Here is a 71,645-nt window from a genome sequence, read left to right as displayed (position 1 = left end):
ACCTCCCCTATTTCCATGGCCTCAGCTAGAGGATGACTTTCAATGCGCAATAAATGTGTATCTCATTCATTGGCTCTTGAATCAAGCCTCTTCTCTTCAATTGGCAACATTCAACTCGATTGGATATCATGGCGGTGAGCCAGGATGGCTTGAAACATCTGCACTGTCGACTACCATAGTATTGCCCCATCTTTCCCATTTGACATTGCGAGGCATGGGTGTGACCCTCAATGATTATCCACTGCTCCACTACCTCACTCTTCCTGTGCTCAAATCACTGGATTTGTGTGGGATCGGGTCTCCCATTGGGCTGAATGTAATTGGGGATCTCCAACAGCGATCGGGCTTCAGCCTTATCTCACTTACACTTCGTGATGGCATTGACCATGAATTGGTTCACGCTCTTCTCGGCAGCAACCCAGCCATCAGAATGCTCTCTGTGCACGAAACATATGACTCTGGCTTGTTTGAGACCATTAACTACAAGCATCTGCCAGTGCGCAACTTGATCTTTGAAGAAAGGCCAACATATCTTCTTCCAGGTCTCCGCCAACTTACAGTGACGATGACACACTGGCATGACCCGCAGGACGAGTGGTCAAGTTCTCTTCAGGAGAATGGTAACCAACTGGCCCACATGCTTCAGTCCCGCTGCCTAGACAAGTTGCCAGACCCAACACTATTGCGGTTGGAAGTGATTGACTTGTATATTGATGGGGCCATCATGTCTGTTGAGGCTGAAGAGATTATTGCCAATTTGAGCCAGATGGGCCTGTTGAGAGATCATCTGCAAAGAGATGAACCCCATCACAGTTTGGAACCTAGTGCTGAGTCAGACTGGGAGGAAGAAGAGGAAGAGGAGACAAGTGGTGATGATACAAAGGGGACAAGTGATGAGTTGGAGGATTCTGGAGATGATTCAGAGAGTGACTGGTATACTTGAATAAATATTGAATTGAATATACCATCAATATATTATCTCTTGGGCTGATCACTTAATCATGATGATGTATATGTGTGAATGTTCCATGAAATTAGGACAATATTATGCGCACAGAATACTCAAATATGTATATAAACTAAGGCTGGTTTATAGGAAACATATGTTGAAAGAGAACTAAAAGTTCATAAATTCATTTTTTTCTTCAAGAAAGAATCAAAAAAATATTTTGCTACATTTTGTGTGTCACATATACCTTAGGCTTTTCACCAGCCAAGATCAATACTTGAATGATAGTTTTTTCTCTGATTTAAAACTTCCAAAGAATTTACATATTATTTGTAGAAGAGATTGATCTACTGATGAGAAGAATCTGAGAACAGGTTCAAATATATATATATATATATATATATATACTTCAGAGGAGGAGCTAAAGAGAAGAAACTCCAAGGGTCTGCCTGCTAAGTAGCTGAACTATATATTGCAGTCTTGATGTCACAAACAACACCAATTCAGAGGATGCCAGTTGGCCAGTGAAGGCAAGCAAGAAGCACCGTGAAAGGATATCGTAAAGATGATGGAATTCGAAGACTGGGGTACAAGACGAAATTTACTTTACTTATATACACTACTACCATATGTTTACCATGCCTAATACAAGAGGCAATGACATCATACTTTAGCCATGCTGTGACGGTTCGGGTCGGGCCTATACGGCCCGACGGGCCCTCACCACCCTTAGGCCATCGCGGGCCCGTAGCACGCACCACGTGACGACAGGGAACATGCGCCCCAGTAGGAGGAACGCACACGTGGGAAGCACGTGACCGAGAACGACGCGTCGAGCCGTCGCCGAGCCCAACTCGATACAAGGCGATAGGGGAGGAGTGCTAGGAGGTTAGGAGTAGCACCTGGCCCGCAAGGGATGTCCGATCATCCCCTCTGCGGCTAGGAACGGGAGAAATGGGGGAGACTCAGAAGCGTCCGGATGTCCGATCATCCCTTGCAAAGGCGCGCCTGGGGCAACAGGCGATGGGGAGGAGTGCTGGGAGGTTAGGCGCAGCGCCTGGTCTGCATGAGGTGTCCGACCACCTCCTCTGCAGCCAGGAACCGGGAAGGGGGAGAACCAGAAGAGTGTTGGGGGTGTCCGATCATCTCTAGGCAGAACGTGACTGGGTAGAGGGCGGAAGATGAGAAGTGGATATCGACCAAGCCCTTCAAACAAGAAGGCACCTACATGCAAATGACGGAATTTTTTTTCAAACCGGAATTGGATACGGAAATCGACATTAATATTTCTCAACAATCGGAATTGGATACGGAAATTGGACCATAAAACTCGGGACGAGTTTCACCTAGTGGGGGGGTGATGTGACGGTTCGGGTCGGGCCTATACGGCCCGACGGGCCCTCACCACCCTTAGAGCCCTAGGGCTTGACAAGCCATCATATATTCACAAGCTCAAAGCACTGAGCAACAACACTAATATTCCAGAGAAGGGACATAATAACGGATCGCGCTTTAGTCAGCCATCAAGCCATCATGACCCGCCATCAGGGATCATGATGCGCCGCCGGACGCCCTTGACAGCGGGCCCAATCGGCCCCAGACAACCACAGGGATCAGGAGGGAGCTCCTCACTGTTGCATTGCCAAACACTCCTTAGTGTCGACTTTGGCATGGCTCCTTTCCAGAGGAATGGTCCCTGGGCTCCTAGCGGAGCGACCAGGGACGACCAGAGACATCCCCTGCTCCATTTTGATCGACCCTCAGCGGGCCCGATCGGCCCCTAGCGCCCACAGTATATAAAGACTACAGTATTACTCCTGTACCTTAGGTTTAGCATTGAAGTCTCTTCCTTTGAACCCTACTCCGGCCTGGTCCCCTAGAGCGGGGTTGCTGCGACCATACCCCAGGAAAGGGGCGTCTAGACGACTTCCAACACTCCAGGCTAGCTTGCCTCATTGACCTGAGCCCTTGGTTGGGCTGGACAGCTCAGGCTCTTGTCTCTTATGTTCACCCTTGTCCTAGCCACTTCTTCTTGCTCTCTGGCCTCAAGCTCTGGGTTCCCCTGGTACGGGCGATGGGAGGGTGCGGGCCCGATCGGGCCCGCATGTCACGCGTCACACCGCGCAGTCACGCGGTGTCTAGGAGCCACAGCGACTCGTTTCTCCAGGAAAGGAGATATGTCGCCCCTTGGACTGGCAACCCTTCTCAAGCGCTCCAGGGGTCTCGGGCCCGCAGCCCCTGTTGCGGGGCGACTCCCCTCGACCCCCTGAACCGTCGGGCGTGACCGCGTTACGTCACGCCCCGCCCGAACAGCTTGTTCAACTGGCTGAGCCTATGCTTCCCTATGCCTTGGGCACCAACTCTACTAGGGCCCTGTTCCTGACACATGCCTTTTCGTGCTGTTTGTCTCATGTCCAACTCCACGCTGTCAATCAACATCAGCATCGACATCTGATGATCCAATCACCATCTTATCATCCATCCTATCTCCTCCTTGTATTATCTTATCAACCAGGGCCAAAATAAAAGGTTTAAACAGCGAAGAAAAAGGTTTCTTGAACCCAAGGTTTGACACTTGACACACCAACTGTCATCATTGCTCCCTAGGGGGTGATGTGATCACCGGAATCAGAATGCAAATTGGTGAACCAAAGGGGAGGTTCCCTGACAAGCCAGATCAGAATTTTTGAAGACTATTTTTTGTGTCTGCTGATAACTCTATTTCTCTTGATTTATTTCCTTTGTAAATTTATTTCAGCAAAAAAAAAAAAATCAAGTATTTACTGTAAAAACTATAAAAAAGAAAACTCATATTTTATTCAATGATTTTGACTAGCACAAAAAAGATTTGATAAGAAAAAAGGTCAAGCAATATTTTTCCCAAACTTAAAATCTGTCTTTTAGTTTTCCTCCTATGAATAGCATTAGCAAGAGCATAATATTGTCACAAAATGAAAGTTATCAATATAAACAACATGACAAGCCAACTTAGTGAGTAACAAGGTCATTCCCTGTACTGACTAAGTCTATTTGAATTTTGGGGCCGATACCCAGTGGCCCCACCCTAAGTGCATCCTGTTTTGTGGGTAAACATATCCTCAAATGGAGCTTTTGACCTATTGGGTACAAATTGAGACCTAAGCTTGAGAAACATAACTTTGAAGTGTGCAATTGTGTCATCAGGAACTTGCCTGGCAGACAGATATTCCTGTTAGATGAATTTCATTTATATAAGTCCTAGTGTATCAATGGAGAAGATCCAAACGACTGGCCATGCTGCCTTGCAGCACTGGCTACATACATATACACTGATGAAACCCAACTGCTCTAGTCTTCAGAATCCCAAGTCATACAGTATCGGCAATCCCATCATATTATTACAACTTTATGAAACAGGCGTGATCACACTGACATCGTGGGTTGAGAGGCAGACGACTTTGCCGCGTTGCTCGTTTCCGTACCGGGTATACTGGTGCTTGCGTCCGTCCGCAGCGGCAGCGCAAGCCGGCGGGCGATGCCCTGCCGTTGCTGCAACTCAGTCGCATCTGATATGGCGGGCTGGAACGCATCAGCATCGCACAAACACGAAGAGAGCCGCGCTAGCTCACATTGACGAATTCCTGCTCAATGGATCAACCGAGACCACGATGATATAGGAGAATGAGAGGACTCACGAGTGCGGAGGCATGCACATGTGCTTCGCGGTCGGATGGCGTCGGCTCAAAGAGGACATTCGTCATGAATGGCGATGCACGGTGTTCTTTCCAAGGGCGGGAGTTGAGTCTGGGAAGCCAACTGTGAGAGGTTTCGCCGATGAATAGTTCGTGGGGCACTGACGAACTAAGGAGCGCATTGGAGTACAGCTTGCTGAGCGCAAAGTCCCAGATGAACTGACTAAGACGCCGGTAAGTTGCGGAGATATGCAGACGAAGATGACTGACAGGGTTGCGCTCTAGAAAATACGCAATTGAGTAATGCTTTCCCCAGGTTCGGAGAGAAAGGACAGGAACGAGAAGCAAAACTGACCGGAGCGAATAGAAACACAAACAGGTCCAACAGCGCTGCGATCGCCGTGATCGCGCCCGTCTGGATCGTCACTGGCCCGAAGCACATCAGAACAACAAATTGACGGAATGGCAACCCACGGCGGATGACGCGGTCGACATAGCGGTCTGTGGGGCCCACGCCTGTCTTGCGGACATACTAGCATAAATCAGATCGGTTTGCATCCCGATTCCCGAGCGCGGGACGACAGACCAGGGAGTAAATCAGCACCCCACTGAGAACGACATCGCAGGCGGCGCTCGCGGCGAGCCACGTGGTGACGAACGGGCGGAAGCTGTTGAATTGCGCATAGGCGGGCTGGAGCGACACCTTGATTGTTACGGACATCCCACCAGCTGGGCCGGCCGTGAGTCTACAGTTGATGATTGAGAAGGATGTGTACCGAAAGAGACCAAGGCAAGGACGGTGATGATAAGCGGGAACGGCCAGCGATGTGTTAGGGATTTGATGCGCCAAGCCATGAAGAGTTGGATGGGGGTGGAGATGGCGACCTGGGAAAGGTCCAAAGGAGAACAGAAGAGAGTGAAAAACACACACCGTAACCGCTGCATCTGTAGGATATAACGGGAGTTAATCATTGATTATCTCATTCAAGGTCGTATATACCTGGCCGAAGAACTGCACGATATAAGTAGATAAAAGTGAGAATTGAAACATCACTCACAAAACGGGGACTTTTGAAGCACTTCGGGCTTAGCTACGAACCAATCGTCAGCGTCAATGAACGCTAGGAACTGGAAAAAAACGTACCCCATCCCGCGACGAGTGGCTCGTATATTAGATTGATGTCAAATACAGTATTGGCGGTCTCCGCGACGAAGAGGAAGACCGTCTACAACATTTACTGAGGCTGCAATAGATGGAAGACGACACGCACAAAGTAACGGACCCAAACACGGTCACTGCTCGAATTTATCAGCGTGTGGACGGGACGGCGGAAAGAGTACAAGTAGGCGCCTTTTGTATCGGTCGTAGTAGATAAAGAGCTGAAAATCGTCGTCAGAAATCCTGGCTGCCCGATTGCCAAGGCGCGTACCTGCACCACAAACACCTTTCCCTCTCGTTAGCCGCTTGACATGGGCACAGAAACGAAGCGCACCCCGTACAGAATCGCGTTGAAGATGACCCCAATGAGCATGGGCCCAAATCTAGCGTGTTATCAGCCACGAGGCAGCAGGCTATAAAAGATAACGCACAAGAGCCGCACGTCCGGCGCATCCCCGCTGGCCACTGACATTCCCTGGCACAGCCGAACCTCGACTCGCAAGGCGGAGCGACGATTAGCGGGGGGAAGAGAAGGGGATCGACAGCCCCCATTGATCTGCAGCCCGCTATATGAGCAAATGAGTGGGGCATTACGGCCACGAAATTGCCACTGACACTGGCACATGCGCCGTTCCCAGGACCTAGGCCCAGCGGGACGCTTCTTTATCGAAGGTGCGGCTTCGACTTCGCTGATGGCCTCCCGAGGCGTGGGCAGAGCGAGTCCGGGGAAGCAGGTTGTGTGTCACAGTGGAGCCATGGTCGTTGGTCGTTGGCTGTTCCCGCCGAAGGGTGCGGACGGAGAGCGACCCTATGCTAAGTATGGAAGGGTGTTATCCAGTGAGAACGCTGTAAGATGCTTGTCGTCCGCGGCATGATTGGCCGCCACCGTAGTAGTCAGCCTCATTTGCCCCGTCATGCCGACAGAGTACTTGCCACTGCCAGTGTACATACCCGCAACCAGTTTCAGCGCCGTTTGGGCAGAATGCAGCAGGAACGCACCTAAGCAGCAGGACATCGACCCTGGTGGCGCCAGCCACAACGCTGTTCCCGCTGCCGCTCTGGCGGCATCTGTCCATCGAGGAAAATCAGGAGGCTGTCAGGATTTCAGCGTCGATGACGTGGCAGCCAAAGAGATAAATGTCCTGTATCCACGAGACCGACCGGATATTGCATCGAGGCCAGATAGATGCACGCGGGAGAGTCCGCGGCGGCGATACCCTGGCGTCCGCTGAGAAGCGCACGCATCATGGCCGTCCGTGAAGAAGCATGTCACGCGCGCACACGTGTGCCTGTCACGGGTTTACGGCACTCTTTTCTTCGTTTCCTCGACCCACGATCTTGAGTGGATGGTGTCCCCCGGAGCCGCTGGGTGAGGTCGGGCATGCGCCATTTGGCGCCACATCGGACCGCCCCCGGCCGTAACGTGCGCCTCAAGTCCTTCCGCGCGCGGTCGACAACCACGACTTGCCTCGGAGCCGGCTGGGACGACAACGAGTGCTGGGCGTTGACGAAGAAAAGAGACTGCCAGTGCGGGAGCGGGTGCCCATATGTGCGCCGTTGAACAGCGGTGCGCCATCGGCTGGCAGCGCTACTGACGTCCTCCAAGTTGCGTTGCAGATACTCACTCCGCTCTCATTTCTATTGTGGATAGTAGATACCGAGATGCGGGCCTCGAAACACCAACCCATCGCCCGCGGACACCGCCGGCGCCCACATCAGCCAGCTACATTCCCTGCACGTCCCCAGACTATCAGGGTCCCACAACGACTCGACCGCAAGATTATGGCCCCTGGGGGATGCTTTCGACTGCCTCTGTGGAAACCCTAAAATCCTCGTCGTCGCCGCTTATCCGAACATCTCATTGTTCTGCGAATATCCTTGCTGCTAAGTCGTACGCGTACGGGTATTGTCTACAACAATGTTGCTCTACCACCCGCTTCCTTGCACCCAACGGCCCTCACAATGACGCCGCAACGCACACAAAGCCGACACTGCTTCAGGATGCTTCAGGATGTGGAGCCCCCGAACTGGGACTTGGCGTCGAGGAAAACAAAAAAAATTGGCATCGTCACCGCCCCCATGATTGACGTGGCCGTGACGTCATCGTCGGTTTTTCGGCCGCCCCTGTCTGCCGCGCGTTGACTCACAGAAGCCTTGGCCCGCCCTTGGCTGCGCCGATCGCGCGTCATGGGACCCTGGGGCACCGCCCCTCCCGTCTTGACTCCGCGCACTTGAATGGGCGCGCTCAGGTATATATACGGCCGGCCCCTCTTGCGTGCCACGACTCTTTGCTTCTTGCGCACCCCCTCCCCCTCGCCGCTTCCACCAAATCTCACAGACCCATCCCACCTCTGAAACACCCCCATGTCCGACCGCCCGCGCCCGCTCACCACGCGCCAGTCGTGGATCTTCTTCGGCGTCCTCCTCGGTGCGTGCCTTCCTCTCCATTCGGCGTGTCTTTGCGGCTGACGACCAGCAGCCATCGTCCTCCTGCTCGTCGGCACGTGCGCGATCTGGCGCCGCCGCGCGATGGCCCGCCGGCTGCGCGCGTTCTTCAATAACCAACGGGACCGTGACAGCGACAGCGACCCGCTGAGCCCGCGCCGGCTCGAGAGCGGGGAGTCCGGCGACAGCGCGAAGTACGTCTACGCGCCGCCCTATAGCCCCGCGCCGCTCGAGGGCAAGTCGGGCACGCAGCCCCCGCCGCCCGCCGCCGCCCACCTTTCCGTGCGTCCCAACTAGTGCTCTGCCCTCGCAGACGACTGACCGGTCTGCAGCCGAGCGCGAGCGACTTCAAGACCTCTGTTTAGCTTTCTTCGCCTTCCCGAATACGAATATGAATGTAGCCTTGAGGGGCGGCATACGAATATGAAAGCTGTTGCTGTGAAGCCTGCAGCGACGACTCTGACGGACTGTCTTGTACCTTGTATCGTGACACATAATTGTATTACCAAGACATTCGATTTGACTTGCGCACTAAATGTGCACTGCATCCTCCTATCGTTCGTCGTGGCAAGTGCCGAGCCGATTGCAGCGCAGCAGGCGCGGCAAGGAGGAAGAGCTCAAGCTTGAGGTCTGATGAAATCAGGATAGCAACTCCACAAGAGACATCTAAAAAATCCTTGTAAAATATTCCAAGGTCAAGAACTACATAATCGCTGGCTAACAATGATAAATTCAATACTTCAACAGGATAGAATTTTAACTGATAAAAATAAATTTGATAAATTGGCTATTTACCACCAAGTAGTAGTACTAAATACTTGGAGTGGACTTCTGCTGGATGAAGACTCCTTGCCAGACCTAAGGAGTTGCTGATCGGACCCATTTATACAAGAGTGCCTGAGGTTGGACACTTTTGCAACAATGAACTTGTTGCATTTGGAGCAGATCATATAGTGACTAGAGAACTCCCAGTTCCGAATAGGATAGACCTCTGGCCCATGATTTGAGGCATGAATTATATCCTGGGTCTGTCAGCGAAGCTGCTCCTCGGGAATCTCTGTGCCTGGTCGGTATTGGTCCAATGCTGCTCGAGTTCATTGGGCGTTGGCAGATGCCTCTGCCGTTCTACCCTCAGCACCCGCAGAAAGACGAATGCTGACCCCGTCTTTCAGAGCCATGAACCACATTGCGAACTCGGGGCTCCCAATCCGTCGACCATACGACTCGTAGTCGTGGTCCAAGCCAAGGCTGGCAAGATATTGGCTCCAATCAACAATATTGGCAAGCTGGAGAATGCGCTCTGGGCCTTGAGGAGCAGTGACCTCTCCGCGTGGTCGATGGTGGCGAACATAGTTATCGGCAAATGAGTGGGTTGTATCGGTTGCAGGAGTAGTATCGGTGTTGGTCTTGATAGTGCTTGCTAGCGTTTCAAGATAGCCAGCAGTTAATTGACTGAGAAACAATGACGGCTTTAGCTCGTTCAGTATGGCGCTCGAAACGGGGAAAAAATATCCCCAGGAGAGAAACCTGTATCCGAGGACTTACCTGTTGCGATCCGAGAACTTTCGTCATTTTATATGACAATGTCTCGGAAGACTAAGCCGCGAGAACTTGAACCCTCCGACAACTCAGTATTCCGAGACATGGGAGTGACTCCCGACAGCTTGTCGCTTCCGACAACTCAGCAATGTCGAAGATTTGATGCCCAATATTAATTGCAATATGTCATTCTTTGCCAATTTAAAATGAAGAATCAGGGAGGATTCTACCTCAGGCTAGTCTTTACTATACTAGTAGCACTCAGATTGGGCAACAGATAAATAGCATAATGCATAATTATCCACATTACCTTTAGTATAAAATTTATCTGTGCAATATCATTGATAGACTGATATTTACATCATAATTTCTCAATGAATTTGGCTGGAACTAAACAGAACAATACATAATTATCCATGCTACCAGGATAGAATGTTTGCAACTTGAAAAAATTATACTTGTGGATTTTTCTGAAATTTCTTGGTAATTGCCTTTCTTGAAAGTGTGAGTTGTAGACAAGACAAAATAGTTGCTCCTAGGTTCAATATTCAGGGTGAAAGCGGGCAAGATGGAGTGCTGGACCAGAGTCAAGACCGGAATTGGAATCATCTCTGAGCAAGGGGGGAGGGAAAAAAAAATTAAGGAACATACGCACTAAAAAAAATTTAAGGGCTCACAGTCGGACTGACCGACCGTGACATGCGTGACAATTGCCTATCTAGGCAGGTAGTTCACAGGATCATGTGATTGACTCACCTGGAAATAATTTTCACAAACTGTTGAGCTATGTCTAGCCACTCATTATGGCTGCTATAAGGAAAGAATAGCCATAGGATTGGACTTGTGTTCACAGTTCAGGACCTAGATATGTGAATGTGAGATGTACCAGGTCACAAATGTGACAATACTTGCCAAATATGGAAGTTCATTAATGAGATACAGAGAATTGTATATACAGCCTTATATTACACTGAGAACCTATAGAAACATCTCCTTACACTTATTGATTATTGCCTAATACTTGAAAAAAAATCACTACAAAAAAAAAAAAAATTAAGGCCCGCTGGGGGGACCGACCGACCAGCGTTGTGCATTGATGCCATCATGCTTTCCCCTTGCCGACGAAAAGCCTAGCAGGGGAGGATCCAAAGAGAAGAAACCATAAGGGTCCGCCTGCTAGGGTGTCAACTATATACTGGTTGTCCGTAACTGCCGACGTAGTTTGAGCACCAAACCAGTACCCATAGGCAACAGCCATTGCGTCATTGTCGTGGTATCCGAGGTTGGCGAATCCATCCAGTGTGTTATATCCATGCCGACTCCGGCATCCGTCTCCGATATCCGTCTCCAGTATTTGGTTTTTACGCAATGAAGATTTACTGAGTGTTTCCAATTACTCCGACTTATGATCTATGCAATCATCCATGCCTTGTTCGCAACTCCTCTTCTACTTTACTTGACTTTGTTCTAATCTTATTACTTACTTTATTATACCTTATTCTATTTCCATTACTTCTCATACTATAAATACTTTGATGTATTATCACGTACTTCAGTTTGTAAATTAACGTTGCTGGTCTCTATCTCCCAGCGTCGTCTCGACTCCACTCTTCTCTTCTTGTCTTGTCTTGGTCAACTGGAAGCCCGGTCACCCAATCATCCTTCTGTGGTGTTCCGCCCCAAGTGCTCTCTCCGACTTTGATTCCGTTTCCGACTTCGACTCCGTCTCCGGTCCTCTGGTCGACACGGCACTTAACACAGTGTAACGGTAAGGATATTGCACCTATCATGCCCACTAAACCCCTCTAATTAGAGGCTAAGGGTTAGCCTCTAACTAGAGGGGTTTAGGCCAGTGACTGGTGTGCTCTTAGGATTCCCTGTAAGTTAGTGGATATGGCTGCTCGCTGCAGGGCCAAGTCCACTCTGAAAGTTAGTGGTCGTTTCTAGCCATATGTTCACTAACTTTTAGGGGACCAAAGTTAGTAGACATCTTACCTATATCCACCGATGTAACTAGGGGTGTATACCCACCCACAGGGTTCATATACTATGTATGTAGAAGTAAGTACCAGTTCTAGACTCTATTGGACCAATGTCAGGATCTCGTGTAGATGTCCACTAACTTTTAGGGAACCAAAGTTAGTGGACATCTTACCTATATCAACTGGTGCAACTGGAGGTATATACCAACTCAGAGGGTCCATATAATATATACATAGAAGTATGTACTAGTCATGGACCCCACTGGACCATGATCAGGATCTGGTGTAGATGTCCACTAACTTTCAGGGAACCAAAGTTAGTGGACATCTTATCTATATCACCTAGTGTAACTGGAGGTATATACCCATCCAGAGAGTTCATCCACTATGTACATAGAAGTATATACTAGTCATAGACTTCACTGGACCATGATCAGGATCTGGTATAAATGTCCACTAACTTTGGTTCCCTGGTCCACTAACTTTCATGGAACCAAAGTTAGTGGACATCTTATCTATATCAACCGGTGTAAGTTGAGATATATACCTATCCAGAAGGTCTATATACTATGTATGCAGAACTATATACCAGTCCCTGACCCTACTGGACTAGTGCTGAGATCCAGTGTATATGTCCACTAACTTTGCTAGGTCCAAAGTTAGTGGACATCTTACCTATATCAACCAGTAGAACTGAGGGTATGTACCTACCCAGAGGGTCTGTATACTATGTATATAGAAGTATGTACTAGTCCTAGGCTCTATTGGACTATGATCAGGATCTAGTGTAAATGTCCACTCACTTTGCTGGGTCCAAAGTTAGTGGACATCTTCTCTATATTAGCTGGTGTAACCAGAGGTATCTACCTACCCAGAGGGTCTATATACCCTCTATGTATACTAGTCCTGAACTCTAATGGACTATGATCCGGATCTGGTGTAGATGTCCACTAACTTTGGTTCCCCAGATGTCTACTAACTTTCAGGGAACCAAAGTTAGTGGACATCTATCTTACCTATATAAACTAGTGTAACTGGGGGTATATACCCACTCAGAGGGTCCATATACTATGTACGTAGAAGTATATACCAGTCCTGGACTCTACTGGACCATGGTTAGGATCTGATGTAGATGTCCACTAACTTTCAGAGAATCAAAGTTAGTGGACATCTTACCTATATCAACTAGTGTAACTAGGGTATGTACCCACCCCCCCCATGGTCTATCTACTATATATATAGAGTGATATACCAGTCTTGATTTCCACTTTATTCATAAGATAAGTTTAGCATATTACCTGAGACTAGAATGTCAAGTCCCAGAGTATATTCTGGATGATATTTACAAACCTATTGAAGTCTCATGAAAGTAGAAGGGTGGGTAGCATAGACAGATATTCTAGTATATATAATGCAAGCCTCATCTTATTTGAGTTTATATTGGACTTGCAGTTGAGCAATCAATGTACACCAATTTCGGAAAGTAAGTGGACATCACCCTAGTATCAGTGCATGATTAATCACCATAAATATAATCCGAGCTCTGAAAGTTGATTCTCTAAGCATCCTATATACCCGTGTATCAATTTTAACTTTGTTAAGAAAATAGGTGTAGTTTTTACCTGGAACTAGAACATAGATTACAATAGTGTACTGTAGCAATTTATTCAATTCGGCATGCCAAAAGGGTGGGACATCGGCGCTGAAATTAAATTTTCAGCGCCTCCTGTCAATGTGTGTGACTGCCGAAAATTTTCGGCGTAGTTAACGGCCCGGAGGGCTGCCAAAATTTTTTTGATGGTCTGATCGTTGTTTGACATTCGGCATCCGGCTGTGGGCCCGTGACACGCGGAAATATTTCAGTGTCGGAGGGCCAGTATGACGCGTGACTGCTGAATTGAATAAATTACTACAGTATTTCATTCACCCGAATTTTCATGAATCTCTCAGAATTGTCTAAAAATTGATACACAGCTTTGGGAATGTGTGCTATTAAGGATACCACAAACCCCATCCTATTTGCTATAGTATTGCTTATGTTATTAAGCAATTGATGTGCACCGATGTTGGAGTTAGTGGACATCACTAAGTTTGATAAAGTGCATTAAGTTAGTAGACATTAATGACATTCAGAGCATCTGATTATATGTAAATCGTTCAGAACCATAGACCCAGTCCTATCATGTTTATAAGCATCATTTGGAAGTGAATGCAGGTCCTCTGGTTGCCAGAGGTCCAATTAAAATCTGAGTACAATTGAAAAACTTCTGCTAACAGAAAATAATAGAAGATATGAAACAAGCCAGCAAGATCAGGCTCCAAATTGTAAGAAGGACAATGTAGGGAATAGGAACAACTACTGATAATAACATAATGTATAACACTAAGCATTCACATACAACAGACTATTGCTTAGAACCAGAGATTAGTCTTTTACAGCTCTGAACAAACTGTATGGGTTTGGCAAACCTGTATATTCCCTTAGTGTTTGCAAATTAGGAGTAAAGACCTGACAGAAGAGGATCATATTGAGAATGAGATTATATAAACCTAATATATAGAGACATATGAGATGCTGGTATCAATATATATTCTAAGAACATAGTAGGTCCTACAGACCCCTCTATGATAGTATCATCTTGCTTGCATTGGTTAGTGAGAATGTTTGCCCCTTTGGTATGTGATAAAGCTGATAAATATACAGGAAATTATAGCAGATGTAAGTTGCTTATATTAGCTGGCAACAGGGATAAGAAGGGGGGGTATACAGATATTATATATATATAATATGTCAACTAACTATGCCAAGTCTGAAGTTAGCAGACAAAGAGATAAGTAGATCTATAATCTAGAGATATCAATGACTGTGACTGCTTCAAATAGATACTGGGGGATAGGAAATTCATTAGGTGAGCACATACCTCAACTTAGACTGGTTAGTACAAGTAAGATGTCTACTAACTTTGGTTCCCTGAAAGTTAGTGGATATCTACACTAGATCCTGACACTGATCCTGACACTGATCCAGTAGAGTCTAGAACTGTTATATACTTTTACATACATCGTATATGGACCCTCTGGGTAGGTAAATACTATCAGTTGTACTAGTTGATATAGGTAAGATGTCCACTAACTTGGGTTCCCTGAAAGTTAATGGACATCTACACCAGATCCTGAGCATAGTCCAGTGGAGTTCAGGACTAGTACAGACTTCTACATAAAGGGTACATGGACCCTCTGGGTAGGTAGACACCTCCAGTTACACCAGTTGATATAGGTAAGATGTCCACTAACTTTAGTTCCCTGAAAGTTAGTGAACATCTAAGGAACCGAAGTTAGTAGACATCCACACCAGATCCTGATCATTGTTCAGTGGAGTCCAGGACTAGTATATACTTTTATATATGTGGTATATGGACCCTCTGTGTGGATACATACCCTCAGTTCCACTGGTTAATATAAGTAAGATGTCTACTAACTTTGAACCGAGCAAAGTCAGTAGACATAGTGCTATATAGTCAGATGATATAGAGATATCAATAATCATAACTACTCTCGAGAGATATATAGGGCTATACAGACTCTACATTAGTGTATATATAAAGGTCATTCACTGTCATGATGTTCACTAACTTTGGACCTAGAAGAGTTAGTGAACACAATATAAACCACACAGCTATGCTAGTGGCTAGTACACTATAGAGGTTATACAATCCTTCCAGTTTCTTAGACATGCCTATGTATAATTGCCTGTATTAATAAGAACATTCACTAAGTCTTAGGATAGATAAGCTGATAGACAGCAACATTAGATATCATTAGCCTATATCTTATCAAGGAGTATAGCCATGCATCTCATTACTTTATAATATGGACTAGAATGGTTCTCTCTACAAGTTAAAATTTTTGATCCCAGATCATTAGATCAAAAATATCATATCTTCCTTAATATTAAATATTTTCAATTTTCGCTTGTACACTTGAGATTATCTAGATAAGATGCCAAACTTTGATATTTTGATGCGCTATCAGATCGGGACAGTGGGCGGGAGGTTGGGCAATGTCGAGATCAACGCTAAAAAAGGTTTAATAAGTAGAGGAAACGACCACTAACTTTCAGAGTGGACTTGGCCCTGTAGCGAGCAGCTATGTCCACTAACTTACAGGGAATCCTAAGAGCACACTGGACGTTTAACGTGGTCTCTATCAAGGAGATTGCCAAAGGAAAGGATACTATGCCTAATTTCAAATGTTAGTCTCAAGTAGAATCACAAGAAAGAAAAAGAACACACTTATCAGGGTATTCTTGCAGCTTTAGAGGACCCCTGGAAAGAGGCATGACAGCCCATGGCGATAAAAGGCTGCGATAATGGGAAGTCGCTTGATCAACTCTCGTGCCCACTCTTGTGACACCTTGTCCTTGAGGTGGTGGGCATAGCACGCAAGCATTTTGCCAAGCTCTTGAGCATTATACCATTTAATAGTGTATATTCTCCCCAACGGTTTATACTTGGGGTTGCCCACGGTTTCCCGCGCATGAGATGAGCTATTAGCAGCCGCATTGTTGACAATACTATAGACATGGTCTCCCCAGTCCATGATGTCTTGCAAGATAGCTTCAATAGTCTTGCAAGCCGGTGTGGAGTAGGTTTTCTATGATCTATAAATCATTAGTCTAGAGATTACTAGAAGAAAAAAAGTATGTTTATTTTTACGGCAAAGACCAGCACTGGTACCTTGTAGTTGTTGTCGTATCCAAAGTGGATACCTGGCTTATGGATGAACTTGAGTTTATCGATGTCCTTGCATGTGAGGAGAGCGCACTTGGCCTTTTCTTGTTCAAGAAGCTTGGCGCGCAATACCACGTCCTTCTGTACTGATTCAGCATGAATGTTATTTTCGTTCATGCAATAAAGCCTGGCAAGTGACTGAAATAGTTGAGTTGGAATGTATTTACACCTAGGTTAGACTTACCTGCTTAAACGTCTTGACAACTATTGCTTCTTTTTTCCTTTTTCTTCTCCTTGTCCTGTTATCTTAATCTTTTGCGAGATCTTCTGCTGCATTCTTGCTGACTGAGGGTTAGTATCTGGTGATGAAGAAGATATGTGAAGCTGACCTTTTTCAGTTGAGCCTTGTCCGACTCTGCCGCCACTATTTCGGGCCTAGATTTGGGCTGCGTAGAGGGCCCTGCCATCTTTAAGGCTTTTTGTGGCCCAGATTTGGGCTGCTCCAACTCTGTCGCCATCTTTGGGGCTTTTTATAGCCCAGGTTTAGGCTGCTGCGAGGGCCCTGCTATTTTTGGGGCTGTTTCCGGCTCAGAATCTTCATTATCCGTTGTCAAGGGCGAGTCGCCAAAGATGGAGTTGAGTGCCAGAAGCCACAAAGCGGGAGCGACCTTCTCGAGTGAGTAGTCGCCCGTTGTGGCAGATGACGGAACCTTACGAGTTGAAGGCTCGTCGTCTGCAAGGGGGGTTCAACTCTCAAATCACAGATATAGGGTCGGAAAGTTTTTTTCCGACCCTTGGGGGACCCTCCCCCCCTCCTACCATACAGGGTAATATGTTCCCACGATTAGCATCATGTGACCACTGATGCGATCAAAAAGTGGCATAAAAAATTTAATCTTTGTGAATTTTTTTTTTGCAAAGAAATTTATGTATGTGTATATGTATATGTGTAGATATGTATGTACCTGGAACCTTCAAACACACATGGCAGGCCCATATCAACTTTTCAATGTGTTCACCTCTGATCAATTGGGCCTATGACAGGTGGGCTTTCCAAGCTCATAGGCCTGAAGGTGTACAGATATAAGTATAAGGGTGGTGAACTATGGAAATTAGAGTGTATACACTATGTTTTCAGTGTCTTTACACCCATATAAGGCTCAAATCTTTTACATATAAAAAGTTTTTTTTACCCCCTAGGGACCCCCCCCCTCCCCCCTACCCCATGTGCCTGATAAGAATCTTGAACCCCCCTTGGTCGTCTGGCTCGGCCAATGAGTCACGTGATCGCCGGTCTTTGGTGGTCAAGTCTGGCATGTCGTTGTCGCTGCTGCTGCTCCATGTATCTTGACGTGTAGCGTTGAGGTAATAGTTCTTGGCTGTGGCGTGAAGATGGTGGCAAACACATGACGACACTAGGTGTGACATTGATGTAACAAGACATGATACAGAAATAGGAAAGCTACAGTAAGACGCCTCGGCAACAAAGTCCATTATAAACTATATTGTCCAAATCTACATTGTTAAATCCCAGGCTATAACAATTGCAACAGAATATTGTAGTAGACACCATGGGTATGGGTAGCTGTCTGAGAGACGTGATACGCTTGCAAGCTCAACCTCCTCATGAAAAATACGAGCATCCTCTAAATATTAAGCGAGAAAGTAAGTGGTAAGGAAGTTCAGAATAGAAAGCTCGTCCCCTGTCAGGTCTGACCGAGAAGATGGCTGTGCGATAGGAATGAGGGGGGTATGGCTAGGATCATGTCGTGATCCTGAGACTGGCGGGTGGAAGGTAAAGCTAAAGGGAAAAAATAAAACCTTGAATGGCAAAGAAATTTTAAGCTACATGCCCTTAAAGTTTAGCCCACTAGGACAGATGATAGCTGTATTCCTAACATAATGTGGAATGCTATTTAGATGGATATTAGAGAATAACAGTATATTACATGTATATAAGATGGTGTTAGAGATAATATTTCATCAGAGAACCCCTCTGTATACTTCCTATCTTTACTCCATGAGGGGTACTTCAACTGTGAGTAAGTTATTGGGAGATTAACACTATAAAATACATGGCATAAATACAGACATATGGGATGGCTAAAAATAAATGGGTTTCTCAGAGCCATAATGGATATTTATTAGTCTATAACACAACTTATATCATGATTATCCATGTATTCCTCATCTAGATATTAAGTTATCATTGTGCTTAATCGAATAATTGTAGAAATGTGCTATAACAGTATATTGTAAGAGGTATAGCACTATCTTCAGATTATATCAAGACAATATGATCACCTACCTACCAGTAAAATAATCATCTGAATCTAGAAAGAATGGGGAGGGATATTACTTAATTAATATGTCTGATGCACAATCATTACATGGTATATATATATACTGATAATGTTGTATCATCAAGGATATCAATCTTACCATTCAGGTATACTTTATAGTACTTCAATCAGCTGTGTAACCTGTCTAGTTATTAAGGTATTATGTTATTAGTTGTCGATCAGCTAGTAATTAGCTAGTGTGGGCATAACCATTCAGCTGGGACTATAGGTTACTTAATCAAAGTTATTTATATAGATAAAATATACAACTTTGGTTTTATGACAATCTGTGATATTCTCTGATGATTATACTATCAAATGGCAAATTTTCCTTTTTTGGAGATTTGTCACACTATATAACCCTGTGTATCTCTTTAGCTACCTTTAGACATCTAAGTATCCTCATACATGCACCTCAAGATCTAACACTCAGTTGATAGAAAATTATCTGACTTAAGACAGGATTGGTAGAGATATTACAGCATCAATGTAGGTGATGAAGAACCAGAAGATGATATAGCTATAGTAATAACATTTATTGTTCAGCATATTGATAGCCAATACTAACACAATTATTCACCTGTAACCATAGGTCACTTAATCAAAGTTGTTTGTATTGTAAAAATACACTACTTTGATTTTGTAACAATGTGTAATATTTTCTAATCATTGTACAGTCAAATGGCGAAAATTTCCTTTTTGGGAAATTTGTCACACATAGTGACACACATGTAGCAGTGTGACCCTGGCTGCACTCACATACCAGTATCACATCTTAATGCCTGAGTCACTGGGCTGATTTAGAAATTTCCCCCTTGGGAAAGTTATAGGATAAAGGCAAGAGTAAATCTCATATTTATCTATCCATTTTTGTGTGTGATAAAACAACTATATAAATAGAAGCTTTTGACACAAAGGAAATCTGTGGACAAAGCTATCCTTTTTTCCAGCAGAAAAACTGAAAGTAAAACTGTCTGATAAATGCCACATTTATTCACTAATTTGAGCTATGATTTCTACAAAGGAAAAAACTAGACATAAATCTTAGATATATCTGAGCATTGATTTGCAGAAAAAACCAGGGATTTTACTGACAGATAAAGCAACAGATAAACTTGTCTTTGTCTTTTAAATAGCAAATTTTTCTGTGGCTTTATCCAGCAGGACCAGCAGGAAAAACCTAACATTTTCCTTTTAGATAAATGTCTAAATTTATCCAAGATTTATCTCAAGTTTTATCCTTTGTAGAGATGCTAGGTTAAATTAATGCATAAATATGGCATTTATCTATAGGTTTTATCCTGGGTTGTTATGCTGGAAAAATGCCAGCTTTATTCCCAAATTTTTCTTGGGTTAAAATCTACTATTTATATCATATAAAAAATCTATAGATAAATTGGAAATTTATCCTTCCATTTATCCTCTAACTTTCCCAGGGGGTAAATTCCTTAATCAGCCCAGTGAGTCTTCCCACATCCAAATTATTTATAATTATTTATACCTGATCTTAAATATTAACTTGTATCCTTCAGGAAAAGTTACCTTATATAAAAACAGCATTAGTCACATCAGATTATATTAATTTACTATCACACTAGTCATATACGCAAAAAATACTCTAAGTCTTAGAATTATTGAAGAATTATCAGAGCAAATATCACAGAATAGGCCTAGACACTCTTTTCTTCATGTTAGAAGGCTCGACCAGATGTATCTGGGATTAACAGGTGGTAATATCTAGAATGATATAGAAGAGCGTACTAATAGTATTCCCAGGAGCAGGTTATGCTGTCGTAGGTGCGTTCACCGAGCACATCTGAGAGTAGCTGTAGAGAGGCGGGAGCTTGCTTCTCTGCTTTGCTAACATATTTAGCAATATAGCTAGTTGTAGGTGAGTACCAATCTGTTCTCTATGCGAAAAAAAAAAAACTTACTTTGGAGCAGTAACTGTACTTAATACTGGCTTAATATCAAAATTTGCCCCAATGTACGGACATGCTGGTACCTTTGTGGCTCAGAAGGTCGATATGTACCTCTTCTAAATAGCAGAATATGTCCTCTCACATCTCCTAGTAGCTTCCAACTACTTGACGAAACGACCGACTCCACCTACTAGCAACCAGCGGGGGGTATACGTCCGTTGTCCTGACTTCGACCAGCTCCAACTCACGTGTTTGTTCGCGCTACCAAGGTAAAGATGGAGAAGGGTGTGTATTACTGCCTAATACCTACAGATAGGCCGGGCCGACCACATCCGAGCTAATCGTAAACCGCATAAACAAACACACTTAAATTAACCCTATAGCTAATCTGGATCTCTCACAGCACTATTATCAGTGTTATCTATTCCAAAGATGATAACTTCACCATGGCTTTACCTTTGCTATTTTAAGTGACCTGAGTTTCACCTCCAGGAAACTGGTGCCCCTGCTCCTATAGCATATCTCTATTCTAGGCTATATAGCACTCAACGTCTTTAAGAATTTAATAGCCCTAGCACTTATTGTGTAGTTATAATAATCGACATGGATCATGAGATTTTGGGCATAGAGTCTTAAGATATCAGCAAAATACTTCTCAATTCAGTATTTAGACATATTTATCTGCACATAGATTGAGGTAATAATGACACATAGTATTACTGAACAGGCTAGGAGATGGTAACATGGCCTTTTTCCAGCTCTAGCATCTAAGGCTAGCAGAAGATCAACACTTATCTTTCAGAATTTAATAGCCCTAGCACTTATTGTGTAGTTATAATAATCGACATGGATCATGAGATTTTGGGCATAGAGTCTTAAGATATCAGCAAAATACTTCTCAATTCAGTATTTAGGCATGTTTATCTGCAAATAGATTCAGGTAATGGTGACACATAGTATCACTGAACGGGCTAGGAGATGGTAACATGGTATACCTTTTAAAAAAGCCTTTTCCCAGCTTTATCATCCAAGGCTAGCAGAAGATCAACACTTATCTTTCAGGGTGGATGGAGATCAAATACCTCTGATGAGCGATTGTGTTGTATCCTCAGTGCCAATTGCATATTCACGTAGGTAAGTTTCAACTCTTTGGCTCTCTTGCTATCTAATCAAGATAGAACATATATTGCATGACTACTGCGACCACGAGCAAAACACGTGGCTACCTCGGGTCAAGTGCACGGGGTGCCCCTGCACCCACACGGAACTATTCGGCGCTGGGATCTGTGGGAGTACAAACAAGTTGGCAAAGCGCATCAAGCAAGCCGCACGCAAGGCGGGAGTTGTGTTATGGAAATTATGAAATACTATATGCTTACGTATCATGCTATATGCTTACTTATATGCCATATGCTTACTCAGGGGATCAGACGACCTCATCTGCTTCAAAGTAACCCAGTTACTTCATATCCTACCCTACATTACGCCCTTATATCATCTGGCACTTCAGTTTTGCGCTTCTCTTGTTCAATACATGCGAGCTCTTGTTCATGCGCAACCCACTCCGGCTCCTCCTGTGCCACTCGCACCTCGGTTTCCTATTTTTCTTGTTTGATGCGCGCGAGCTCCGCTTGCTTGTCGGCTTCTTCCTTGGCAAGTCGTTCTTCTTCTTCAACTCGGAGCTGCTCTTCTTGCTGTATTTGGGAAGCTGCGCTCATCTGTAACCTCCACTGGCAGGGCCGCAGCTTAGCCTCAAATCTATGATTTGGCAGACAATTGACAGCTTAGAGCACAAAGCCCAGGAAAATAGTGCTAGCCAGAATTATATCGTTGATTGGATAGTGTAAGGACAACTCAGGAGACTCCGACGAAAGCCTAGCAGGGGAGGATCCAAAGCGTGAATAAAAGCTACGGAGATACACGGAGGGACCGACCTAGCAGGGGAGGATCCAAAGAGAAGAAACTCTCAGGGTCTGCCTGCTAGGGCGCCAACTATATACTGGTCGTCCGTAACTGCCGACATAGAGTGCAGAAGGCCTGAGCGGCGTCGCAGGCTCTGTCCCAAGGTGACCGTTGGGAGGATCTTAACGGATCGGTGATTGTGCGGGCGAAGGAGGCTGAGGACGAGGGTCGGGGTAGGTCAGAGCGTCCGAGGGGGCGCCGGTCGGATGCGCTCGGACGGTCCGAAGGAGGCCGAAGCGGGGGTTCCCCTGACAATGGTTGATTAGATATTGGATATGTTTGCTAATATAATATGTGCTTGGTTGATGACTTAAATATGCTCATACATGAATACATTATGTTATATTACTGACCCATTTCATTCAATTCAGCGGGCCTGTGACCCGTGACCGTTTGGCCGAAATGTCTAATTCGGCCTCCGGCCGAATTTTGTGTGACCTCTTACCTAAATAGGAAATTCAGCACGCCGAAGGCACAAAAATTTTGAGATTCTTCCAAATTGGGATGCTTTGGGACCAAAAGAATGGGCTGTGACCTGTGACTGGCCGAAATATTTCAGCCAAAAATCCCAATGTAACCGTGACCCGCTGAATTGAATGAAATGGGTCAGTATAGGCATAGAATATTCAAGGATGATGACAACTATTTTCCCAGTCAGTGTGCTTATTAATAGGACAAATGACAGTCTGATTCAGACCTATTTCCAGGAAATATCATATATCATCCATGGATCACCATAATGGAGAACCTCTGATCAAGATTCAAGTGTCTACTCGCCAATCTGATGCCCTGGTTGTATCCTCGGGGTCCCAGGCTGGAGCTAGAAGGCCCTGGAAGGAAGTTGTCCTGATAGTTTATTAATTAGTCTAGCAGCTGCCAAATATGTCAAATATATATCACAGGATATGCATACTGGATAATAGTTGAATATATTCATCATGATAGCATATTCATATCTTGCAGCTGGATATGGTATGATTGTGATATACTTATTATGTCCTCAGAGTAATATACATAATCATATTTGGCCGGCACTACAGTCTACAAGAAGAGCACCTGTTTCTGAGATACAGTGGAAGACATAGGACTCGACAGGCGCAATTTGTGCGCGGACTGCAATGGGGACCTGTGTAAGTACGGGAAATGATAGCCATCATGATCATGATGGATATCCGCGGTGTGACATCGTGTGACGTGCTTCTCTGGCTGCCACGTCGACGATGGCCGCCGGGTGAGTGGGCTGCAACGAGCGGCTGACCAGATGCGTGCGCGGGCGGCGTGCGAGGCCGGGCGTGTTCTGCGCGGGGCTGTATGCGTCGCCAACGCGACGCGGAACTGCCACCGCGACGCGATGCGGAACTGGCCAGAAGGCTTCTTTGCGGGCGCGCTCTCCAGGGGCCCGGGGCCGGGCGCTGCTGCGCGGCGGGGCAATATTAATAGGGAGCCGCGGGGTCTGGGACGCCATCACAAAACAAACGGAGATGCACCACTTTGGGCAGACGACGAGCAGCAGCAGCACGACGACGGTGTCGAGCACGACGACGACGTCGACGTCGACCCGCGCCGTCGAGCACGAGCACGAGCACGAGCACGAGCACCACCACCCGCACGTGCTCGACGCCCCTGCGCCGGCCCCAGTCCCGGTCCCGGTGGCGGCGGTGCAGTACGTGGCGGTGCGGGCGGTCGAGCACGCAGAGGAGGACGAGGTGGAGTACATCTACTACCGCATCTCCACCGCGGACAACGTCGCGCTCCCGTCCGCGCACGCCTTCCGCGAGGACGAGCGCGCGCTCGGCCGCGTGCCCCGGCAGCGCGCGCGTCTCCTCGGCGAGACGAAGAAGGACACGCAGATGACCGCGTACGAGCTCGCGCGCGCGCTTTCAAAGCTCGAGGACAACAGGGAGCTCCTCAACGCGACCGTGCACACCGCGCGCGGCCCGCTCGCCGACGGCGACGCGCTGGGCTACCGCGCGGGCGCGTCCGCCGCCGCCGCGCTCGACGTCGTGCTCGCGCTCGACAAGGCGCGCCTCGACTTCGCGCAGGGCAAGGGCCCGCAGCCCACGCCCGAGCAGCTCGCGCAGGGCCAGCGCGACTTCGCCGCGTTCAACGACCAGATGGGCGGGCTCATGGGCCAGATGATGGGCGCGCACAACGCGTTCGCCGGCCGCGAGCCGCAGCCGCCGGCCGCGCTCGCGGGGATGCCCGGGATGGGCGGCGGGATGTTCGGCGCGGGCGGACCGGGCGCGGGCGGGATGGGAATGGGCGGAATGGGCGGTATGTTCGGCGGCGCGGGGGGCATGGACATGTTCGGCGGTGGCATGGGTGGCATGGGCAGTATGGGGAGTATGGGCGGGATGTTCGGCGGCGGCGCACCCGGGGGGATGCCCGGCCCCGGCGCAGCACCCGGTTCCGGTGCCGGCGCAGGCACGGGGAGCACGACCTCCATGTTCGGCGCCGCGGCCATGTTCGGCCAGCAGCACTAAGTAGCTTCGCACATCTTGTATAAGTATACTGGGCCCACAAATCCAAAAAGCGTACACGCGCGCCCCGCTTCCGCTCGTCGTCGGCCTTAGTGAGTCGACCCAAACACCCCGCAGTCGGGAGGAGAGTACATCCCCGTGGTGCAGCTAGTACTCACCAGAATATCATCAAATATTGAATACATTTGGAATATTTGCATATATCATGCCCTTGGTTGATCCCCTGAATATGATTTACTTTGATATGTTAAGTATATCATTTTATGACTATACCATCGCCACAGAATATCCACATATAGTAAGCTGGATGGTCACAGCTCTTTTCTTTCCCCAGTATATGCACTCCCTACTAGTACTTATCTAGTGTTACATCAGGGAATACCTCCCTGGGTAACCTATGCACAATTTGATATAATCATGGATAATTAGTGCAAATTATCTTGCATTATCGCATTATACAAAATTATCGCACATGCGTGAAAATTTATGTTCTTGGAGGATAATTTAGAGCAAATAGGATATAACTTGTTGATAATTTTCAAGCTATTATAGTCTCTTATATTACTTTCCTAGCTCATAAATTGGTTGACACAACACAGAAAAAATCACATTAAAGCATAACACAAAGTCTATATTGAAGAAAGAAATGATCTAGTTATTACTCTCTGGCTCAGGTGCTAGAGTAAGAATGTTGAGGGCAGAGCCTTGCCCTAAGACAGCAGCTGCTTCCCGGGAGCATCTGATATCACCAACTAGACAGGCTGGGGCTACGCCCCAGCTTCAAACATTGCTTCACAGATTTTGAAGATTGAATGTGCTAATTTTATTTATGAGTTTATGAAATCTCAAGGTCTACATGCCCTACATACTAATGTTACAGCCAAGCACAATATCACAAATAGCCTTAGATTAGACTTGTTTATGGTACTTGGTGCTCTTAGTTTTACGTAGTTTTACAGCTTTGTGTCCCAATTAGACTCTTTACAGCTTTTCTTACCAAATTAGGGTTTCAACAGCAGTAAACCCAAAAGTGGAAATGTGGAGTAAATGAATTGCTAAAGCTGATGCCAAACATGTGCATACATTCACACGACATCTGCTTAATATAAGAGTAATGAGACAAGCAATCAAGCACAGGAAGGGCCACATACACAATAAGATTATAGAGACCATGCATTGCTCGATGGAGACCATCAGGGTTGGCCTCGCGAGCAGAGGCAAGCATGTCAACCAGACTTCGGTATGTCGTCTCAAGTGACTCCTGTGTGAAGTCAGCAGCAGGCGCAAGGCGGCCCGTCTGCCACATATAGATGGCACCAAGAAACTAATTCACATCATATAAGCACCAAGCCTGAAGAGCAAATCAATGGACGTACATGAGCACCAACCAGGCCAAGCATTGCTGGCGGAAGCTCGTACTGGTTCTTGTACTTGTCGTTATAGGACTGGAACTGGTCGATGTGCGTGCGGCCTAGGCCCTTCGGGCTAAAGAACACCTCTTGAATGGTTTCGACGATTGGTTCTGCATAGAACGGTAAGTTGGTCATGAATTTGAGGAGCTGCCAGACATTAGCTCAATGCTACCCATTTCACGAAACGCACCGGAGGGTCGGGAGGCTGTTGGGGATCTGTCTGAGGAGCAGAAACAAACTCGACCGGAAAGATAAATGACTGGTCTTTGATGATTGCCTTGACACGGTCGCGGATATGAACAGGCTTGACCCCCACCCCCTTGAACTGGAAGTAGGCGGAAACCTTGGCGATGATAGCCTTCTTGACGGCTCGACGTAGAATGGCCACGCGAGCGAGCACCTAAAGCGAAAATCAGTATAACATCAATGAAGAATTGAAACCTACAAGGTCGGCGAGAAGGGAACAGAACCCATCATCGGCACGGATGCGCTCCTTCAGCTTTCGGACAATGGCCTTGTCTACCCCGGAAGATGAGAGCTGCCGAGCGGCGTCAAGAAGGAAATTGATTATAAAGGTAGCACGATTGGCCATGGGAGGGTATGCGTCGTTGAAGACGCCATCCAGCAAAACGATGACCATGGCCTTGCGCGCAAGCTTGCGAATAAATTTTGATCGAGTAGCGCCAGCTTGCCGACACCACCAGCAGGGCCAACGAGGCAGACACCAGCCGGCCATTGCAGCTGGTTTGTAAGCGCAGCCTTGCGAGCGTGAGACCGAGCTGCAGTGACCGGTGCAGCCTCGTCTTGGACGTCGATAACCTGCACCAGTTATCAGCACAACAAGCAGCCAGAAAAGAAGGGAGGGACTTCCCTCAGCATCGTATCGAGCCTGCTGGACGGACTTTTTCTTGTGGACCTAGAGCGGAGTAAGCATTCGAAGAATAAGAAGATGCGACATTTACTTTTTGTCGTGGTAGAGGTTCTTTCTCATCTTCCTCGTCATCCTGCTCATCTTCACGTTCCCCAAATCCATCGTATTCATCGCCAAAAGAGGGTCCTGGAGTCTCGTCCTCATTCTCCAGCTGATCGAGGACTTGTTCCGCCTCAGACGGGACCTCACGATCGATGTCCATGTGGCTCGAGGCGCGACTCGAAGCCCGCGATGGAGAACGACTGACAGGTGGTATTTCGATATCGTCCCTGGTGGAGCTGCGGCCGCGGGAAATCTCGCGAAAGAGTGGGCGCTGACGGGCATTAGCGCACAAATATTCCGCCTAGACAGATGATATACCTCTGACCGCAATTGCTCGTCAATGGCGGCAGCGTCACCCTCGAAGTTCTTCTCCATCGTCCACGTCCTCAGACCCAGCGCCGCCCATCATATCGACATCGTTGTCCGAGGGAATGTCATCATCGGAGGTGACGACTTTCTGCGGCATCGTGCTGGGCTGTCGTTGAGAGACTAACGCGAGTAAACACGCAGCAAGCTCGAAAAAAGACAATAAAACACTTACCATAGGGCTCCCCTTCCGACTCTGAGTCGATAAGTCGTTTTGGTGGAGCCTTTCGGGGTTTTGCAGAGGCTAGTGGGCGATGGGGCAATTAGGGCGGATTTGAAGAGAATGCAGAGGCGTACGAGCAGGGGCCGGGTCTTCCTCATCTTCTGTTTCATACGGTGCTGGTGCGAATGGACGAACTGGGCCAGGTAGTTAAAAGGGGAGAGTGGAATTGACAGACATGGCGCACCGTTCTTCTTCACTGTCGTCTGCTGCTTGCGGCGAGAGGCCTGTTGCTGAGTTGATCCTAACACATTTCAGCCCTGCGCGGACACTACCTGAATGACAAGACTTACTTGGTGGTGCGACCGCCTTTGGAGCTCTTGCCGCTGTTCGCCGGCTTTGCTGGTTTTGCTGGCTTCTTCTTTGGTGGTTGTGCCGACTCGCCTGCACTGGCCGCGCGGTCTCTCTTGCGACCTGACTCGGGCTCTGGCGCAGTATCCGCGAGGTTTTTGCGCGTCCACACTAGAAAACAGATTTATCTCTGGCAAGACAACGCTCGAATTCGCACCTTTATTGACAAGTGCTTTTGCCTTTGCGTCCCGCGGAGCACCTTGACGGACTTCAAACAGGGAGGGGGGCGCGTTCGAAGCTACTCACGAGCGGTCTCCGCCTCGTTCTGACGTTCTTGAGCCCGCTGGTTGGCGGTATTTGTCTGTCGGGTGAGTTTGCGCTGCTCCGTGGTCGAAAGACGATGCTGAGGGACCTCGTCGTCAGAGTTGTACGTGTCGACGTCGCCAGCCATGTCGGGTGGGGGAGGCGGCTGAAGGTGTGGTGGTGGACGAGAGCACTTAGGAAATTTTCGTGTGACGACGATCATCCGTGATGCATCGGGCTCCACGGAGGCCCAGAATTGGCCAAAATCACAGAACACGGGCAGATCTTACCGTGTCTTCCCACAGGCAGCTCTCACCCTCGCCACTTGTCGCCACTCTCCTTGCGTATCACTTCTTCATCATGCCTTACTGCGAAGGCTGCCAGCGGTCGTTTGGGCAAAATCGCGGCTACTCGCTCCATTTTCTGACAACACAGAACGAAGCATGTCGTGAGATTCACTGCCGCATGGCTCCGATTGCTGGCAACGACACAGACTCGGATGATGAAGCATCCCAGCATGGCTCCGACTCCGAGTCGGATGATGCTTTACTGTTTGATGAAGACTTGGCGCAGGACTTACCACTTGGCTCGACTCATTTTGCTGGCGATCTCTTTGGGGCCGACTACACCGGCAGCGATTTCGAAGGATTCGAATCAGACGAGGGCGGGTCGGACTCAGAGGGTGAGGACACTGCTGCTGATCGTCTTGCGGCGGCGACACAAGCTGTGGACGAGGACGGCTGGGAGCCGGAGCGTCCTGCTGCCGCTGAGATGAACCTTATGGATGTCGATGAGCCAGAAAGTACACCACCGCCACTTCCAAAAACACGCATCATTGCCGAGGACCGATTCCACAAACCACCCGTCATCGTTCCCTTTCCCAGCGAGCGCGCTGGGGAGGCGATTTCCATGTCAGCGGGTGCACTACCTGCTCATGAAGCATATCGCGCAAAGCTCGGGCCTTCACCATCGCTCTACTCTCCATTCACCTCACAGATGGATTGGGCCATCGGTAACTGGGCAAAGATGCGCGGGCCCTCGTCAACAGCATTTACCGATCTCCTCAAGATTCCAGGCGTAAGTTCAAATTCCCAGTCGCACTTTAGGTTGCCTCATTTATTGTTCCAGGTCCGAGAGGCGCTGGGTCTATCATATGGCTCTATGAACGAGCTCAATAAAATCATCGACAAGAAGCTCCCCGGTCGGCCGAAATTCAAACGGGCCAAGATAATCGTTCAAGGGGAATCATTTGACCTGTACTTTCGTGACATTATCGAGTGTGTACGCCGCACTTTTTTCGGATGCCAACTTTGCACCGTATCTCGTTTTCCGGCCTGAGCGCCATTATGCAGATGAAGATCAGACAATTCGTCTGTATCACGATATGCATACTGGTCGCTGGTGGTGGAGCACTCAAGTCGGTTCTTCGACGCTTCTCAATTGCTAACGACTGAAACTTTAATAGAAAGAAGTCGAAAAAAACTCGCCGGGGGCCACGATTGTCCCGATCATCATCTCCTCCGACAAGACTCAACTTACGCTGTTTGGTAACCAAGCTGCCTATCCGGTGTACCTAACCATTGGGAATATTCCCAAAGCTATCCGACGGAAACCCTCATATCGGGCCTACGTTCTTCTTGCGTACTTACCCACCGCAAACCTTAGTCATATTACCAATCTAGCTTCTCGCCGTCGCACGCTTGGTAATTTATTCCATGCCTGCCTCACTCATATCACCCAGCCACTCCGCAAAGCGGGTATCGATGGCATCGAGCTCTTCACTGCCACCGGCGAGGCTTACCGTGGACACACAATATGTGCTAGTTATGTCGGTGATTACCCAGAGCAGATTCTGTCAACGGCTGCTATCTATGGCGACTGTCCTTCATGCGAATGTCCTCATGGACATCTTGGTGATGCCAATTGCACCTGCCCACTCCGCAATCTCGAAAAGATTTTGCGGGCGCTTGATACCCTTGATCAGGGGGGGACTGTCTATGCACGAGCATGTGCTGATGCTCGTCTCAAGCCAATTGTCCATCTATTCTGGGAAGCACTGCCCTATACCAATTTCTTTTCTTGCATCACACCCGACATTCTTCACCAGTGCTACCAGGGTGTTATCAAACATCTTATTGCCTGGGTCAAGGAAGCCTATGGGGAAGCTGAAATTGATGCGCGGTGTCGTCGACTACCACCAAATCATAATATTCGGGTTTTCTTAAAGGGAATTTCGAAGCTTAATCGAGTATCTGGTCGGGAGCATGACCAGATTTCTCGGTTTCTTCTGGGAATAGTCATTGACCTTCCTCTACCTGGCGGCTCTTCACCAGTTCGGCTTGTGCGTGCTGTACGTGCAATCTTGGACTTTGTCTATCTTGCTCAATATCCAATGCACTCGACCGAAACCCTTGCACATCTCGAGAATGCCCGACAACGATTTCATGACAACAAGGATGTCTTTGTAGATCTGGGAGTATGTTCATTATTTCTGGGAGAATATTTCCACTTATTCTTGTCTAGATTCGCTCAGACTTCAACCTACCAAAGGTACACTCTTGGCGACATTACATCCGTGCTATCGAGTGGCTTGGAACAACAGACAACTACAACACCGAGTATACAGAGCGATTGCATATTGATCTGGCAAAAGACGCTTTCCGCTCAACAAATGCCAAGGACGAATTTCCGCAAATGACACTTTGGTTGGAGAGACGGGAGAAAGTGGTGCGTCATTTGCAGTACATTCAATGGCGGCTTGATGGCTTCCCTGCCCCGATCATCATCCAAAATCTCCACCCTGGCATTGTCTATGAGCACAAGCTTGTTATGGCAAAGAATCCAACCAAGAAATCTGTGCGATTCAGCATACTTCAAACAGAGTATGGTGCAGCAGACTTCACAAATGCATTAAAACAATACATTGCATTTGTCAATGAACCAGGCCTTAACCGCCAACAGCTAGCTCGGGCAGCAGAGAATATTCATTTATTCTTCAATTCCGTTCCTGTCTTTCAGCGCATCAAGTTTACAGCACTTGATCCATATGTGCTGAAGGGTCCAGAGGATGTTATTGTTGACTCTATCCATGTTCAGCCAGAAAACTCTTTCCCCAATGGTGATGAAATCCCAGCCAGATTTGACACAGCCTTGATTCAAGTTGGGGATACTGGATCTGGAATTGGGACTGATGGTATCAGTTTTCTTTGATTGATCTCTTATGGCAATGATTCTGATCATCATTTAGGTCTCCAGATTGGTCAAATACGGGTTATCTTCTCTCTCCATCCACGGGCCAGTGCATCACTCTTTCCAGAGGCACAGCCAGCAAAATATTTGGCCTATGTGGAATGGTTCTCGCACTTTACCAAGCAGCCTGAACCAAATCATCTGATGTACAAGGTCAAGCGGATGGAAGATACCACTGGCCGACGTGTGGCTAGCATCATTCCTGTCAACAACATTCAGCGCAGTGTTCATCTCTTGCCCAAATTTGGGCCAGTTGCTCCTTCAGACTGGAAGTCCAGCAATGTTCTAGAGCGCTGTAAAACGTTCTTTGCCAACCCTATGTCAGACCGTCATATTTACATGACATTGTACTAATATATGCCTAAAATTATGCTTTATTTTCAAACCCTGTCTTCATATTTGGTCAAATTATCCCAAATTTATACCAATTTTTAGTGAATTATAGTAAATTATACAGGCCATATATAATTATTGATAATTTGGTCTAAGCTACCTTGGGAGGTTTTTCCTGATGTACTTCTGACAACTATCCTATATCAGCTTCTTTGGGACAACTTCGGGGTCACACCTTGCCCTCAACATATGCCTGATGAAAACTATATTTGTCACAATACCGATCAATTAGTCCTGTCACAGTGTCACGGATTATAGCAGCTGAGATCAGAACACAGGTCTGGGCCACACATGTGTCGGCGACGGCTCCGAGAGCCCAATGTACGCGCCGGACATGTGCCCGGGCACCCCAGATCTGTCACGTTCCTGTTTCAAAACCGTGGTCTGTCTGCGGACATTTCAAAACTCACACCTGTTTCGAAACCGTTTCAAACCAGGTTTCAAAACAGGTTCAACTCACAGTGTCCAACTGCGGGTCGGGCCGTGCAAGGTCCTCTCCTAAGAACGCACACCTGGAACAGAACAGATGGATAGTTGGGCCCGCGAGTATGGCGAGCGGGGTAGATCGAAACCGAAAGGGCCCATGAACTCGGTCCCTTGTCGTCGGCGGTGGTCGAAGGTTCGGATTGGGTGGTGTCGGGCCCGATAAGTCGACGGCACCTCCTTGCACAGAGTAAGGTAGTTCTTTAGATGATCTAAGCAATAGAGTACATGGTACACTATCGCGCCTTATATACGCGGTCCTGCAAAGGGGTAATCGGACACCCTGGCCTCTCCTCCTCCTCCTCTCCCCGTTCCTGGCCGCAGAGGGGACGATCGGACATCCCTTGTGGGCCAGGCGCTACTCCTAACCTCCTAGCACTCCTCCCCAACCCCTGGTGTCGAAGTTGGGCTCGGCGACGGCTCGACGCGTCGTTCTCGGTCACGTGCTTCTCATGTGTGTGTTCCTCCTACTGGGGCGCATGTTCCCCGTTGTCACATGCTGCGTGTTACGGGCCCGCGGTGGCCCGACACCAGCGCCCGGAGAGGACGGGCCGGGTCTTATCCGTGACACACAGCATCCTAATCTGAACAAATATGTGAACTCCTTTGGCAGATTGTCGCAAGATCAAAGTGGTGTATTTTGTCTAGATAAACAACTTTCATTAAGTAACCTATATTAGCAGCTAAATAGTTGTGCCAGTATTAGCCACTCACTAGCTGATCCACAGCTAATAAGATGATATCTTTATAACTAGACAGGGTACAGAGCTGATTAAAGTACTACCAAAGATACTGGGTCAATATTCCTACAATATTCGTAGTATATCCATACCACTTCATAATAATCTATCAGACTTTTTAATCTAGCCATAGCTTCACCAGTTCTCCTAGATTTAAAGAATTATTGTACTAGTAGTAGGTAGGTGGTTATATTGTTCTTATGTGATCTAATATAAGTATAGTAAGATACCTTTTAGACTATACTGTTATACCACTTTTGTATAGTTTCGCTACTTGAAATTTAATTAAATATAATGATAATTTGATATCTATCTAAGAAATATATAGATCATATACTGTTATACCACTTTTGTATAGTTTCGCTACTTGAAATTTAATTAACTATAATGATAATTTGATATCTATCTAAGAAATATATAGATCATTGTGATCTAAGTTGTCTTATAGTCTAATAAATACTCACTGTAACTTGTAAATACACATCTATCTTTAGATATCTTAGATGTCTGTGTATATTTTATATATACTATTATCCTAATGGTCTAACAAGTTACTTAAAAGCAAAGGATCCCTATGGGGTAAAAGGTTTTATTATGAGATTATGTAAGGCCCCGGTATCGCGCGCTCCGCGACCCGGTGACTAGTATCTTATGATATTAATTTCCATGCATTGATCATCGTAGATGCGCATGAATTCTCCACTATAACATCATCGTTGTACAGTACTTATATACCGTATCCATTTTCTGTAGTGGTTAGTCTTTTCGAGGTCAACAAGTACACTCACGCCAGTTCTTTCCGTGTTCCCGACCTCGCTGGCCTTCTGCCCTCAGTCTCCCGTGTGCCGGGACCCGCTTTGGTAAGCGCCCCGTCACAGATTATACATCTCACATTGTTATATATAAGTGATGATTGACTTTAACAAGCTTGTTGAATAAGCAGTTAATGTCAGGTGCCACAGAGCTCTGCTCTAAACAGTTTTTATAGACAACTCAGAACTTGACATAGTATAGCATAAATGCATATACACCTAAAACATTAATATCAGTGGTTGTTGAATGATAGATAGCCACACACAGAAATCAAGTCTATAAATGGCTATCTGCACCCTCACCCTCTCCTAAGGCAGCAGCTACAACCCGAGAGAAGCTATTAGCAATAAGTAAACTGACTTTATTACCACTAGTGTCAAGATAGCATTTACGCACTGCCATCTCTTTGCAATAGTGTTTAAAGGGACTTGGGCTAATTAGAAAGAGATAGTGTCTCTTCTCCTCCTTAGATTATGCTGATAACATACTAGCATTAACTAACTCCCCCACACTACTAGTGTGCATAGCTATCACACTTTGGTGTCTGTATATGGGTTGTAAAGGCGCAAGTAAGTGGTATCGATCTTAATATTAGTTTTGTGGTTGTGTTTAATAACCTTGAAGGCCTGCTTAATAGGAGCAAGGTTGCTAGGCATATTGAAATCAGTTACATAATCCTAAACATTCTATTTAAAGTTGGCTATTATAGCAACATTAGTATAAGTTGATGCAACATCAGCATAGACTTACAATGCTGAAAGACAAACTATGGAAGGGTTATAGGCTGGGTTTTGTTTAACAGAATTAAAAAGTGGTAGTGGTGACTTAGAGTATATTTAAATGGAGGTCCCTAAATAAATAAAGCTTTTTAACAACCTACTCAGCTTGGTAAAAGATACGATAAGAGTGCGTTTCGACTACCCTAGGTTTACAGATCACGGCCTAGTGATACTGTATTAGCAACAACCTTGGGTAAACTTGGCCCTTATTTAGCATATTCTTATCTATATTTTCGAGTCAACAATTTCCTTCTTCAGACTGATAATATAAATAACTCTTATAGTTAGTGTTACAATAGTCTGAGGCTCGGTGGAAGCTTAGTAAAACATCACATCTACTTATCTAAGGCAGTAGCACAAGTTAGGTTCAGTCTTAAACATAATGTAAGGGCAACCCTAGAGGCCTGAGATTAAGGTCCTAGCAGGGGAGGATCTAAAGTGTAAACATTGGTAAGCAAATACAAATAAAGCTGACCTAGCAGGGGAGGATCTAAAGAGAAGAAACTGTAAGGGTCTGCCTGCTAGGGAGCTGACTATATACTGCTTGTCTGTAGCTGCCGCTGTCAGGCACAGAAGAACTGGGCGACATTACAGGCAAGGTCCCAGGACGACCGTTGGGAGGGCGTTGACGGATTAGCGATTGTGCGGGCGAGATGGAGGGCCAGACCGGAGTCGGAACCAGAATTAGACTAGAATCGGAATCATCTCCGAGGGGCCGAAAGGGGGCTCCCCTGACACATAATAATACTAATAAGGACTATTAAAAAAACTTATATAGTACTGTTTCCCCTCTATAAGATGCAAACATTCGGACAGTCTTATTACTAAGCCTTGCCACTTAAGAAGTCAGCTACAATGCAGCCTGATACTTAAGCAGGCTTGCCAATACAACTAGAACTCACCTGCTAGCAGGTATAAGTAGGGTTAATAGTCAGTTGACAACATAAGGAATACTAGGAGACAACAGGAGGACATTATAGGTATATATATACTTGTTAAACAATTATCAGCAGATAGTAAAAGAAAGAAATTTTTGATATAAAGCAGATAAAAGTGCTAATACAACATTCAGCTGCAAAGTTAATGCAGGGATGCTTTGTTAAAAATGTGGTGATGTGTTAATGAAACAGTAAAGTGCTAATGTATGGTGGCTATCTTTAATTAGACATAATCTCTAGTAATATTCAGATAGATTGTAAATCAACTAGGACAATATCTAGGCTACTAAAAGTATGTAGCCATAGAACTACAGTATTTATAAATGCTAATACTTACATTAAGCTCTAGCTTAGTCCATCTAATCTTATCTGTCTGCTCTTAAGTAACTATGTTTGCTTGTACACACCCGTTCTCCTCCATATCAGCCCAATTTGCATAAGTTCTGCCAGTTTATTGTTAAGCTTCTAGTGCTGTGCCTTCAATACATTTATCTTATAGTTAATGGCCTTAAGTTTAATGTCTTGCAAATCTGAGCAATCCCTCTCCTTTAATATATGCTCTTCTAAATGAGTAGGGCATAACTATTGCTGCTTCCAGCTCAGGTTACTTCTCTATAATCGCTTTCTCTGTATTAATACACTGTTAAAGTAAGCTTTCTGTTTGAGCCTTATACTAGATAATATTAATATTCAGATTTATGACTTTAGTGTTCCGCTAGGTCTTCAGTGTGGCAAGGTGTTTGGTTTGAGTAGGCTGATAACACACAGTAGCTGGTAGGGCACCTCCTTAGAGAAGGAATGCTATACCAACCAGTCTGCCAACTTATTATAGTGCTCCTGTGTCTGGTTTTTTATTAAAAGGCCATTATAGGTAAAGCCTTCGAAACTTAGCAGGTATTACGTGTTATCTCCGATGCCAGTTATTGTTGCACTAATTTCTGCAAGATTGGATCAGAAGTAGGTAATAAACCAGGGATTGTTACCCGTATTTATGAAGTATAATACTTGCGGAACCCTGTTTTATTGAAACTCTTAAGTATCTGGCGCAGCAATCTATTAACTATCACTTCTAGCAGTTTTGCAATATTGGTAAATGCTATAACTGGCTTATTAAACTGAGGACTAGCACGCAGAAGTGACAGCGCTTTAACAGGTCCCTATACTGCACAGGTGTGCAATGTTGGTCAACAAGAAAAATAAGTAAAATATAGTTTTGCACAGCTGTTAAGTGCTGTACTAATTAGAGGGACTAAAGATGAAGTTGGAGTCAGAACAGAATTAAAGTCAAAATGCACTTGGGGAAGAATACTATAAAAGGATGTTTGAGTAACCGGGACTTCTAGTTGACTAAGACAAGATAAGAGAGAAGAGCAAAGTTAAGATGACGCTGGAAGATAGAGACCAGCAACGTTAATTTACAAATTAAAGTATGTGATAATATATTAAAAACAAAGTCAAGTAAGGAAGGTCTTGTGGCTTCTTACTACTACCATCTGGTGAGCAGTAAAAAGTAGATGAGCTTCAGGGCTTATAACCTCTAACCTCAACACGAATTCAGGGCTCACAGCCTCTAACCTTAACAAACTAATAGATGGCCCTGACGGGATGATGTTTGGCCTAGATAACAGGCCCATTAGAGGCAACAGCGGAAGAGACCAGTAGCCGCCACCACCAAACAAAACTGTGGACCAACAGGCATTAAAGCCGCCCTTCATCTTTCCTACCCGAAACGCCTTCCTAGCGAGCTCTTGACCTGTTGCTACTAGTAATTAACACATAGCACCAAGTGCTAGCAAACAAAGATACACTCCCAGCAGACTGAATAAGTCCTGCTGCGGAGCTCCAGGTTTTGGTGGGTCGGAAGGTGGTGATCATAGAATAGCATGCTATCCTAGAGCGCCTACCCAGCCCCACACGACTAGTAAGCCTCATTAGTGGACCAGTGTAAGTGCAGTTGTGTGTTTCCTGGTGGTGGATGTGTCAAACGAGGTTTCCTGCTTTGCCTTAGAATGTAAGGTGAATACCATTAGTAAGCTTTTGCATAAGAGCCTGGAAATTAGAATACTTTGCTAAAAGATTTTTGCTGTCATCCTGTTTAAGCAGTTACTAAACAAAGAGATGATCAAGTATAATCTTGCTGTTGCTAGTCACACTCACTGCGTAGTAGACAATGTTGTAAGTTGTGCCATTACCATCCATAAGCTTGAGCTTAGATATGTTGAAACTAGTGAGAAGCAAGTTTAAGAGTAGCTCAAATCACTAAGTTAACTTAGTGATATTGGCAAGAAACACACTGATTTCAGTATTATTATTGCCTTTAAAGATCTGAGCCTTGTAGAGTGTTAAGATCTCTTTAGCTCTATGTGGGTTGCCTAGCAACTGGACAAGGCCATCCTTGTACTGTTTAAGGTCAGGATGCTTAATGCGGAACAGGGTGTAATCTGCAAGCATAATTTTAAGCTGGTTGAGAGGACGTCTGTCACACTGGAGCTACTGGATGATCTCCAAGCAATGTTAAATATAATTTACAATAGGAACAAATTTCCAGGGGAGCTCCGTTTTTTTCATATTGTCAGCTGCAATCAATGCCCACCAGTGGTTGGAATGCACCCGGTTAATCCCTAAAATAATAGCATAAGAAAGAAGACACACAGAGTTTGAGCACATTTTTGAGTCAAAGGACGGGATTGTCAAAGTGTTCTTTTATATACTTGATAGCTGCAGCAGAGTGATGGCTGCTGACAAGCATGCAATGCATAGGTAGGGAAAAAGGTACTGCCAAGGGGGGGTTCAAGATTCGAAACATGTATAGGGTTGGAAAGTTTTTTTCTGACCCTCTGGGGACCCCCTCCTCCCTCCTGCCATATATAGTAATATATTCTCACAATCAGCATCATGTGACCACTGATGTGATAAAAAGTGGGATAAAAAATTCAATCTTTGTGAAACTTTTTTTTGCAAAAGAATTTATACATGTATGCCTGGAGCCTTTATATGTGTGCACTTAGAGCCTTCAAACACACATGGCAGGCCATATCAACTCTTCAACATGTTTATCACCTTATAATGGGCCTATGACAGAGTGGGCTATTCAAGCTCATAGGCCTGAAAGTATATAGATATAAGTATGAGAGTTGTGAACTATAGAAATTAGAATGGATACACTATATTTTCAGTGTTTTTATACCCATATATGGCCCAAATCTTTCATTGAATCATATATAAAAAAGTCCCCCCCCCCCTAATTCCCCTACCCCATGTGCCTGATGAGGATCTTGAACCCCTTGTATGTATACTGCTTCTCCTCCTCACTGCCTGACACAATACTTAACTCAAGGACCCCTTCTACACAAAGTGTGCACTTTGTATCTTCTTACATTATATCAAAGGGCAGATTCAGCACAGCCTTTCCAGTTTGACTGCCATAGGAAGTGTGGAGCTGTGCATATGATTACACAACATCTGCTGAATATTAGAGTAATATTTAGGTCATATCATATCATAAATATATCTATCCATCTTTGAGCATCAGGTCTGCATCATATTATAACCATATATTCAGGTACTGTATTCAGAATATCTGTCGATTTCCAGGAAAAGTTATCATAAATGGGATGCAGACCTCAAAAGGTAACTGGTATGTGATGTTTAAATATCTGTGAAGGAATATGAAGATAATATACTCTAAATATATTATTCTTCCAAATATGCAAATATGGTATAAATCCAATATAACGTCTGGATTACATATTGTATTTGCATTTGGCTAGAACTAGGTTCCAGATTCAGAAAATTATCTGACGCCACCGAGTCAAAATTCAGAGGCCCGGGGAGCACGTAGATCAGAAGGCAAATGGCAAACGCCGTGCTTGGTATATACACATCCCTCCCATGCCCATGGCAGCCACTACACCAACAACGCCGCCGCCACAGCTGCAGCTGCAACCCTCACCAGACCGGCACCTCCGCCCAAAGCACGTGCGCCAGACTGCCCGCTGCCCTCGCCGTTCGCAGCTTTCCCACCCACGCTCGCTGCTGCCCCACCCGCACTGGCGCTGGGACTCCCCTTGGCTGGTGCCACCCACTCGAACGGCTTGACAGTCAACTTGTTTCCCGACCCAACGGCCGTCTCGCCCCCGGCGCCGAGCCGAACGGCCCCGACGAGCGCAGTAGCGGCCTCGGCCTGTGCGGGGACGTCGGCCTTCTTGCGAGGCGTGCTTGCCTGGCCCCATTGCGACGAGTACAAGTCAGTGCCCGCGGTCAGGGCTAGGTCACGCAAGGCGTTGTACTGGGTGGGTGTTATTGGTTGCGAATAGAGGCCAGGGAGGGACGTGCCTGGACAGCGACGTAGTCGTGAACATACCCGGCAATAGACGCAGAAAGAACCCCCGATGCGAAGGCGTATGAGAGCCCGCGGACGAGTGTGCCGTCCCCGCTTTGTGTGCCTGAAAACACTAAGATTCACCGAACGAAAAGAGATGCAATGAAACGGTACCGAGCAGCCCGATAACGCCCTCCTTCGTCTGCCACAGCGCAGTCAACAAGCCATTCCCGATCAGCTGTTCCAGCCTTCATCCCCAACTATCAGCTGACCTCTTCGGACAACGGTTCAGAAACACCCACATCGGCACCAGCCCCTGGTCCTGCACCTTTGCGAGCACCGCCAGCGCGTGAATCACGAGCCCCGCGTCGGTCGGCGACGCCATGCCAGTCGGGACACCACACCCGATCGCGGCGCCTTCAACGGTAAAGGAGGACCCGCTGCTGGGGGACATCGTGGAGAGTACAGCTGATTGCAAAAGTGTAGGTGGATTGTGGAGCGCGTTCGATGCTCCAAATTATTTACCGTTATTTGTCCAAAGCTATGCATTAATGTCGTATACTTCCTGTTTTGTACACACACCCGACCGTCTGCCCCACTTGCCCCACCTCCACTTTCAATGGTAGACCCACACAATTCTCATCTCAACCACTATGGCCCGCCTTGAACAACGCAAACGCATTTCGCGCTTCACCAAAGAGCGTGTTCTCTTCATGCATACATGGATGCATTGTCGCCACCTCCATATCGCTGTTGCCCTCGACATTTCAGTTCGTTCGGTCGAGAACATTCTCCGCGAGTTCCGTCGCACGGGCTGCCTCAAGCCAGCAGGCGAGAGCACGGACTGGATGATGGGGCGGCCGAGAACTCTCAGTAGTATGGATGTGGAGGTGCGTGTACTGCTTATCCTCCTATTCTTACCTACTGACCTTTTCACGCAGTACATTGTCGCTCTCATTGATCATACACCCGACTTGTACCTCTGCGAGATCCAACAGAAGCTACGGGAAGTTCGATGGATTGACGTCGATGCAGCGACGGTGTACAGGACCTTGAAGCGACGAGGATTTACTTATAAAAAGGTGTGTGGTATTTCCTACTGCTCGAATGAAACATCTAACACTGTCTTAAGCTCTCTCCTATCGCAGCTCAACGAGACGAAGAGCGCAGAGCTCAGTACCAGCTATGGATGGCCTTCCATTACACTGCAGATCAACTCGTGTTCGTAGACGAGGCTGCATGCAACCGACGGACTTCAAAGAGACAGTGGGGCTGGGCAAGAGTTGGCGAGCAAGCGCGAAAGCAAGATATATTCGTTCGCGGGATAAAGTGCGTCAATCAAGTTCCATACGAATACCACTGACTGCCCACTAGATATTCTGTCCTCCCCGCTCTGTCGCTTAACGGAATCCTCTACCTCGACATCATACCTCATTCTTTTACTGCACAACGATTCAACAGCTTCGTTGATGGCTTGCTCGACAACATGAACCCTTTCCCTGGCCCCAATTCAGTCCTTGTCATGGACAACGCGAGTATTCACAAATCTGCCGAGCTACGGCCCATGGTAGAAGCACGAGGCATGCGCCTAGAATACCTACCGCCGTATTCTCCCGACTTCGACCCGATTGAGGAGGGTTTCTCGGCGTTGAAGGCTTGGATTCGGGCTGAGCGGGACTGGACAAATAATGAGTTGGCAGGAGCTGACGCGTACGCAATGCTCTGGCAGGCGGTTTACTCAGCGATGACACCGGAGAAGGCTCAAGGTTGGTTTACTCATTCAGGATATTTGTAGTTGTAGAAGAAGACAATTCATTCATTCAGTGAGGAAAAATGGTATCGCGTAGAATGAGTATAAGTGTCAGAGGGTATCGCCGTTGTACACACAAACATCAAGTATGACGAGGAAATAAAAGGAAAGATTCTTTAGGCACGGTCTTTACCTTTAATCGCACGACGCCTGGCTACAGTGCACTGCTCCAAGAATTCATCGGCAATACGACCCGACATGCCAAAGGTTTCCATCAAGAGCTCGCGGCTGAGGAATTCAGTGTCAAAGCTGACATCGGTGAAACCCCACTCTGCCAGCGGTGCTGCAAAAGTCCACGCTGGAATTTCGTCCTCATCCACCATTGTTGACTGGCCGACGTCGCTGATATTATTCAAAATATCAGTAAGCGAGGGGTAGGTGATGTCGAATGTCTCGGGCCCAGACAGGTCGATGACGGTTGGGCTGGAAGTGGTGGGGAAGCTGCCAAGGTTGACTGACTGCGTGAATGAAGACATGTTGGCATTGTTTGCAGCTTGCGGCGCTATTGGTGCCAGTGGAGCCCGTTGGAAGGCAGGTGGGTTCGCGTTGTTGATGTGGACATGTACAGTAGCAGGGGCTGGAGGGGTTGGCTGCTCCTGTACTTTACGTCGCTTCGGCGGTGGGTGACTGAAAAACAAGTGTTGGAAAACGATGTTGTTGGGCGGTTTGGAGAGAGTGACGTCCGAATCATAGCCCTGTGAACAGTGTAAGTAAACTGAGAAGGAAATGAAGAGGTAACGCACCATTGACTTTGCCCATAGCCCCATCTCATAGTTGTTGACATGAATGTGGTCACCATTGGGATTGATGTAGCAGTAGTTATTGCATTTTGAGCACCGGAGATGCTCTCGAAGCCTACGGTAGTCGGGAGTGAGATCAGACGTGGCCTCGCTTCTCTCATCGACAGCTTTGCGCTTCAGTGATGGACGCTGAGAACTTGCTGTCTGCGTTGGCAGGGCCTAGAGACAATTAGTGTCCAATACGGCTCAAAAGAGTAGCCAACGCACCCGATTACTAATGGTAACGAAAACTTGCCGAGTCCGTGCCCTTTCCATGTTGCCAATGCCTGTCTGAAGACAGTTGATCCAGTCTTCTTCATCGCTGAGCGGACGCCAAGGAGATCCCCCGGTGTCGTTGTCGTATTTGTAACCGAGAAGCGCATTGACTGGGTCAAGACCCATCATGCTGCAGATAGACGTGTATGCGGTAACGAAGAGAGTGCCCCAATAAAAGAACATGTCTTCCATGGTTTGGGTGGCACCGACAACGTTTGAGTGCTTGGGAACCTTGAATTTGAGAGGTCGGGCTAGGAAAGCAGTGAATGGCCCAGGTCACGGTAAGTAAAAGCACGCACGATGTTCACGAATTCCTTGAGCCGGGTTGTTGGCTACGGGTGTGGCAGCAATGACTGGCTGAGCATTTGGCGTTGCTACAGCCTCGGCATAGGTGGGAGGTGGTTCGTTGGGATTGGAAGATGGTTGCGGCCCGTTTTGATTGAGGCACGTCCAGCCGGCATGCTGAAAGACGTGCTCGCGATAGTGGTTGTTTCCTGATGTCGACCTGGTATTTGGACGACTAGGAGGGATGTTTTCGTTGTTTACTGCTGGGGCCATGGGGGATTGGTTGGTTGAGATGCATGGATTCGAGCCTGATTATGAGGGCCCAGTATTGAGTGACGTCGTAGACCTCGCTTGAAGCTCCAATGTGGGGTACTTTGGAGTTGCCCCGCTCGCTTGAGCAGAAATAACGTTGGGATTTGTCGTCAAAGTACAAACAAAAGTAAATAATTTGGAGCATCGAACGCGCTCCACAATCCACCTACACTTTTGCAATCAGCTGTACCAGTCCCGCCGGGTTCGTGTTGTTCGAAAGCTGAGAGGAAATGTTAGTCTCGCCTCGCGCGGCAGAAGATGGGATAGAAACACACGGCGAGAAGCTGTGTGCGGATGAACGCCAGCGAGGTCGTCGCCGCGTCGAGGTAGGTCGTATTTTTCGTCGATTCATACAGAAGAGCGGACAGTCTGTGGGTTGGAAACCAGTGTTGAGTCGACGGCAGTGAGGGCAAGCCGGGTAACGCACAGTGAGAAGTAGCTGGAATTCAGCAGGTGAGCTAGTTTCACGAACAAAGGAGGTGCATTGACTCACGCGGTTGCGGTCGCGCTGACCGTCGGGTCCGTTGCCGTTGTCGTTGCAAACGTTCCGCCAGCGAGCGAGGCTGCCAAAAGACTAAACAATCAACAACGGCAGGAGAAACGAGTCGTACCACCGTTGCAATCTGTCAATAGGGGCGATGTCTTGCCGTCCGCATGCGCCTGGCGGATGCCGAGGGTGTTGGTGCGTCCGAAGGCCCACGAATCGACGGCGTATTGCTGAAAAATGGGGTCGGAGTAGGCGGAGTAGGCCTGGATGGCAGCGTAGCCGTATGCGCTACAGATCGTCAATCCTGTAGTAGGAAGGGGGAGATGGGAAGGAGACGAACAGTCCGTAGGCGACCTAGATGAGGAGAACGCAAGTGAGTCAAGAAAGTTCCAATCCTGCAGAATATCGCTCACGCTCAGGCAGAGTCAGAACAGTTAGTCGGAAAAGCATATATGAACGCACTGATTATCCTGGAACCCCGCCCTGACGCCCTCCGTCTTGCCCAAATAGCCCTTCAGCGCGTCCTTATTCGCGGCAGTGGCGGCCAGGGCGTCGAGTTCCGCCATCGCAGCAAACGTATTGGCAAACGCGAGGTACGTCTTTCCACCGTACGACGTGAATTGGTCAGCCCCCGCGAGCGCGTCGGCCGCCTCCTTTAGTGCACCGGACGCCGCGGCTGTGCGCTCTGCAACAGATGCGGCCAGAGCGGGCTTCTGTATGCATCCGCTCAGGACTCTGTGTCAAGGAAACCGAGAGGGATAGCGCACCCGCCAACCGGAGGGATCTACCACAGCCACGGAGCCACCGGCCACAGACCCGGTGGCCTGACTACTCGAAACGACCACGCTCGAGCCCGTGGGCGGCGTTCCCGGGCTGCCCGCATTCTGCGCGGCGGAGAGAGAGAGGAGAGAAACGAGCGTAGATGCGAGGAGCGCGCGACGCATCCCGAGATGGATGGACGAAATAAGGGGAGAGGAGATGGTGGGGGTCCGAAAACAAGGCGTGTTGACAATGACAAGTGGGAAGCGTGATCGCGGTATTGTAGCGAAAATCCGCGACGGCCGAGGCACCCGGGCGCCAATCGCGGGCGGTTACTGGGCGCCTTGGCATCGATGACCAAACGGTCGGCAAATGAGCGGACATTTCCAAGTGACGTGGCACTCTGGCAACATGAACGAATTTTCCGCCGTCCGACCCTTGAGCCCAGCATTCATCCATCTGGGTCGCCCCGCGCTTTGGCATGCCGCTGGCCGTCCAAGAGAGATGGTGGAGGAAAGGAGGATCATGGGGAAAGCGTGACACCCAGTGACCATGACAGATTAAATCTGATATCCGGTGATATCGATCGATGTCGGGTTTTTTCCTTCTTCTTCCCGTCATGCACGAATCGCTGCGGCTTTCAAAACTGTCGCGGCTTCCGCTACGGCTCAGGGTTGGCTCCCGCGTGTACAAGGATTGACCATACTGACCTTCTGGCGTGTATGTAGGTCCTTGCGGAACGCGCTGTGCGCGAACCGTACACACTGGAGCCACTGGTGAATCGCCTGGCTGCGAATCCACACAGGGCGCTCCTCCTCCCCGTTTTCTACGTTAACCTCGCCGTGGACGACATGCCTGCCCCTCCCGATGAGGACGTTGTCGAGTCACAGCAATTCCGCGCACGAGTCGCTCGCGCACTGCTGGCAGTCCAGGCACTCAACGATATTGCTCTAGACGTCCCTCCTGGTGCCGTGGATGATCTATGGCCACGCTACTGGGCGTGGGTGCAGTTTCTCGACGTATACAACCGTCATTGGCGCATTCCACCAGTCGAGCACCCCGCAGGCTTGAGCAGCGATTGGCTTGTCCTGATTCAACACTTGGCTGAGATATGTCACAAGATGAAGAAAACCACCATTTCGGACACGCCGGGGCTCCGGACGATGCTAACACAATTGTGGACCCACTTTGTCCGAGCACCATCAGGGGTGAAGAGAGCGTCGGCGCTCTATGTCATTTCGCGGATCTTCACCCTGCTGTTCAAGTGCAAAGTCGACGCTCAGATTGTGCTTGCTGAACTCTCCGAAGGGGTGGGAGGGAACCTGGCACTAGCTCGTCTCTGTGTGCAGCACCTGCGGAGCTCGTTTCCGGACGGAAATCAGCCGGCATCTGAGCCACGACTAATAGAGGCGATTTTCCTGATCGATCTCATCCCCGCCGTCAACCCCTTCATCCAGCGCGAACTTCACGAACAGGGAATCGTCACTGCCCTGACAACAACATGTCTCTCCATCAGCCAGATGGAAAACACCATCGGCGATGAGGACCATGGCGAGTCGATGCTGCTGAACGGCTTCCTATTTGCGCTTTCGCGATCCCTCGCAGTGAGGAATGCCGAGGTATATCTTGCGGAGGCCGTCCGAGCAGGCCTTATGCGGCTCGCCGTTGTGTCCAAGTTCCGAGGAGCGCACGCGGCAGCCCACTACCTCGTGGATCTAGTGGGGTTTATCCTCCCCCCATTCACCATCTACCCCGCTGTCCTTTCCGCTGCTGACGCCGCCCTGGCGGACGTCTCAAAAGCCTACGCCCACACTCCCCTCGATCCAGACGCGCGGCTTGCCTTCGAGAAGCTTGACTCGATCGTTTCATTCCGGCGTCGCGCGTTGCTTGTGTATCGGACTAACGCGCATCCCGCCATGGCTCAGCAAGCATGTTCAAATCCCAGAGTGCGTCCCGTAACCTTTTCGACACTGCTTTGACATTGGTTTGTTCCAGTGCCAGGTGATCGCCGAGCGACACCAGCTGAAACGATGCAGCCTATGTCGCGCGCAATTCTACTGCTCCAAGCTGTGCCAAAAAGCCGATTGGAGGTCCAATGGACATCGGCAGACCTGCAGCAGGCTGGCGAAACCTTCTCGTGAGTTCCCATACAACTAGATGTGCTCATGTGATGGTTCCCCCAGCAAGCAACGCCCTGGGGCGCCCCCGGGACCGCGCGTTTGTATCGGCGCTGCTCCTCAAGGACTATCTCGCGCAGCGGGACAAGATCGCGCAAGAAATTCTCCGTGCCTTCCGTATGAACCCGCACGCGCAGCTGTACGTCAGCTGGTCCTACAACTACGAGGAATGGCTGTCCACGCTAGACTTCACGCCCCACGCCACCGCCGTAGTCGAAGATACCACCGACACGGCGTTCCACGGCTTCTACGACACGAGCCCCGCCCTTCGTGCAGCGTACGAGGGGGGCACGGTCGTGCTCCACGTCTTCAATCCGCGCTTCCCCTCTCACGCCCCGTCCGCCATGGATCCGCCACAATTTCCCTTCCCCGCGCGGTCCAACCAGTATCTGCTGCTCCTCCGATCACCGAGTGGGGCGCTGATGCGGGGCCTGCGGCAACTCGGCGCTCAGCCAGCGCTGGATTGGACAATGTGCGAAGAGCAGATACAGGAACTGCTTAAGGAGGACGGGATACAGGCTTTTTCGTGTGGGTCATTTTTCTCGGCTCTGTTGGAGCCTCGCGTTGTGTAGTGATGTGCTTTATCTCTTCGTTGAATTCGGAGACAGGGCTACATATTTTACCTTCACAGTCAACGCTTGTCTTGGCAATAAATCGCGCTGTTTGAATTTCTAATAAACACTATTTATTTATTTGGACAATATTGCTACAAACTACAGAATGGCATGCAGATACCCATGTATAGGTATTAGCCATATATGCCCTAAAGGGCCTGGTAGCTATTATAATACTCTCCATTTCTGTTCCATAACAATTCCATAGGACATTGAATTTTACTATCAATGTAAGGGCAACCCCGGAGGCCTGAGATCAGGGTCCTAGCAGGGGAGGATCCAAAGAGTGAACATTGGTAAGCGAATACAAATGAAGCTGACCTAGCAGGGGAGGATCCAAAGAGAAGAAACTCTAAGGGTCCGCCTGCTAGGTAGCTGACTATATACTGCTTGTCCGTAGCTGCCGCTGTCGGGCACAGAAGGCTTGGGCGGCGTCGCAGGCGAGGTCCCAGGGCGACCGTCGGGAGGGCGTTGACGGATCGGTGATTGTGCGGGCGAGATGGAGGGCCGGACCGGAGTCGGAACCGGAGTCGGACCGGAATCGGGCGCGTCTCCGGGCCGAAAGGGAGGTTCCCCTGACAATCAATATATCAATATGCCAGAAATTCGCGTCTTGCATCCCATTCCCATATATCTGCAATTCTTTCTGAAATCTTCCTGGCATTCCCTCCATGACGGGTTAACATATAGCTTGCTGGTACTCCGAAATCAACCCCAATCTCCAGCTTCTCCAGCGAAGGAATGTTAGTCATAATCACACGACCGAGGTTCATCAGGAAAATGACAAAACAACTTATGCATCTTACACAACTTTTCCAAGACACAAAAGACTGAAATAAGATGTATAATACTGTCGCGTTCTGCGGGAGTGAAACGTGACGCATCACGCTTGAGATGTTTCGTTGCGGGTCCCTGAAACAGGTGACGGGTGACGCTGCCAGTGTTTCAACTCTTTACTGAGCGTTACAGAACCAAAATTTTATTAAGCAAATACATGTGAAATTAACGGAAAATCAATTATTCTTCTGAGTTGCCAATCCCAAACCGGACTGATTCAATGGTGCTGACATCTTCAGTGGCTTCAGCCGATTCCAGCCCATCGATATCTTCAGCTGTACGGTAGATAGGTTCCACCGAATCCGGTTCCTCAAAGGTTGCTGAGATGACTTCGGCTAATGGAATATCCACATCGTCGTCTCTGCGTGCCCGTCAAATTGGTCTTCTTCAACATCCACATTGTGTTCAGCGTTGGTGAGGATTCGGCTGAGTTTGGCAGCACCACACCGATTGCGGATCTCTTGGGCAGGTGTCGGGTCCGAGCCGAGATAGCTCAGCAGCGCTGTCTCGCTTGCTTCACTGCGAAGACATTCCTCAGAGAGATCCCATTCGGTTTCGGGTATTTTGCAGCGCTTCCAGCTCTTGAAAAGTGGTTTAAAAGATCATAATGCAGCAAAAAACAACGGAAACTCACCTTTCTTATGAGTTCACGGCCTTGAGGAGACGAGAGATACTTGAAGAGATCAACAAGTGGCTGCACGACACTGTCCCGAAGTTCGCCGATCTTGTTGGGGAAGCGGACGTCAGGCGGTGCGACACCTTGGGCAATGAGTTTGCGTGCATGGTCCACAAGGAAGGACTGGGCCTTTTGCTTCAGAAAGTGTTTGATAGGCCGATTCAAGCCGACGTCGCAGGGTTGAGCGATGGGTGTGCAGCCGCCAGGAACGTAAATAAGGATGATACGAGGTGCTTCGGCAAACACGAAGGTGCGGAATTCAGTCCCGGTATGGACGGGGTAAATGTTGATGTAGACGATCATCTTCTGGTCTGAAGGTAAACCATCTTCGGAAATGACCTTCTTTCGCCATGGTTCCAGAGTATTGAGAACCCAAATTTTCATGGTGTAGAAGGTCGAGTAGTGGCTGTTTGCTTTCTCACTTTTTGCTGATGTAAAAAGGATGCCCAGTTTCTTTGCTTCTACCATTCCTGGTGCTGTCGCATGGGGAAGGGTCCTATCGGTTTTGCCGTTGAAGATAACCTGGAAGTCAAGTGCATCGCCGTTTTGTGTGACGGTGACCATCAATGTGTAAGCGCGCTTTTCATCCTTTGCCGCAATATCGACTTGCTTCCCGCCAATGTCGTGGAAGGTGCAGTTGCTTGAAGGTACGAGAACGACCCCCGTTTGGTCCGCATTGATGACAAGCTATAGATTCCTTAGTCACCCTGCCACGTCACCTCAGGCTACCTATAACCCTACCCTAGGAGGCTTCAGATTCCCGGTGGAACCCAGTACCTAAGAGGGTGTCAGACCATGGTCTGATACCATGGTGCTTGGGTCCATCCACAATCATGGATGGATCCATGGGTGTCACGCACATTTTAGCCCTGGGTCTATCCAACCCCCTTGGATGCATCCAGGGGGGTGTGGATGGACCCAGGGCTGTTTTCCTAATTGGGCTGGCGGGTGAATGGCTTGTAGCTCGACGCCCAAGCACCCAAAAAAATACGATGCTTGGACCAGTCGGTAGGTGTTCTCTCACTGTCTTTGATCTGATCACCTAGTGACGGGGAAATGCTCGGTTCAAGTCCAGTTGTTGTTTTCTTTTTTTTTTTTGTCAAAATGGCTTTCTTTGGCCTCTGATTACCCTTCTAGCACCTCCTTTTTGCACCCAAAAAATCGCCAGGGCATTCCCTCCAAGATGGTGTCACTGCCTAGGCAATTGGTGGCCAGATCATGGACCTTTGAATATTTTTTGATTTTTTGAGCTTTGCACTGTATGATACTCCAAGCACTCTATACAGACAGTAGGTACTGTACAGGTAGTCTATCATACATGCCAAGTTGACCTCCATGTAGCCCCACCCTAGGGCCCTGGCCTGGCGTTGCGCGCTGGGGCGGTTGATCGGCCATCAATGATGCCATCAAGCCGATCGGCATGTTCGACTTGGGCTCAGTATGGATGGACCCATGGTGCCTGGGAGACAGGACCATGGATGCATCCATGGGTAGGTTCAATACCATCTATGGATGCATCCATGGACAGGTCTGAACCAACCATGGGTCCATCCATGCGCGCATAGATGCATCCATGGTCAGGTGTCGAACCACGCGTGGATGCATCCACGGTCACGGGTCAAACCATCAATGGATGCATCCACGCGTCACACGCGTCGAGGCATGGGTCCATCCATAGACCATGGATGCATCCATGGCCCGCCTCCAAACGCGTGTGGATCGACCCACACCGCATGGATGCATCCATGTCTCCCCCACCTCAAGCATGGGTCGACCCATGGGGCATGGATGCATCCAGGGCGCGCGCATGGGTCCATCCACACGGTCATGGATGCATCCATGCCCTTCCTTTTCAGGCGCATGGATGCATCCATGATGCGTGCTCACTTATACACATGTCGGCGCGCGTCTTATGCTTGAATGACACAGTACTTACTACCCCACAGTACGGCAGGGCAATGCGTTAGACGCGTGTTGACGCGTTAGACGCGTGTTGACGCGTTATACGCGCGCGTCTCGACTTATTGAGATGACTGAAGTCGACGCGCTACACGCGGTCACGTGTAGAGTCTAGGCCATCACACGCGATCATTCCGCGTCGCGGTCACGGGTACGTGTGTACTCGTGAAGCACATAGCTGGTCAATGTCATGAGGAAAAAAAAACGGTGTGCGCCTCGTTATAACAAGTTGGCGTGACTTGAACTACTGGTACTGACTAAAACAATTTCGGGCACGCGTGTATTAACGTGTATTAACTGTACTTAATTAAAGTCAACGCGTAAGACGTGTTTCGATTACTCAGTCGAGTCGATGCGCTAGACGCGGTCACGTGCAAGGGCTGGGCCATCCAACGCGATCACTCCGCGTCGCGGTCACGGGGGTAGGCACGTCGCGTGCTCAAGAACACGATCACTCCACGTCGCGCGCAAGTCAGAAGGGCACAACTTGAAACATATCGACATAGTCATAAATTCATATAAGAGATACACTACTGGAATACATAACTCTGCAAGTCCAACACTGCATCGGCAAACTGCTGCTGCCGTGGGTTCATGTGGGGTCTAAAGCCCTCCAAGCGCATCCACTTGTTTCCCTTTCTATTGTCCAAGTTAAACTCGAGGGCGGCCCACTCTTCCGGATACGCGGGGTCTTTCGGGTCGTACTCAGACAGCCCAAGTGCCGGGAAGTGGTTGGTCGTCTTGGTGCCGACAGCGTAGCGGCATGTAAGGTAGGGATAAGGTGTGTAATCCACTTCAAGTCGTTTGGCGGGTGGCTGGTCGATCTCGTCCTCGTCCTCGTCCTCCTCGACCGGGCGCAGGCGCTTTTTTGAGGTTGAAGCCTCTGGCTCGCGAGGCTCGTCGGCTTTCCCCGTGTCCGGCTCCGTCACAACCTCCACAGGCCTGCGAGTCGTTGAGCGTTTGGCTTTCTTGCTGGGCTTGGGCTTCGCCTGCGTCTCCGAAAGGTCCTTAGCCGCCAAAACCTCCATCAACTTTGATGAATGCGAGACTGTGAGGAGAACGCGACCGTCCGCTGCAATGACGATAGGAACGTCGCTGGGATCAGCGAAGTTTCTTCTCCTCTGGAGTCCAAGCCTCCATATACGGAGCATCGGCTGCTGGGCACGTCTTGGGGATGGGTTCCTTGCCCTCGTACTCCAGATACCAGTTTATCATGGACTCCGCCATGTCGCGCAGGGCTTTGGTGGCTGCCGCCTGTTCGGGGGTGTTCTTGATGTCGTTGATCGTGCGGCCCGTGCCCGGCGTAAACTCGATCAAAGCCAGCGGCCAGTTGCACCACCGCAGATATTGGGCGTAGGCAAGGTCTTCGAAATGCTTCCAATTCATGCGCTGGAAGCGGACATCTTTTGCAACGACCTCAGGATCGATGCCGAGTGCCAACAAGACAATTTCTGAATTCCAGTTAGCGACCACAAGGTGCAATGAAATGGAAGCACGTACTGAGGAGGTTGAGGGAGCATCCAACAATGATGCACCTCTCAGAATCACGTCTGGTCTCGCCAATGAGACGGGTAAGAACGACTTTGTGGGGATTTCGCTTCGGCGCTGCTCCTGGCGCCGAGTCCTCGAGTTGTCGCTCTTCGTGAGTGCGGCTGGTGTGGCAGTCAGAACGATGAGCAGTTGCGGGTAAAATCACGCACATGAGGATCTCGCTAATCTTCGTGGTGTGGCGCTTCAGCTCGTCCCCATATCGGCGGTACGCTTCAAGGTAAAGCTGGCCACCGCCAAAGGTAACCAAGTTCTTGCTGTTGTCGACGTGCTCAACAGCAGTGCAAACGCCAACAGTATGATAGTTGCGCGTGGCGGCCATGGTGGAGCATTGGGAGGCCATGGGAGCAACGGCCTTGGTGAGCAGGTTGTAAGTGGTGTTTTTGGGATCATCAAGGTCGGCTGCGCTGCTCGCAACGGTGACGGAGAGCATGCTATTGATGTAAGGCTGCATGACGCGGCGACGGATCTCTGGGTCGCCGCGTTCATGCTCGGCGGGGATGAGCTTCTCCAGCGTGTCATAGTAGGCTGCGCGCATAGCACTTAGGTAGTCGCTATATGGCTCTGGCATATGAGTCAGTTGTGATCACGACGGGAAAAGGAAAAGTACTGACGACCCTCAGGCCTTGGATTGTCTCGTCGATAACAGAACTGGAAGGCGTCCCAAGTACTTGTTTCGCGGGACATCTTGCTGATCAGGCCAGAGAGATACAGCAGAGTGGTAAGGTGGCAACCATGTCTGCGGGGCGATCTCCTCCAGCACTGTATACATGTCCTCGATAGCGTCCTTGGCCTCTGTAATGGCAATTTTGGGAGGAGGGCGACGCTTGACGGCATGGCCCTGCTCGTCGTCGTAGTCGTCGCCGAGCTCATCATCGTCTGGCTCGACAGCTTTGCCCTTGCCCTTGCGGGCCTTGCGGGCAATGGCAGTCTCCGCGCCGACGGGCGAAGCGGACCGGGACTCGGGTGAAGCCGAACGCGGGCGAGGAAGCGGCGGCTGCCGCGAAGGAGAGCGGCTGGGCTCAGGCGAGACGGGCTGGCGGCGGCGAGGGCGCTCCGAGACCGCTTCACGCTCGTAGGCCGCTAAGTCGACGTCTTCGTTGTACTGGTCGCCAATCGCGAGCTCCGACGGCTTGCCCCGGTGATTGTAGACGTGATTGTAATCAATGTCTTCCTGCAGCTCTTTCAAAGCCACGTCCATGTAGTCAGGGTCAGAGTCGTGATCATCGTCGGGGTTAGGCGTAGGAGGTGAGGAGCCATAACGGCGCGGTGACGGAGGCGGCGGTTGGCGAGGTGAGGGTGTGGTGGCACCATCAGTCATTGGAACGGCACGATCAGGCAAGAGGAGATCCGTTGGAGCTCCGAAGACGGGAGGATGTTCGGGTGGCACGGGTTGCTCGGCCTGCTGAGCCGGAGGATCACCGGCGGCCTGCCGCTTGCGGGGGCTTAGGCCGTGGCTTAGGCCGGGGAGGGGTACGAGCGGGCGGTGGAGGCGGAGATGGAGACGGGCGGGGCGGGGGGCGGATCCTTCTGTGTATTAGAAGGTTAGTTGAACAGTTTGCTGACATGAGTGAATGACGGACCTTCTTTTTGGGGCGGGCCCGTGCCCGCGGCGGGGTTGAGAATTCAGCGGGGGGTGGCCCATCTGGGCCGGGTCGAGCGCGTGTTGTGCGACGAGACATAGAGGGGGGATAAGGCAGGAGTGAGGGTTAAGCTATGCTGGCAGGCCAGCTTTTATAGTCCAGCCACAGTCGCGCATTGTAGTGCTTTGTCGGCCCAAGTGTGCTTGGCGGGTGCTTGACGGGCGTCGGGGTGCGTGGGACGCGATCACGCATCGATCGCCGCATCGATCGCATCACCGGTCTTCGGCTGAGCTGTCGAGCCGGGCCCACGTTACTTCTTTAGGGCGGGCCTCACACGGGTCTCCGAGCGGGGACACGACTTTAGGGCAAGCTCGAAAAATAACTTCAAGTACAGTAATAAACTGGTCTATTTGAGAACATTAATAGGTCTACTTAACTACATTAATAAACTACTAGGGTGCGGCCGACTTTAGGGCGGGCTCGAAAACCGACTTTAGGGCGGGCTCGAAAAATAACTTAGGAGTTGGCGAGGGACGTGGCGTTGACGACGACGATGGCGATGGCGGGGGGCGGCAGGCGCAGTGGGGACGACGGCGGGAGACAGCAACGACGAAGGCGGGGGCGGGCAGGCGGGCGTGACGACAACGATGGCGGCGGGCGACAGCAACGACGACGGCGGACGGGCGGGCGACGACGGCGGGCGGGCGGGCGAGGGCAGCAACGGCGGGCGGGCGACAGCGACGACGGCGGGGGGCACGAGGGCGGGGAGGGCGAGGGCGGGGACGACGGCGGAGGGGGGAAAAGGGAAAGGAAAGAAGGCTGGGCTCCCACGAGCCCAGCTTATATAGGAAACGGATCGGCAGCATCGGCATGTCACGACAGAACATTCCAGACCCGTGGAACCCGATGGAACCCAATAGACCCCGACCGACCCGATCAAGCTTCTGCCAAGCTCCCGAACCGTTCCCTTTATAAGCTGGGGCCGTGGGACCACCCCCTTCTTTTCTTTCCCTCTTTTCCCCTCTCGCCTTCCTTCCCTCTCGCGCCTCCCGAGGTTGCCCGAGCGCCCGTGCAGCGCGACCGCGAGCAGGTAAGCCGCCGCCTGCCCTTCCCCTTCGCCCCTCGCTCACTCCCCGCCCCTCAGCCCGCACACCTGCGCCGCCACTGTCGTCGAGCCCGCCAAGTCGCCCAAGCCAAGCGCCTGCTCAACGCTACCAGGTAAGCAGCCCGCCCGCCCGCCCGCAATCTACACTCTAATTTCAGATCTCCAAGCTCACCAGCTCCCCCCCGCCCGCGCTTGCTTCACGTGCCGTGCCCGCCCTCGGTGCTCTGCTCGCTGGTGCGCCCCTCGTTTCCCCTTGACACTGCCTGCTAACGCCTTCATTGCAGCCTCTCCCGCAACTTCTCCCCGCCACCCTTTCTGCCCTGCGCGGCCGCCTCTTCGTGCGTGCCAATCTCTCTCCCTTTCCTCTTCACTCACTGCAATTGCAGCTCCCCTCCATATCAACGCTCGTTCTAACATGTCTAACTCTCATCTGGGGGGCTCCAACGAAGCGTCATCCTCGTCTGAATCCTCGTCGTCTACCCAGTTCCCGTTGTCTATCGTAGTCCCTCCCAAAGAACCACTCTTTCTACCTGAAATGTCTGAGTCTGAGTCTAAGGCTAATGCGCGCCGCCGTAAGAGTAAGAGAATGAAACGCCCTCCGCGTCTTGCGGCCGCGGGTTTCCTCGATCTCGAGGCCGTCCATGCTTACGACGATGAAGACGAAGACATGGAGGAAGAAGAAGAACAAGGATTTATTGACGACGACGATGAAGAAGCGATGGATGTCGATGAGGAAGCGATGGAGGTCGACGAACAGCGACGCGACCAAATCCAATTCGACCACATGCTGGCGGCGGCTGAGCAGCATAAAGAGAATCAAGCCCTCGCTGCTGCCTACGACGAAGTCGCTAATCAAGCAAAACTACGCGCTGCCCCAGTGCTTCCCCCCGCCCGACCACACTTTGCTGCCCCGGGGAAACCGCCAAGCATAATCAGCCTGGCGCCTTCTATGCTTTCGTGCCAACTGACAACGACCCGCTCATGTTCTCCATTCAAATCGAGGAGAACGCTGAGTTCGATCTTTGCAGATACCTGTTCAACAGCGGAGGCAATATTGTAATCAGCGCGTCTGCTCGATCATTCGGCAGCGGACTGGTGTTTGTCGAGACACACAGGATGGACCGCGACATTGCGAGACAAATCGCAGAAAGCAGCAAGGGGAAGGGGAAGGGGAAGGAGATAGTGCCTCCCGCACCAATCGAGTCTCTCAAGAAACTCATTCGCGACTGGACCAGCGCTTATCGTTTCCGTCATGGGCGTTACTTGGTGCCCAAGCCCGTGCCCAGATCAGACTGGGAACTACTATTGCGGCCTCCTCCACAACCTACCTTCCTCGACCCCCTCAGGTCTGGACTTTGCTGGATCCGAGTTAGCGGCGGGCGATATAAAGATGATTTAGCCTTCATCGAAGACCACTCTCCTCACCTTGACCCAAACATCGACAAGCACCAGTATGCTCTGGTAGTGCCGCGCATCCAGTTCGAAAACAGTAAACAGCTGCAAGGGTCGGCGCATCCACGACGGGCGTCTATTCAACGCGGCCAACTTTCGCCAACTTTTGCCCGACGAAAAGCTGCTTCATCGTAACCTGCTATATTTCTGGGGCGCTCGTCAATTCGGAGTCAAAGGCGGGTTGTATGCGGGTCTCGAACGAATCAAAGTCCCCATTTGGGATTGGCGGGGGAAGCCGCCCGTGGTCCCCACAGAGCAGGAACTCAACCTCTTCCGTTCCTCTGGCGCAACGGAGCTCAACGTGCCTTTCGTCGGGCAACACCTGCGCTCTGCAGGAAGGCGATCGTGTGGTCAGCATTCGCGGTCAGGCAACGGGCTACATCATTTCCATCAAGAACCACATCGATGCAGGCAAAACCACTCGCGTCGCGTTGGTTCATCCCGACTACAAGGAGACAACCTGGTTAGGCGTTGAATCTACGTTGCTTAAGACTGCCCAAGTCGTAGCGCTTGAGGACCTGCGGTTGCACATTCTTGGATTCGAAAGAGTTGTCCGAGACGGGGATCGCGTCAAGGTCACCAGAGGTCTTAGCTATGTTGGCAAAATCGGGCGAGTGATCGCCATCGACGGAGAAGCCATCACACTGCTGCTCGAGGATGAGCAGGGTGAAGTACAGGATGACATCATGGGCCCCCCAGGGCCCAATTTTTACTTGAGCACTGTAAGATAACCAATTGTTACTCTGTCTTTGTCTCTAATGTACTGCCAAAAAAAAAAAAAAAAGTACAGGATGACACTGTCGAGGTTTCGTTGCAGAACTTAGCACACGAGTTCCGTATTGGGGATGTGGTCCGCATAACGCGCGGCCAGTACCAAGGAAGACAAGGATTCGTTGCCGGTATTTACCGCGGCGGCTGGATAGATTTTCATGCGGTAAGGCTGCGCTCATTGTCTTACTCGTGCTGAGGCAATTTTGTGTAGAGCGACCGTGGTGGAGATCAATTTCAGCCCCAGTTTGCCAGACACGCTAGTTTGGCAGCTTACCAGCCCGGACCCGATCTCCAGCGAGCTTGGCAAGTGATGGACTTGAATGAGCAGGCCGAAGCCACCTCTACACGTTTAGTCCGAGTCAGGGCCGACGACGAACGATCCACCAGGTTGCCCATTGCGACCCATTCCATCGTCTTAGATGATTGGAACCGGGATGGCATCGAGGGGGGAACCGAGCGGCGGTATCTGGATGAATTCGAGCGACTCCAGAGAAATCGCAGTCAGCTTCCGGTAGATCCAGAGAAGTGGCTTATTGGCATGAATGTCATGATAGCCTATAAACATCACGCAAAAGGGCGGTATGCACTCGTGGTGGGCTATCGTTGGGACACGGCCAGGCCCATTATCGACCCCGGAGACCCCGACTACCGCGGGCTCATGGTCCAAGTCAAATTCGACTTCACTGGAGAACGTTTATGGGTGCCCTATGCCAATCTTGTGGAAGAAATGTAAGGCGACAACGCATCTTGTATATATGTTAACCATTAGACAGAACAACGCTCTCTCTCCATGACTATCGCGACCACGAATACGACCCAGTGAATTTCTCCAGATTTCGCCCGCCTTGCCCCCGGTGAAGCGCCAACTGTTCGGGAGGGCCCGTATTCGTTCTCCAACTCCCCTCCCCCCTTCTCCGCCCACGCCGACCAACGAGCCAGAAGAACTCCCCCCGGATCCGTGCTTCGCGCGATATGGCGAGCCTCCGGTCATCGACGAAGATAATGGCTTATGGCTGACCCTGCCTTCTTTGGTTCAGAAGCGCATTGACGTGCAGGTGCTCGACCTGCAAGGGTTGCTCGCTGTCGCCCAGTGGTTTTCCCGGCATAATAAGAATATGCGAGATCCGCAGTACGCCCGCGCCTCCGAAATAGGCCATCTGGTGCCGTTGATCGAGCCCCTCTCAGTAGGCAGTGTTGGCAAAGACATGATCCTCTTTGTCGGCCCGATAAAACGGATCCTCATGCCACCGCCCGATGATTCCCTGCCGGACATCCGAAAGCGGCGGATCGCTTGGCCTCGTTCGGCAGCGTGTCATCATTATCGGGCCTGATGTTCATGGCTCCTCGGTGCGGATCGGCCAATATGCCCAAGTCGAGCCGAACCAGACGGAATACCCGGACCGCGTGATCGAGGTCGTGTTCGTGGCAGAACGAGGCCCTGGGGGAGATAATCTATCCACGGGGGACATATCATCTAGCCGCCTTGTGTCGCTCAGTCAACAGACCGATCGGGGACATACGGGCCACTGTTTTCGACCATCCGCAACCATTTTAGAGATAATGTAGATTAGATGCAACGATCAGATGAAACGATTAGCTCAAAGATAAGACACAGATACACCGATTAGATACATTGATCAGATAACCTGATTAGACTGTAGCATACTGTAGCCCAATGTAGCATAAACCGAATACACTAGAATCACAGATAGCCCAACTTCTCCAGTGTCTCGCGCACGATATTGAAGCGCCTTTCGTCCGCCTCGCGATCACGCCGTTTCTTCTCGACAGCAAACCGCATCTGTTCAAACGCGTCTTGGGCGGGTGTTGGGGAAGCGCTGTAGGACGCCATCAGCGCCTCAAAGTGGACATGCGCGCCGCGCTCGTTCTTGGCAACGGTCTTGAGATGTCGCTCAGCTTGTCTAAACTGGCTCTGCGCGTTATCGGCGGCTTGGGCCAGTTTGAAGGCCGAGAAGGAGTCGTCGTAGTTCGGCTTGGCCACGACTGCAAGACGGTAAGTGACCAGAATAACGAGCCACTGGGCACATACCTTGTAATAGCTCCCCATTGTCGTCGGCAAGATACCACAGCTCGCCCTTTTCTCCAGCATCGCGAACTACATCAACCCTGTTAGCGATAAAGGAACTAAAGCGAGGACCAGCAGCGACGTACGCCAAGTTGCTGCCTGTTGTTGCAGTTGTAGACGATGAATGGCGGCCTCCAGTTGTGGGAGGGTTGGGATGGACGTGAACGTGTGGTGTCGATGCTCAGCGGGCACAAAGTACTGGCGGATATCGCCATCGTGCTGACTGACAGGCGCCACCAACTGGGCAGCGGAGGGATTGACGGCGCGACGAGCACGCTTGCGGCGTAGAAAGTATTGGCGGATGTCGCTGTCGGCGCGGACGGTGTTAAGTTTGGTTGGAGAGACTCTAGGCATATGGGCAGCAGCGAAAAGAAAATAGACCTTCGCTGTGCGGTTGGCAGCTTTTAATGGCGACGTGGGAGGTTCACAATGCGTTGGACCGACCGCTTGGACAATGCGTAAGGCGTCCAGAAGGTTCGCGGTCCGTCACCGACCTGTCACGCGACTCCTGCTCTGGTTCTCCTGCTCTCGTCTCCTCTCCCTGCAATCACTTGCTATGCCTCTGCGACTCTCTCCCAAAAAACAACAAAAGTACAGCAAAATCGTGGCGGATGCGGGTGGGCTGCACCCTCTGGCGATTACAACGCATGGCAACTCGAAAGCCATGCGCACGATGGGCGCGGTTGTCGTCGCTGACCATGGCAAAGTCTTTGCCCATTTCCCCAAACGCAAATCACCAACAAAGACTGCCGCTAAAGGTCAACCACAGCCGCCGCCGCCTGACGACCTCTATGATGAGCCCCTTGTTCACGATGTCCCGGCTATCGGGGCCGGATCCCGAAAACGCGCCGCCCAGTTCACCAATTGGCAGAAGATCATTCCCGCTGTTATTCCCACATTCCAGCTGCTCATGATGAAGACGAAATCACTGCATTCAGTCGAGGGACTGGCTGTTGGCCAGGGTCCCTCGTGCCACTGTCTCAAACGTGGCTTAAAACTCATGGTGATCCGTTGGTCGGGTGAGAATAATCATAGTGCCACCCTCCTCCACTAATCTCCCTGTTATAGCCATCGAAGAAATAGAAGTCGCCGTCTGCAAGTGTCCAGCGTCAACAGCGCCTGTTCTGTTGCTGGAAGGGGGCTTATTCCCATGCAGTCCCTGCAATCCAACTCTCGCCGTCGACGTTCAAGTCCTCCAATTCTTCATGGAGCTCTCTCTCAATATCGCGCCAAATAACACCGCGTACTGCCAAGCCTTGCAAAACGTCCTCGCGTCGCGCGGGTACCAGATGCCGCGTGGGGTAAGTGTTTGCCGCAAAATCAAGCTTGCTTTATTCTGACTTGAATCAGGAGCAGCTGCGGATTCGCTTTGGCAACTGCCTAACCTGGTTCACACAACTGAATGTCATGGTTCAACACGCTCTGGATGAAGCACTCGCCCCGGCTCGCACATTGGCAAGGGATCAGCTGCAACGGACTGGCGAACCTAATGCAGAAGTCCGGCCCGAGCTTCCCCGCGCCGATCCCCCACATGCCGATCACGTCAACGTCACGTCAACTTCGGACCGAACCCCACATGCCGATCACGTCAACGTCACGTCAACCTCGGACCGAAGCCGACCCGCCCAGCGCAAGCGACCTCGCCCCGACAACGACAGCGACAACGAGGACAGCGCTCCTCCGAATCCCTTCCCAGAGCCCCCGGAGGCCACCTGCCCCAGCGACTACCTTATCCGTTGCTGTCCCGCATGTTTCGAAGGCTTGCGGCACGATCCCACTCAAACCTTCGATATCGCCATTGCCTTAGATGGCAACTTCACGCAAAAGCGTCTCAAGCGTAATGGCGCCCTCGATCCGCCGAGGAAACACCCCCGCTCGCGATTTATACCTCAATCTGTGGTGTACGCGATGGAGAAACATGTTGATGGCGTGCGTGATGGCCCGCAAAAGCCCCAACGCAAAAGACCCCATGTAGAGCCAGTCGAGGACGGCTACGAAGGCGACATGAAGGTTCCAAGCTCAGCGCTCGACGCCTGTGGCGCGTCCTTCAAAGCCGCTGATGAGTCACGAGTGAAAGGGAGCACCAAGTTTTTTGCCCAAACGGGTTTAATGGGCTTGGTTTGCCGACACGACAATCTACTGTTTGTTGTCGATATCGAGACGCCTGGTGAGCGGCAGCACTACGTGCTTACACTGCTGGAGATGCTCTTTCAACATCTACCTCGGACCATCATCGTTGGCGGCCTATATGATATCGCATGCGCGCTATATCGCTCCTGCGTCAAATTCGACTTCCTTTCGCGATACAAGGATCGACTTGTGTGGGCTGTGTCGGTGTTTCACGCGTTCGCCCACATTTGGGCGTGTCAACTTATCTATCACCCCCAAAAGTGTGTTGGCTTTGGCGGATCAAACGGCGAAGGTAGTGAGCGAGTTTGGTTCAAACTTAGCCGCCTTGTGGCCTATCTTCGGGTCTGCGGCTATCATCAACGGCACTTCACCATTGATATGCAGGCCGATCGCGACGCTCATGAAGTCATAATGGGAATTGCCAACTGGCTTCGGCGTCGCTCACAGCTATATGAGAGGAAGCTACAAGACGCAACGGCTACTCTTGCCGCTAGCGAGCTGACTGAGAGTGAGCTTCAGAAGCACTGGGAACTTCAAATCGTGTATCAAACTCGGCCCGTAACCCGTGAGTGGCTGTCCATTGATAAAGTTCTCAACTGATCTATTTCAGGGCGATCTCAAACGGCTTTGAAAACCGCCATGGATTCCGCCTTTGCTGCAGATCGTGCAGTCCTTCAGCTTGAGAAGCGGTTGGAAAGCACGACCGAGCGGCTTGCTCGTAGCGACTTAACTCCCGATGAAAAACTCTCATTGAGCGAGAAGATCGAGACTCTCACTGTTGCCAGGAACAAAGAAGTCCTTCTGCGCGACAGGCTCAATCGGCAACTAGGCGCATCGAATGCCAATGGTCTGAGGATCATGAAGCATCGAGACTATTACTCGGCCCGGTACAAAGCCCGAACCACAAAGAGTCAATTGGTGCGCAAACTCACGCAACGCAAAATGGAGTTCGACCCCATCGAGCGTTCAGTTCGTCGCTCCACCAGTGGTATGTCCATCTATCTCTCAGTGCCGAATTATAGTAACTTTTGTCTCAGAACAGAAAAAGAATGAGCACGCTTCTGCGGCTATTAAGAAGCGAGAACCCACCATCAAGAAACTCATCAAGGAGTATAACGAAGCTCAGAAAAGGATCGTGAAGCTCATCAAAGAAAAGAAGGCGCCATCCACCGCCATTGCCCCCGAGCCTCTTGACGCGGAGGGCATCTTTGATCTGGACATCGACGACGTTATTTGGCTGGATGTCGGGCTTGATGATCACGAGGGAGAAGTCCCTCAAGCCCTCCTCGATCCAGAACTTCGCTCCCTGATTCGCGCTGCTGCAGAAGCAAAGATCCAATGAGGAACTCCATCGACTGCGCCGAGAGCATGGTCATCTTCGTGCTCATTTGGCTGTTGAGTGGCAAGCAGCTGAATTGGCCCTCGCTAATTGCCAAGACCCTGCCCTCCGATATCAACTGGGACGCAATCGCGATCGAGTCCTGGAGCTTCACGTCTTGTGGGGAGATGCACTCACTAGTCTGTCTCCTCCCAACGATGCAGCACGCATCCATCCCGCTGCAGAGTTAATATCGGCGGCCCGTGTTAGGCAGTCATTTCCGGCATGGCAGGTCCCCCTCAGTAACGACGATTCATCCGACGTTTGGAGCGATGATGAGGCTGGGGAGGATGATGACCCATCATTGATACCTATATTAAGCACCTTTGAGACGACGGATAATCGAGGATTAGAGGAGGAGGGAGATGGGCTTGAAGTAGATGATGATTTGAATGTATAGATGTACTTCAATTTAAAGCAGCTCTGTTTACACGCGACGCGCCTACCCCCCGTGACCGCGACGCGGAATGATCGCGTTTGATGGCCTCGACTCTACACGTGACCGCGTCCAGCGCATCAACAACAACGCGTCTAGACGCGCGTATAACGCGTCAACACGCGTCTAACGTCTAATGCATTGCACTGCTGTACTGTGGGGGTAGTAAGTACTGTGTCATCCACGCATAAGGCGCGCTGACTTGTTATAAGTGAGCACGCATCATGGATGCATCCATGCGCCTGAAAAGGAAGGGCATGGATGCATCCATGACCGTGTGGATGGACCCATGCGCGCGCCCTGGATGCATCCATGCCCCATGGGTCGACCCATGCTTGAGGTGGGGGAGACATGGATGCATCCATGCGGTGTGGGTCGATCCACACGCGTTTGGAGGCGGGCCATGGATGCATCCATGGCCTATGGATGGACCCATGCCTCGACGCGCGTGTGACGCGTGGATGCATCCATTGATGGTTTGACCCGTGACCGTGGATGCATCCACGCGTGGTTCGACACTGCATCCACGCGCGCATGGATGGACCCATGGTTGGTTCAGACCTGTCCATGGATGCATCCATAGATGGTATTGAACCTACCCATGGATGCATCCATGGTCCTGTCTCCCAGGCACCATGGGTCCATCCATACTGAGCCCAAGTCGAACATGCCGATCGGCTTGATGGCATCATTGATGGCCGATCAACCGCCCCAGCGCGCAACGCCAGGCCAGGGCCCTAGGGTGGGGCTACATGGAGGTCAACTTGGCATGTATGATAGACTACCTGTACAGTACCTACTGTCTGTATAGAGTGCTTGGAGTATCATACAGTGCAAAGCTCAAAAAATCAAAAAATATTCAAAGGTCCATGATCTGGCCACCAATTGCCTAGGCAGTGACACCATCTTGGAGGGAATGCCCTGGCGATTTTTTGGGTGCAAAAAGGAGGTGCTAGAAGGGTAATCAGAGGCCAAAGAAAGCCATTTTGACAAAAAAAAAAAAAAAAAACAACAACTGGACTTGAACCGAGCACTTCCCCGTCACTAGGTGATCAGATCAAAGACAGTGAGAGAACACCTACCGACTGGTCCAAGCATCGTATTTTTTTGGGTGCTTGGGCGTCGAGCTACAAGCCATTCACCCGCCAGCCCAATTAGGAAAACAGCCCTGGGTCCATCCACCCCCCCTGGATGCATCCAAGGGGGTTGGATAGACCCAGGGCTAAAATGTGCGTGACACCCATGGATCCATCCATGATTGTGGATGGACCCAAGCACCATGGTATCAGACCATGGTCTGACACCCTCTTAGGTACTGGGTTCCACCGGGAATCTGAAGCCTCCTAGGGTAGGGTTATAGGTAGCCTGAGGTGGCCACGTCGACATTGAAAAGACAAGACTTTACCTTGGATGGAATCTTTTCTGCCTTGATCGCAAAACGGAGACGGAAGAAAGTGCGAGTGAGCTGCTCTTTTGCATCTTCGGGTATCTTGTGAGCAGCCCGTGTTCCTGCTCGAGATGACCAGTTCATGACGCTTGCTAACAGATCCCGCGTGAATTTCTCCGAGCACTTGAAGCCACGCTCAAGCAACTCTGGCGCTGATACCTCGACTTCGGCTCGTATGATGGCCTGTGCAATAGGGACATTGACTGGAGCCTTGGAGTCCCGAATGGCACGCAACGTGGTTGAGATGGAGGCAATCGCGATAGGGTATGGGGTAAGCATTCCAGCACGACCAGTACCTTCAATGAACTTGTGAGACTTAGCTCTCTCCAGTGTCTTCACATTCCATTGGTTCTGCCCCTTCTCTCGGTAACGCGAAAGGGTCCCCGCATGCAGCTTGCTAAACCGCCCATCAGGAAAACTCTGCTGTAAATGTCGGATTGCGGGCCGCAGGTCCCAGTTGTTGCGACGAACAAACCGGTCGATATCATTCCACAGCACGGGGTGAAACCAATTGGTTTCCTTGGGCTTTGTTGTCTCCACAATCCCACCGCGAGTGCCATCGCGCCCCTTCTGCCACGCTTCTCTGGTCATCGCACGCGACATTTCTGCAGAATCGATCATCGTGGGTGGAGGTACAGCCGCAACTGCAGCTGCATTCATCAGAGCTTCGTTGGCGTTCTGCGCCGAATCAACCGGGCTGCTCGCGCTCCGCCTTCTTCCGTTTCCTCAAGTTCTGCTGCCGCACGGTAGCCAAAGCTCTTGCCCTCTCCTTGGCCGCCAGCTTCAGGCTGTCTTCAGCAGCAACAAGCTCTTCCCGCTTCTCTAACCACTTTTCGCGTTGCTTTGCTTGGTAATGAGCCTTTGCTTCTGGGGTATCCCAGCTTTCTTTGAACCCGAATTGGAGAAGCGAGGCCTGCACGTTGGCACCAGTTTTTGGCTGCACATTCGACGTAGAAGGGACTGGGAGATTGGACCGTGATTGGGCAAAAGATGCGAGGGTTGCTTGCTTGATCGGAGGAAGCGCAATACGAGCAGGAAGGTCTTCGTCATCAGCGCTCTCAGAATCTGATATCACAACCTGTGTTCGAGCTTTCTTTCGAGGTGGCGCTTCATCTTCAGTGTCAGATAATTCGATGGGATTGTCCCGAGGCTGGACAGACTTGGGTGCAGTCGCTGGGGAAGAGGTGGTGGATGGGTGGGCTTTGGGTACGGTGGATGTCGTGGAAGTGCGAGTTTTTGACGGCATTTTGGCACCAGACTCCTTCGCGGCATCAACGAGTCGTCCCAGCCACGCAGAAGCCCATGGTTCCCTATCCTTGGGCTCTATTCGCTTGAAGACATCGGTCAAGAATGGAATGAGGCTCAATACACCTGCTCCCCTCTCTCGAAAGCGAATCATGCCACCGTGTTGATGAAGTTCAAATGCAACCTCTAATGCACGACTTGCTGCAGCGAACACCCCACCATCCTCAATGACCTCGGGATTAAGATGAAATTGCAAGGTGTCGGCATCATCTGCTGATTTTTCGGGAAGTGTAGATGGGAGATGCTGGAGGAGATCTTCAAGGTGTCTCACTCGGTTGAGAATTTCGCGCGGTGGGCCGGTAGATGGCTTCGATACTTTGGATTTCTGGATATGGCTTCGTGCCATTGGACTTTGGTAGGATATTAGAGAGGGAAACAAGAAACACTCCACTCTCTTAAGCTTGTACTGTCAATAGTCTCTCGTCGTCAAAGCACTTAGAACTAAAAAAGCCAACAATGGTAAATTGCTGTATGAGTAAGTACTTGTTTATGAACAATGTTTCAGTCAGTCAAAGAGCGTGACGCATAACGCGTCGGCTGTTTCCTGTTGCACTTGGTTTGGGGACCGTGACGGTCAGTCTGCCGTTTCACTCCCGCAGAACGCGACAGTATGTTATAAGATTCAAAAGACCCAAAAGGTCTTATGCATCTTAAATAGGCCAAGTCCATATCTTATTTAAGATAGCTAAGACAAAATAAGACTCCTGTAAGATCTTTTATAAGATCCCTATAAGACACATGTAAGATGCTTAAGTTCCTTTTGAAGTATGGTCAAATTCTCGCAGATGTATTCAAAATGTTATTGCTATCCAGTATAAATGCTACAAATATAAGCTACTATGGAACCAGCCTTACGCTCGCTTCAGCAGGGCACTCTTCGCAGCACCTGAACCGAACATGCCGACCTTCCACCGAAGTTGTCCAGGACCCGTGCCCCTTCGCTCAACGGAATCCAGTGCTCATATTGCTACCAGATGTCGACCAGCGGCTCGTCCGGCGGCAGCACTGATGGGAGAGAGAAGTTAGAACATGTCGTGAAAGACGGCCGAGTGCATCGCGAGAAACGACAGGGTCAGCCAGAAATGGGTCGCTTGGATTTGCAGGGCCGGAGGTCGCGCTGTCAGTCATAAAGAGTGTCGCACGGCCATCGACGGCGGGCAGCGCCGAGGACAACGAGCCCGGCTTCGTGCATTTGTCACATACGTTAGCTGGAAATACAATGAAAGACGGCTATAAACGTGGCGATACTTGATGTGAATCCCGCCTACCATTCCCGTGTTGCAGTGCGGCATGGGGAGCTGTTCCTTGTAGTAGAATCAGATCGCTGCATCCTGTCAGTCTGGAAGGAACGAAGAGAGGAGCGACGCACGGATCTGCTCGTTAGGGACGGTGAGCGGCCACATGGGGAGTGTGCTCATGTTCGTGAGGGTCTCAACCCAGCCTCAGTCGAAGCTGCCCTTGATCACCGTTCACGGCGCCGCGAATGTCGACTGCGTCACGCTGTGGTTGCCGGGGCTGTCCAGGCCGGTTAGTGAAGGGCGGAGCCGTGAGCGGATGGGCGGCAAGGGTGGGGATGCAGTATGTGGGGGGATGTGTGCCCACGAGCATGGGTCATTCTGTATCCTCATCAGCCAAGGCGCGTACTCCACACCGCGAGAGCGCACCAGAACACTAGAGAAAGAGTCCAGCCAAAAGAGGCTGATTCGTGGAGTCCGGGCGCGGTGAACGGGGGGTGCTGCGGGAAGGGAGATGGGGGAGGAAGAGAAAAAGAGGAACATCACAGCGGAGGAGTTCTCCGTGATGTTACGGACTGATTGCGGCACTCATCCGACCGCTTCGTCAGCCTGAATATGTCATCACTCCCGGCTCCAGACTTAGCGGATTTTCTGAGGGTTTGAAGTTTTCTACATTGTGCTGGTACTAGTATACTTAACATGCTCGAGATATTTCAATCCTTTTGTTAAACTCCTTTCACAGAACTGATCAGATGCCATGGATATAAGAAAAACATATAGGCACTAGTAGTATGCATTACTCAAGTACTACTGGTGATTATTCTACAGTGATACTGGAGGGTAACCATACAGACTCTTCACATAGCTCTCCAAATAGCCAAAAGATGATACAAGTCTTTTTTAAGGTGTGGGATAAGACAGTTCAAGATGTGTAAGACATTATAAGATCTTACAGGGTCTTTATATAGCTTTTCAAGAAGTCAAAAAATCTTACAAGTCTTTTTTAAGATGTGGGATAAGACACCTTAAGATGTGTAAGACATCATAAGATCTTATGAAAGTTGCAAAAGATCACTAAGATCAATAAGATATTCTAAAACATTCTAAGATCTTTTATAAGATGTGTCTAAGATGTTGTCATTTTCCTGATGCTTCTGGACATCTTGTGTAATACTCATATCGTAGCCATGGCCATCAACCACAAGTGTAGCCAAGGATGACGGGTACACCCGCAGGCGTAGTTGGATTACAAGTGACTTGAGATTGCGGAGAGCGGTGGGAGGAGACCAGTTTTGAATGGCATCAACATAGTGCTTCGGTAAACTCATTAGTGTTGGAGTTCACCAGTTGCGAATGATTGCCCTACCGCTCCAGCCGTGCCTAGTGGGGCCGGGCGTGATTGCAAGCAATTGTGGGTGAGAGATGCAGATTCGAGATGTGAGGACGTCCAGAGGGCATTTGCCATGAATGATAATGTTCAAACGTTCAAGGGTTGATTTCTGCAGGGCAATGCGACCAAAGACATTGTCGAAGTTCATTGCGCAGGTAAAAGTCGCTGATGTGAAGCTGCAGAATACGTAGGGGACAGACAACATAGTCAGGGAGGAATACAGTGGCAGTTGTTTCCAAGACACGAAGGTTGCCAAGATATGTTGGGCACTTGATCAATGTCTCCGCAGCAATGGGGAACTCCCACTCATCGGGAATAGAGAGGACTCGGATGTCCGTTTGCGTCTGCCAGAAGTCTGCGCTACCATGGCGTGGAGTGCGCTACCATGGCGTGGAGTGACTGTGCCGCTGTCAGGCTGTGGCGGAGCCTCATTAAGCAGCCGAAGGGCAAGACCGCTACAGTGGAAGCGCTCCAGTCGAAACGGGGTCTGGAGCACGAGCCAGTACCAGTAGCATGCCTCCGCCCGGCTCGTTACCCCACGGGAGTTGAGGCCAGCCGTGGGGAAAATGTGCGTAGGATGCAGGATCTTGTGCAGGATAGACAGGTCAGTGAGGTTCACACAGTTTGAGGATGCATGCAATCTTCACACAGTCCTCCGTCTCCAGGTCGTGAAGCAGCCGAATGGAAAGCTTCTTCACGAGAGGGTACAAGTACGTACGCCGCTTCATCGTCTTGCACCAAACACGTAGAACGTGGCTGGTGCATAGGGATGCCAGCCGTTGCCGTAACGGCAACGGCCGTCGATGTGACGGGTGGGCGACGGCGACGGCCGTTGAAATCACGGCCGTCGGAGCGTATAACAGAGAGCCCGACGGTACGGGACGGGCAACGGGACGGCCGTAACGGTTACGGGACGGCCTCTGGCTCTGATTCCATGAATTGACCACAATATCACCGTTTTTAGACCCGATATGGCTGATAAATGACCCGCTGTCATGAATGCAGCTCCAGATTAGGCTCGACACCACATGCTGACCTTCGGCCAGGCCGGGCTAGGGCCCGGCGTGACGCGACAAGGTTACATCATCTCTTTCGATGGGACCGCGGAGGGGGTCGGGAAGTCGGCATGCACCTGGCGCATTGTCCATTTGTTGCTGCCTGCGAAGTCATCGCAGATCGGCGGCAAATCACTGTTGCAATGGTGGGTAAACAGCTGATTTGCGCTATGATACCCGTTGACCCGTACCAACGGCCGTCGCGGCCGTAATTCGACGGCTGTTACGGCCTACACCCGAACCGTAACCGTCCCGTCAGGGAGCCCCGACGGTACGGTAACGGCTACCCGTTGACGGGTCCCGTCGACCCGTGGCTACGGCCACGGGCGGCATCCCTAGGTGGGCACCCACTGGCACTCAGATCGATGTCGCGGTATAGGAGGCGCTCCGCCTCAGAGCGAACGGCGTGCGAGACGAGGCAAAGTGCCTTTATCGTCGTCGTGGAAGACGATGCGGCGATGAGATGGATGAGCTCTGGGGGCCATGAAGGCATGGGAGAAGTGGGCTGTGTCGTGACGACGGTGACGGGTACTTATCAATGATCCGCCCCACAACTGTGGCATCCCAGCATCATGATGTCCCAAAAGGATATTGATGCCTCCCAGTCCGCAAATAATTCATATTAAAAGACATTAGACTTGGGGACCTATTCATCCGTCATTAATACGAGAGAAACTCGCGCTCCGCATCCCACTCCCACCCATCCACGGTCCGCTCATATATCTCGCCCGCCTCGCGTGTAAACACGTAGCTAACTGGCATCCCCACATCCACGCCAATCTCGAGGCGCTGTAGCGAGGGCAGGCAGTGTTGCAACAGGGCACGGCCGAAGCGGCGCACACTGCTGGATTGTGTCAGATTGAAGGTCGCATCGCTGTCGAGGAGAGCTATCGAAAGCGCTGGTGGGTGGGCCCGCCGTCGAAGCTGTAGTACAAGGGTCTCGAGCCGAGCAAGCCTTCCGAGTCCGTTCCAGCCAGAAGTTACCAGGTCGTGCTTTCGCTCCGCCTCATGCTGGAAAATGAATAAGCATTGATTGACTGTCAATGAGAGACATGTGCTTACCTGTCCAGGGGTTAACAGAGGAGGCTGGGTAATAGCTAGATGGCGAAGTTTGGGGTGTGCTTCGGCGGTTAAAAAAGTCAGGTGCGTCAACGAGTGCTCCCCGTGTGCAATAATGTTGAGTCGTTCAAGAGTTGCTTTGTGGAGTGCAATGCAGGTAAAGACATTGTGATTCTCGTCGGACGAGTGAAAACAGCTCACGTGCAGCTGAAGAACACGGATCGGGCGCAGA

General features: G+C 49.8%; 6 protein-coding genes across 6 annotated transcripts in view; 3 read left to right on the top strand and 3 right to left on the bottom strand.

Moving 5' to 3' along the window:
* Window positions 1-4,351: 4,351 nt before the first annotated feature.
* MIND_00569800 (F-box domain-containing protein) lies at window positions 4,352-6,251 on the bottom strand (the record flags this gene model as incomplete). The annotated part of the gene is made up of 15 exons (XM_037362464.1): window positions 4,352-4,507; window positions 4,558-4,569; window positions 4,624-4,732; window positions 4,787-4,843; window positions 4,891-4,901; window positions 4,976-5,152; window positions 5,207-5,349; window positions 5,397-5,505; window positions 5,552-5,565; window positions 5,621-5,632; window positions 5,679-5,711; window positions 5,765-5,846; window positions 5,892-6,065; window positions 6,114-6,162; window positions 6,211-6,251. 15 exons carry the CDS (start codon window positions 6,249-6,251, stop codon window positions 4,352-4,354), a joined length of 1,179 nt encoding a protein of 392 aa, XP_037220385.1.
* A 17,931-nt stretch (window positions 6,252-24,182) lies between these two features.
* On the top strand, window positions 24,183-25,184 carry MIND_00569700 (uncharacterized protein; the record flags this gene model as incomplete). The annotated part of the gene is made up of 1 exon (XM_037362463.1): window positions 24,183-25,184. The coding sequence occupies one exon, from the start codon at window positions 24,183-24,185 to the stop codon at window positions 25,182-25,184; it is 1,002 nt and encodes a 333-aa protein (XP_037220384.1).
* Window positions 25,185-29,106: 3,922 nt separating this feature from the next.
* Window positions 29,107-32,349, top strand: MIND_00569600 (uncharacterized protein; the record flags this gene model as incomplete). The annotated part of the gene is made up of 6 exons (XM_037362462.1): window positions 29,107-29,823; window positions 29,875-30,027; window positions 30,086-30,163; window positions 30,212-31,222; window positions 31,270-31,939; window positions 31,994-32,349. 6 exons carry the CDS (start codon window positions 29,107-29,109, stop codon window positions 32,347-32,349), a joined length of 2,985 nt encoding a protein of 994 aa, XP_037220383.1.
* An 11,741-nt stretch (window positions 32,350-44,090) lies between these two features.
* MIND_00569500 (Glycoside hydrolase family 76 protein) lies at window positions 44,091-45,412 on the bottom strand (the record flags this gene model as incomplete). The annotated part of the gene is made up of 9 exons (XM_037362461.1): window positions 45,179-45,412; window positions 44,874-45,124; window positions 44,752-44,825; window positions 44,625-44,699; window positions 44,536-44,547; window positions 44,418-44,487; window positions 44,352-44,363; window positions 44,200-44,293; window positions 44,091-44,144 (listed from the first exon to the last, which is right to left on the bottom strand). The coding sequence occupies exons 1-9, from the start codon at window positions 45,353-45,355 to the stop codon at window positions 44,091-44,093; spliced, it is 819 nt and encodes a 272-aa protein (XP_037220382.1). The 5' UTR covers window positions 45,356-45,412.
* A 377-nt stretch (window positions 45,413-45,789) lies between these two features.
* MIND_00569400 (MYND-type domain-containing protein) lies at window positions 45,790-47,919 on the top strand (the record flags this gene model as incomplete). Its single annotated transcript, XM_037362460.1, has 4 exons — window positions 45,790-45,843; window positions 45,899-47,116; window positions 47,166-47,307; window positions 47,354-47,919. The coding sequence occupies 4 exons, from the start codon at window positions 45,790-45,792 to the stop codon at window positions 47,917-47,919; spliced, it is 1,980 nt and encodes a 659-aa protein (XP_037220381.1).
* Window positions 47,920-71,014: 23,095 nt separating this feature from the next.
* Window positions 71,015-71,645, bottom strand: part of MIND_00569300 (uncharacterized protein) — a gene marked incomplete at both ends in the record, with an annotated part of 1,287 nt that continues 656 nt past the window's right edge. Inside the window, 2 exons of the mRNA XM_037362459.1 lie at window positions 71,015-71,365; window positions 71,417-71,645. The exon at window positions 71,417-71,645 is cut by the window's right edge and continues 656 nt beyond it. Coding sequence (XP_037220380.1) covers window positions 71,015-71,365; window positions 71,417-71,645 — 580 coding nt within the window. The remainder of the gene's footprint in view (window positions 71,366-71,416) is intronic.

The sequence above is a fragment of the Mycena indigotica genome (assembly GCF_014461135.1).
Source record: "Mycena indigotica strain 171206Taipei chromosome Unknown Mind.scaff0005, whole genome shotgun sequence".
In the NCBI taxonomy this organism is placed as follows: Eukaryota; Fungi; Basidiomycota; class Agaricomycetes; order Agaricales; family Mycenaceae; genus Mycena; species Mycena indigotica.
Note: the sequence above shows the minus strand (reverse complement) of the source record. Positions and strands in the feature narration are given on the sequence as shown.